Below are 71,331 nucleotides of genomic sequence, written 5' to 3' on the forward strand. Positions count from 1 at the left end.
AATTCTTAATTATCAATTATTAAGGTTCTTAATTAAATCCATGTTTAATGAGTTAAACATGACTTTAAACTCATATTTAAACTCATGTTTAATTAATTATATTCATGTATTCAATAAATAAATTAAACTCATGTGTTTATTAATTTGCTGTGGAACCTGCCTTGTGAACTATTTTTTTGAAAAACACTATATAAATGTTCTTATTATTAATAAATAATAGTTGAGGAGGAGGAGGAGTATGTTTTGCTTATGTATACATATATATATATATGCATGTGCCGCTTAACAACTGTTCACTTAATGACAGACTGCATATATGAGGATGGTCAAAGCACAATAAAGATGCTCTTAATGCTCTTTAATTAAAATGCTCTTAATCACATCTCCCACAGTGTCTGTTTCCCAACAGAGGCTCTTGATGCAAAGAACAGGCGGTCAGTCCCCAGTGGCCTGTGCAGCCAGCCTGTGCCTGGCATGGAGTGTCTGTTTACACAACAAAGGCAACAGATTGGCCTGAATGTTCCCTTAAGGATCACATCACAATGGGGATTGGAGAAGTGTCCCTATTGTTAACTAGCAGGCATCAGTTCCCGTTTTATAGGTGCCCTGCATTGGGGGTGCAGTCACAGAGGCCTCTTTAAGGTTTGGGAACATTTGGTTTGGGGCTGCATGGTGGTTGCACCAGTGTTGCACCAGTGTTGGAAAGTTGGAGAGGATTGGGCTGTTAGGTTGCAATCCTATCCACACATACCTGGGAGTAAACCCCATTGACTATAATGGGACTTACTTCTGAGCAGACAGGCATAGGATTTGGCTGTAAGTATGCATAGGATTGCATCGTCCTTTGTATGGGGGGGACTTAAGGGGGAAATTCAGCTGGTGCTGCCACTCTCCCCCTGTTAGAGTTATGCCACAATGGGGGAAAAACTGATACAATTTCTTTCAATGTCTTTCTAAAAAGAGGGTACTAGGAGGAAAGTCAACAGATGAAGCTTTCCACTTCTTGTAAGGGTTGTCTATATGGAAGGGCCGTAAGTCAGAGGCAGAGCATCTGTCCTGCATGCAGAAGATGCACTGAAATCTTAGAGAGTGCCAACAATGTTGAGTTAAATGAACTGAGACGGGGTGCCCAACCCACAGCACATCACATGCCACTTGTTATATACAGAATCTTTAAAGTGCCACTCCAACTTATTTTAGCCCTCTCTGGACCCGCTCGGGTGGTTTCGATGGCCTGCATCATCTGCCGAACCTCTGCTTGGCTAATTTCACCCCATCCCGAGCCTTATCGCTCCCTTTCTGGTCTACGTGCTGGGATAAGTGCCATGCACTTGCAGCCATGGAGCCCCACATTGGCCTGCGCAACCATGACAGGCAACTTTGTGTGTGCCATTTAGGAAGTTTCTGTGTGCCACAGATTGGCCACCTCTGGACTGAAACCATGACTCACTATAAGGCAGCATCCATTGTCACAACGCACCCCACCAATCCTCGACAGGCTATAAGTCCCATTGAAATTAATGAGACCTGTTAGTCACAACTAACTTGTCTTATTGATGTCAATAGTGCTGAGTCACAACTAGTTTGCCCCATTGATTTCAATGATGCTTAGTCACATCTAACTTGTCCCATTGATTTCCCTGGTGCTCAGTCACAACTAATTTGCCCCATTGATTTCTAATGAAATTAACTTGTCTCATTGATTCCAGTGGTGCTTGGTCAGGATTCATTTTCTTTGGCTATAACCCAGCTGTGATTAGAATGCCTTTTATTGTGCTGATTGATTGGCTTGTTAGCCGCCTTGCGGTGACTCCAGTCAGGAAAGGCAGGATAATAAAGCTGCATCATAAATAAGTAAGGACATAAATAAAAGTATTACAAGAACACACAAGTTTTTTAAAACTATATATATTTAACTGAGTTTTGTAAACATACAAACCTCAATACATTTACAAAATCTACAGAACTCAATAAATTGGAATCACTGAGGGCCCAGTTCTATCCACCTTTCCAGCACTGGTGGAACAGCAATGCAGCCCTGAGATAAGAGAACAAGTGTTCCCATACCTTAAGGAGGCCCCTGTGACTGTAACCCACCACAGGCTGCAGTGCACGCCCCATTGGCATGGCTGTACCGCACTGGAAAATTGGAATTGGATTGGGTCCTGAGTTCAAAAAGAAGCAAAGTAAGAGAAACCTAGTATAACAGGAGATGAGACACTCTTTCTAAGGCCCCAGTCCTGTTCAACTTTCCAGAGCCGGTGCAGCTGCAATGCAGACCCGAGGCAAGGTAACAAATGTTTCCTTACCTTGTGGAGGCCTCGATAACTACTCTCCCACCACGGAAGGCCATGCACACTCCATTGGCACAGCTACATCAGGGCTGGAAAGTTGGATAGGATTTGGCTCTAAGTGCTCGCTCATTCACTTCTCTAGGACTGTCCCTGGAACTTCTCACTACCCAGGGAAATGGAACGTTTGTAATGATATGTCCTTAATGACTGTTGCAGGGATGCTGATGGGTATCATTGCTTGTCTCTTATTCTCCAGTCCTCTGACTGATGTTGTGTGGCCGTTGGGTAATGTAGCTTAGCCAACAGATTTGTTGCCTGTGTATTGCTGTGGTCTCCTAGATGTTCTTTGCCTTTTGTGGGTCATTTCCTGTATTTGGGGGGGGGGGGGGACAACCTGAAAAATATCAGTTAGGAAAATAGATTCCTCTTATTGTAGCTAATGGAGCTTTGTTGCCTGTTTTATTTCAAGAGAAAGTTGGAATCTTTATAACAGAGAAAGAAAAGGGGGGGGCAGGTAGAAATAGACCTGATGTTTCAAATGTACCCAAATAGCTAAACTGAAATGCATGTCAACATTTTTGAGCATGTCAATGAAATGTACATGGTGTGTATCAGAGACAATCTGCTTATTTTTCTTCTATTTTTAAAAAATGTTATTTATATTTCAAATTTTTCTTTGAATTTTATTTTCAAACATACCGAGGCTTTTGTAGCTGGATGAGTTTAAAACATAATTTAACATTTTGCTCGAGTCTTTAAGCCACAGATTAAAACACATTATAGCAGCCATTTTTCAACCACTGCGCCGTGGCACACTGGTGTGCTGCGAATGGTCTGCAGGTGTGCCACGGGAGCTTGGGGGAGGGTCACTTATTAGTAGGGCCATTGGGGGATGTGAACCCCCCACCAACAGCATGGTGTGCCTTGTCAATTGTCAAAAACCCAATGGTGTGCCTTGGCAATTTTAGCACATTGTCATTGTGCCTTGAGATGAAAAAGGCTGAAAAATCACTGCATTAGAGGATCTAGTCCCAAAGTTTCACTTTCAGCTGTGGAAAGCATCTTCAGAGGTCGTAAAATTTGTATCCTCTCACCTGTTAGTTGAAAATGCAGATTTTATTTTCATTACCTATATTGTTCTATTTATGTTGTAGGGACTTCCAGCTGCCTTTTGGACTAGAAAAGCAGGATAAGAATATCTTAACATCTGTAGGACACAGCAGTCTAAAAACAGCAGGGTTTGTTTTTTTAAAACAGAAAAACTCTCAAACAGCCCAAGCCTATGCATGTCTACTCAGAATAAGTTCCATTATAGTCAACAGAGGTTACTCCCAGGTAAGTATGGATAGGATTGCAGCAGCCAAAAGTCAGGGATTTTGTTGAACACTGTGATTATAGCCGTAGCCACTAGGTAACAAAGTCACTACAATCACAAAACCAAAATGGATTTGCTTGCTGCTTTTCTTTGACCGATCCATGGTAGGCAAGCAAGCAGCAGGCTGTCCTCTCTCCTGCCCTTCCTCCTCTTCCTCTGCCACTCTCCCTGATCTTGGCCGCTGAGCAAGCATTGCAGCTCATTTCTTAATCTCTTGCCAGAGAAGACTTAAGTTCTCCGCCTGCTCTGACACAAGGTCAGATTCCAACAGTGCTCTGTGAAAGAGCCTGTTCTGTCGCGATGAGTCTTACCTTACCTACCCATGGACTATCAAGGCAGCAGGGTCGCAGCCATCAAGGTAAAGTTTGGTGCTGGGCAACCTCGACTGTGCCGGAGTGGAACGGGATATGAAAATGGCTGCAGAAGGGTTGGGAGGTCAAGGAGGGATTCAGCCATACCATCTGCTCCCTATCAGTTTGGCAGTGGGATTGCAGAGCCTAAATGTGCCAATTCTCTTGTATGATCCTGGGCAGAGGAAGTGGATTATTTCCAAGGCTAACCAAAGATCTCTTGGTGTTTAAGGTTGTAACACAAAATACAGCCTTCCCCTCCTCCCCCCTTAGCTGGCAGTGTGCCAGCTGCCACTTCTGCTTCCTGGATCTGAAAAGTAAGAGAGGAAGTGTGGAGGAGAAAAGAGTGCTGGACTAGAGTGTCAGCCAGAATGCTGAAATATTAAAATCCTATACACCAGTGGTTCCCAAACTGGTGGGTCACAACCCAGAGCATTCTTCTCTGGTCACTTAAGACCAGACCACTTCTCTGGTCTGCCCCACATTGCATATACACAAAAGGGACCAAATGTGGGCCAGATAGAAATGGGTTAAGGGGCAGGATGGAGCAATGGCAGTGACATGATCCCCAGAACTGCACCACTGCTGGGGTCAGAAGGGCTTTTTTTTTTTTTTTTTTAGCTTATGGGCTTCCGTGCTGGCCTCTGGAGGGTGCGGGAAGCACATGGATGCCTCCGCAGGGCTCCCCAAGCCTCTGATTGAATAAAAATAATGATTGAAAACCACTCCCAGTTTTTGATCATTTTTGGGTGGGTACCAGTAGGCAGACCGGTGGGCGGACTGGGCCTGGAAGGGGGTGGGACCAGTCTTAGCAACTTAGCTGGATCCTGACCCTCTTCCTGGCCAGCCTGGCATTATACCAGGCTGCTCAGATTTGCATTAGCGATTTCACTATCGCAGATCCCAGTAGCCTCATAGGGGTGGCTGGTGCATGACATGGGGTAAGGGGATATATATTCCCTTACTCCAAGTCATGCCACAGCCACTTCCTAACCTGCCCTGTATATGGTGCAGGCAGTTGCCCTGCCTGTTCCAGCATAAGTTAGGATTGGGCTGTTTGTCTCTGTGGTGAAAAAGGACCTGCAAACCAACTTCAGTATCATAACCTTCCCTAGTCCTACCAGGGATTGTATTTCAGATTTCCTACTACATGCAAAACCTCAAGTGCATAGCCCAGCCCAGGGGTGCCCAAACCCCGGCCCTGGGGTCACATGCGGCCCTCGAGGCCTCTCAATGTGGCCCTCAGGGAGCCCCCAGTCTCCAATGAGCCTCTGGCCCTCCAGAGATTTGTTGCAGCCCGCACTGGCCTGACACAACTGCTCTCAGCATGAAGGCAACTGTTTGACCTTTTTTCGTGAGCTGTGGGATGAGGGCTTCCTCCACTGCTTGCTGTTTTGTGTCTGTGATGCAGCAGTGGCAGCAAAGGAAAGGCCAGCCTTGCTTTGTGCAAGGCCTTTTATAGGCCTTGAGCTATTGCAAGACCTTCATTCATTCATATAAGTTCATCTTTAATATATTCATTTATGTAAACTTATGTAAATTTATTCAAATTTTAAATGTAAATTAATTCTTTCTTTCCCAGGCCCCTGGCGCAGTGTCAGAGAGATGATGTGGCCCTGTTGCCAAAAACTTTGGACACCCCTGGGCTAGAGAGTCAGAACCAATCATCCCTCTCCCAAGGCTTCCTCTGTCACCATCTGCCATTTTCAATCAGGGAGTGGCAGGAGCAGAGGCTGGCCTGTGACCAGCTAAGGAGGGCAGCATTTGGCTGGGCCAGGGGTGCCCAAACCCCGGCCCTGGGGCCACATGCGGCCCTCGAGGCCTCTCAATGTGGCCCTCAGGGATACCCCAGTCTCCAATGAGCCTCTGGCCCTCCGGAGATTTGTTGGAGCCCACACTGGCCCAACACAACTGCTCTCAGCGTGAGGGCGACTGTTTGACCTGTCATGTGAGCTGTGGATGAGGGCTTCCTCCACTGCTTGCTGTTTCACATCTGTGATGCAGTAGCAGCAGCAAAGGAAAGACCAGCCTTGCTTTGTACAAGGCCTTTTATAGGCCTTGAGCTATTGCAAGACCTTCATTCATTCATATAAGTTCATCTTTAATATATTCATTTGTGTAAACTTATGTAAATTTATTCAAATTTTAAATGTGAATTAATTCTTTTTTTCCCCGGCCCCCGACACAGTGTCAGAGAGATGATGTGGCCCTCCTGCCAAAAACTTTGGACACCCCTGAACTAGAGGGAGAGGGGGCTGGAGACAGGGCCGGCCCATCCATGAGGTTGACTGAGGCGGTCACCTCAGGGTGCCCATGTCTGTATGCCCACCAGCCGCCACTGCTCCATCCCCACTCCTCGTCCCTGAGGGGGACAGAAGTGAAGAGGAAGAATGGAGAGGAGGAGAGAGGTGGGGTAAAGCAGGGGTGGGTAAACCCTGGCCCATGGGTCATTTGCAGTCCTTTGGAACCCCCAATTCAGCCTGCAGGGAGCCCCCAGTCTCCAATGAGCCTCTGGCCCCTTGGAAACTGTTGGAGCCCACGGTGGTTCGCGATTACTGGTCACAACCGCCAGACGTGAGCTGCGGGCCAAGTTAGAGCAAGGTGTTTTATAGTCTCCATTCATTTTCTGCTTTTCCCTGGGCATTATTTTAAACCCCCCCCCATTGCCTCAAATAACTTATGTCAGCGGTTTTCAAATTCTCAGGGAGAGTTTGAACCACAGTAAGTCTTGGTGGCGGTCGGGGGGGGAGGGCTGCAGGGACTGGGATGCATTCACCAGTCCCTGCAGCAGACGTCCTGGGGCATGGGGAGCCCTGTGTGAGCATCTGCAAGGCTCCCCAGCTCATTAAAAGTGAAAGTGGAGCGACCCACTTATGTACATTTATTCAAATTTGAAATGTAAATTAATTCTTCCCCCCCCCCCGCCCCTGCCCCAACACAGTGTCAGAGAGAGATGTGGTCCTCCTGCCACAATGTTTGTCCACCCTTGGGCTAGTTTGACTGCCGCTAAATCTAATTTTCCAGCAGTAGCTCTCCTCTGCCATAGACACTGAACTTTCCTCAGCAGAATGTAAGGATAAAAATGCAACAGAGGCCACCTTTGGGCTGATCCTTTGTGGCTTTTTCTTTCTCCTGCTTTGATTTCCAGGCTATCATTCTTCAGATAGGGCTGTGCCTACTGATTTTCTACACTGTGTATTACGTGATCGGGAGCATTTGCTACGGAGCATTCAGGTGAGGCTGCTCATCTTGAACCACAGATGTCACCCTCAACCTTCTCAGTTAGTACCTTATGCAACCATTTAGTACTCTCTACAGTTGTGCCCAGGAGTGTTGTCCACCCTGGTTCTAGCACAATGGCTAATTACAGAGCCGACTATTTATTTTAATTTAGTTTCAACTTTGTGCTGTTAACGTACATGCCTCACAGCATGTTCCTGGAATATTGAGGGTTCTCCAGCTCAAGAATGTTGATTCATGACTCTAGAACAGTCCTGATTCCACCACATGTCAGATCTCTGGGCACATCTCCCAGCAGCTTCATATACACGTTGAAAAGCATGGGGAACAAGATGCAACCCTGCAGATCCTCGTAGGCAAGGGGCGAAGGGCCCTATCCTGTCCACCTTTCCAGCAGCAGTATAGCCGCAATGCAGCCTTGAGGTACGGGAACAAATGTTCCCATACCTTGAGGAGGCCCCTGTCACTGCCTCCCCACCACAGGATGCAATAAATGCTCTATTGGCATGGCTGCACCAGCACAAGAAAATTGGATAGGATTGGACCCTGAGATTGTGCCTTAGGGCACAGTCCTAACCAGGTCTACTCAGAAGTAAGCCCTATTTTGTTCAATGGGGCTTACTCTCTGGAAAGTGTGGTTAGGATTGCAGCCTCTGTCTCCCAACAATACCTTCTACGACTTGCTTGACAAGTAGGAGCAGACCCATCACAGTCCTCCCACCCCCAAGAAACAGTCTAGTTTACCCTTATTCACTACACCTGGAAATTTAACATTGGACTGGACTGATCCAAACCAGCAAGAAGGTTCTTTTCAGAAGTTGAAAGTGGCTTTGTAAACAGAATCCTAACTTTCTAGAGGGGTGTTGGCATTTTGTGTGGCAACTTGTACTGTTTCATTGTGTTTTGTTTTTTCAAACAGAGTTATAAGCACAGATTCAACCAGGCCCTAGCATCAAGTCTTCTCTGTTAGCATCAAGTCTTCTCTCCTCTTTTCCAGGCTTCATCCCTTTGACGTGCTTCTCCCTTTTGAATTTAAAACTGAACCAGCGTATTCAAACCCCAACTATCTGGGTGAGGTGACATTTTGGGAGAAACCTTCTCACAGATTTTTTACCCAGCATGTGATTAATCGGTGGAACTCCTTGCCACAGGAGGTGGTGATGGCATCTTGCCTAGATGCTTTCAAGAGGGGATTGGACACATTTCCAGAGGAAAAGTCCATCATGGTCACCAAAAGTCATGATACCCCAAAAATGATACTGTCCAGCTGGGAAAGGTGCCGAAGAGGGCCACGAAAATGATGAGAGGATGGACAAGGATGGCCCATCCATGAGGCCAACTGAAGTAGTTTCCTCAGGCAGTTTGGTGGAGGGCACCCAACTCTGCCTGTCTTCTTGCCTTCATTGCTTCTGCTTCCTTAGATTAGAAAAGTAGGATGGAGACAGAGAGGAAGGGGTAATGTGGAGAGGAGGAGAGTGCTTTAGAACATTAGAGAATGGGAGGAGCACAGGCTGGCACATCATCAGGTAAAGGAGACAGAATGTGGCATGCTGCCTCAGGTGTTCAGAAGTCATAGGCTGTCCCTGGGGCTGGAGTACTTTCCTTACGGGCTACAACGTTTGAGTCTTTTTTGCTTGGAAACCAGGGGAGGCAAGTAGGTGGACAGAGATGGGAGCCCCCCCCCCCACAATCTGCTAGCTGTGACCATTTCAGTTGGCCTCATGCATGAGCCGACCCTTGCACAAGACGCAGCAGGTTGACAACCTTCAGTCTCAGAAGACTATGGTGTCACGCTCTGAATGGTGGTTCTGGAACAGAGTGTCCTCTCCAGTGCGCAAAGCCTGGGTAAGGTAGATATGAAGGATAGACTGTTACCCATGCAGCAAATCCCCCCTCTCCATGTTGCTGAAATGGTCCAATGGAAAGGCAGAAGCCAATTCGGTTGGTTCCAGCGGCGTTGCAGGAGTTGCCAGAACGTGACTGTGTTCAGCCATGAACTGCCTCAGGGACTCCGGCTCCGGATTTTGCCTCGAGGTTGACTCCTGAAGCCTTTTCCATAACTGGATGTAGCCACAAGGCAGTGGAGGTTTGGGATCAGAGTTTTCCTTCTCTCAGATGAGCTACCTTCCCAGGCTGACGAGTGGCTGCATCAGCTATGTATGATCACATTGATGCATGTTTTAGGATAGCTGGCTGCTCGCTGCAAGATGCAGTGGCTTATATAATTCAAATCCTTATTCAGGTACTAAACAAAAGGAACTAGGAACGAGGAACCTACTTTGAGCCCTGTAAATTCATTCAGTTGTCTAAGAAGTGACCCACACAGTGCTGTTGCTACTACACATTACAGCCAGGAGAGGCACCAGGGAAAAGTCATAGCTCAGTGGTAGCATCAAGTGCTTTGCATGCAGAAGGTCCCAGGTTCAATCCCTAGATCACCAGGTAGGGCTGGATAAATCCCCTCTATGCAGACGCTACTGAGCGAGATAGATCAGTATTCTGATGTGGGATAAGGCAGCTTCATATGTTGTGTTTTTCCTTCCTTTTCCTGCTTCCCTAGCAAATGTACTCTCCACAGAGATCACCTTTTTCATCAGTGGCCCCCTCTTCGGTGTGCTACTGAGACGATGGGTCTGGGATTACGCCATCACTGTCACGTTGGGCCATGTGCTGATTACCTTTGCTGGTGAGTTCAAGCGAGCTGAGCATCAAGCATGAGGGACATGATAAAGGTGGAAAACTAGTTATTGGCTTATTGGTAACCCAGCTGCCATTGTCTGTATGGCCTCCCATCAGGGTTGGCCCAAGACCTACTGATGCCAGAGGTTGAGGGCGCAATCCTAACCCCTTATGTCAGTGCTTTCCAGTATTGGCATAAGGGCAATGCAGCTCTGAGATAAGGGAGCAAACATTCCCTTACTTTGAGGAGGCCTCTGTGAGTGACACCCAACTGCAGGATGCAGCACATGACCCATTGGCACCTCTATGCCAGTGCTGGAAAGCACTGACAGAAGGGGTTAGGATTGTGCCCTGTGTCATTTAACTTGAGGTGGCAGGCCAATGCTGCCTCTACCCAATGATGTGCCAGCCTCTGCTCTTCCCATTTTCCAATGCTCTAGCTCAGCACCCTCTTCCCCTCCACATCTTCTCTCCCTCTCTGTCCCTTTCTTCTTTTGCTAGTCCATAGTGCAGAAGGAGAAGGAGTGGAGGCAACTAGACAGGAAGAGATGGTTCCTCCATCCAATTGCTACCTGAGGCAACCACTTTCAGTTGGCCTCATGGATGGGCCAGCCGAAGCAGGGGCCTAGAAAGTGCATTTATAACACTGGTGAGATTCCAGTTGAGTTCCAAGGTTGAGTAAATAAGGCCCAAATCCTAACAAACTTTCCAGCACTGGCCCCATTCCACCAATGGGGCATGTGCTGCATCCTGCAGTTAGGGGGCACTCACGGAGGCCTCCTCAAAGTAGGGGAAAGTTTATTCCCTTACCTCGGAGCCACATTGCCCTTATACTGGTGCTGGAAAGTGGTTTGGGATTGCGCCCTAAGCCATGTAGAGGGAAAGGAGGAGAGATTTTCGTCACAAAAGCAGCAGAGAAGCTCCACACAGGCTGCATCCCCACACCGGATCCGAGATTGTTGCCACTGATTGGGGCCTTCAACCACTTCTGGCTCATTTCCTGCTTTAAGCATGTCCGTTAGTGTGTTCAGAGTGCGATACCATAGTCTTTCGAGACTGAAGGTTGCCAATATAGTTAGTGTGTTGGGAGCAGGTTGAAGGCTGGCCCATCTACTGTCTCTTTGTGATGGATTTTAATCTGAAGCCACTTTGGGAGCCCACCAAAAGAGAGAGAGAGAGAGAGAGAGAGTAAAATAAATAAGTACACACTCTTGAATAACCCCTCGAGAAGCACTTGGGGCTGTTTTCCCTGTGGTTTGTTCGTTCATACAACTGCGCAAGCCAGCTGGGGAATTGTTTTTTGAGAGCTGGAGAATTCCACCCAGGAGATGCAGCCAACCCTTCGCCTTCCTTCCCCACCACAGCTGCCTCTCCCCCAAACCTAATGATCCAAGCAGATCAAATCTGAAACAGCTTTAAAGCAAATATGAACATTATCAAGGGAGAGGGAAAGTTATTTTTAAATGGCTTTTTGCAAGGGGGCTTTGTGCCTGCTTCCTCTTCCCCTCCCCCGCCTCCACCTCTGCTATTGTTCTGACCCATTAATTCCTGTGCCACGTGGAACCACTTTTCGTTCTCTCTTATCATGGCTGCAATGATAACAAGGCAGAGGCACTCATTTCTCTTGCCGTGCAACTTCCACAAGACAGGCATTGCCATCTGCAGCTTGCTGGTGCTAATGGCGTGGAAAGAGGCTCATCACTTCCCTGCCACCCCGAGAGCGGCAGTGCCCCTCCTGTTGGGTCGCTGGGGTGCGGGGGGGGGGTGTTGTTTATTGAAAGACTAATTGCGTGCTCATAAACAAAGCCATTTTGCTAAACAGGGAAGACAGACGTGCTTTCGTGCTTTCGTGGCAAGGCCGGGGCTGTTTCTGAGCCACGGTTGCGCACGCTTCTCTGTTAGGGTCACTGTTATCAGCCTCCCTGCACACTCGTGTGTGATTTATGGGGGTTGACTTTTGCATGATAAACAGCAGCTGCTCCTGTTGCAGATGCAACGCACCCTCATTCCTTTCTCCGAGCCTCCATTTTAAAAGAGAGAGACAAACTTCTGCATGGCGCGATTGAGATGGATGGGCCAAAAAATGGAGAGAGGCAAATTTATCGAGGATTGATGAGAAACAATGCATGTGGCAAGGGATGAGGAATGGCAGGAAGAAGAGATAGATGGACCCGCAGACAGACAAATGAGCCAGAGTTATTGGCTTTGCCATACCAGAACAGAGCCGGAGCCCAAGACTGTAGTGTCCCTGTAAACTAGTGATTTTCAATCTTTTTCATCTCATGGCACGCTGACCAGATGCTAAGTTATTCAAGGCACATGATCCATTTTTTGACAATTGAAAAGGCAAACCATGCTGCTGGTGGGGGGCTCATATTCCCCAATAGCCCCACTAATGAATACCCCTGCCCCACACCTGCAGCACACCAGTTGAAAATCGTTGCGGTAAACCTAGGAACGAAGCCCAACCCTCTTATTTAAGAACTTTAAACTGGAAGAGAGGAGGACAATGGGCCCAATCACTTAGGGCACAATCCTAACCCCAGCTCTTTCCAGCACTGACTTCAGGGCAATGCAGCTCTGAGGTAAGGGAACAAACATTCCCTTACTTTTGAGGAGGCCTCCGTGAGTGACACCCAACTGTAGGATGCAGCACATGTCCCATTGGCACTGCTATGCCAGTGCTGGAAAGCACTGACATAAGGGGTTAGGATTATGCCCTTAGAGGAGTGGTTTCCAAATTGTGAGCCATGGTTCCCTGGGGAGCCACAAAATACCTGCCACCATATACAATGTATAGGATTGTAGTTGTAATGAGGAGCCGTGGCCAATGGTCCAGTATGTCAAGGGAACCACCTGTCAGTTTGGGAACCACTGACTTAGAGGTTGAAGACGTTCTTATCATAGCTGTAGGGGCAGGGTTCATTGTAGAACCAAAGAGCCCCTTACCAGAAAGCCCATCATTAATGCTTAAAGCAGGAACTGGCCCCAATGCAGGGCTGCCCCAATAACTCCAATACAGGACAGTTGTGTTCCTGGGGCTTGTGCCGTTCCTCCTGACTCAGAAGTAATTGTGGTAGTGTGATGATGTCATCACAATTACTTCCTGCATGCTCTGAGTGGCTGCACATCAATGATCCTTTGCAAGAGTTAGATCGGAACACAATTGCAATGTCCTAGCTCATTTTTATGATCTTTCTTTATACAGTGATGAAAGAATGGCCCCTGGTTTGGCACTGGTGGCTGGCGCTTGGTAAGTTTTTTTTTTTTTTAATTCAGAAAATTCAGAATGCTCAGCCAGAGCTCCATTAGAAGGCATGGACACAATGGCTGTAGTACTGCGAGTCCATCTGATCGGAATCACTTTCAGAGCAATCCTACCTATCTACTCAAATGCCCCCATGAAATTCAGTGACCTACTCCCAGATAAGTGCATATGGCATTGCAGCTTTGGCTTGGCAGTGAATAGGATCACCCACAGGTGAGCAATACAGTAATAATTAGTAGAATCAAAGTGGCCTCCCAACTTTGCTAATATGCTTGCCCTTTGCAAACAGTCCTCCCCTCCTTTGGCAACTTGTTTTTAGGGAAGAGGGTCTTGCCAATTGCTTCCTGCCTCTCGCTCCAATTTGGCTTCATTATTATTAACAGTATTTGGTCCTGACAACATCATGTAGCCAATCGGATTTGGCTCGGTGATGATAGCCGAAGTTAAATCAGAGCAAACACAAGGCTTCCTGGCCTTACCCCGGGAGCTGGGAGTAAAGATAAATGCTGTACAAGACAGTGCAGTTTCTAGGACTACAAACAGGTGACCAGAAAGGGGCAGAAATAGTGGATTTCACATACTCCAAGCCTTCCTTTCAAGCCGAAAAAGTTTGATCAAGAACTTTCAGCTCACACTTAGCAATAATAATAATAATAATAATAATAATAATAATAATAATAATAATAATACTACAGGTATTTATATACCACCTTTCTTGGTCTTTATTCAAGACTTTATTCAAGGTGGTTTACATAGGCAGGCTATTTAAATCCCTGTAGGGATTTTTACAATTGAAAGAAGGTTCTATCTTTCAAGAACCACAACATTCAGGTGTTTCTTTCTGATCTGGTTTCACATTCTGGCCTCCATCCTCCCATGCTCAGAGCAGATGGAATAACTCAGCTCAGCTTGTCAGCTGCTTCAAGGTCACACGGTGCCCGTGGCCTCGAACTGGTGACCTTCGGATGTTATCTTCAGGCAAATGGAGGCTCAACCCTCTAGACCAGACCTCCTGCCCTCTACTGCCCTAAACAATTAGCAGTAATCATATTTAAAATTGTAGGTTAAGGACCCAATCCTAGCCAATTTTCCAGTGCTGGTGCAGTTGTGCCAGTGGGGTGTACGCTGCATCTTGTGGTGGAGGGGCAGTCACTGGGGCCTCCTCAAAGTTTGGGAACATGTGTTCCCTTACCATGGGACTGCATTGTGGCTACACCGGAGCTGGAAAGTTGGATAGGATTGGGCTCTAAATTGATTAGGTCAGACAATTTATTTCACGTTGATTTTTTTTTCCTCTTCTCCTTCAGCCAGTGGCCTCTTCCTCATGATTTGCAGTGGAGAACTTCTGATCTATTTTGCCTTCACTGACAATTCTAACAGGGGAAACATTTTCTAAGCCCATGTTGAAACCTGGGTCAGCTGATGGCCAAGTACTTCATCTCATCTGCACTGCAGCTGAATTTGCAGGAGGCTGTTTCACCAACGACTTCCAGAAAAGACAAAACACTTTCAAAACTTTCAGAAGAAATGGCCATAGGACAAGAGATGTGGACTAGAGGTTGAGCTGCTGCCTTGCTTTGTGCAAGCTAAGCAGGATCAGCTGCCTTGGATGGAAGACCAAAGTCACTGGCAGATCTCTGGGGAGGAGGGTGAAGGAATGTGGAGGAGTTGGCTGGCAAGAAACGGATTAATATTTTGAGAACCAATCTGAGGTTTGATTTGCAGTGGCCTGCAAAAGCTTGGAAGCACAAGAACTGGCGAGCCAGGATGCATGATTGCACATGGAGTTAAACATCTGGAGAAATGGAAGGTTCTATGAGACATTTTATTTAACACCACTTGTAAAAACCCCATGGGAAAACGGGGCTTCCAGTCAGCCTGTCTATGTAAACCATTTTGAATCTATGAGAAAGGCAGTATACAAATACAGATGGAGCCTGTTTATCTGCAATTTTACATCCGTGGATCTGGTTCAACGCAGGCCCCCTGGATCTGCATTGGGCCAGACTTGGCTGCACCTGAACCCTCCAAAAGCTATGCTCCAGTCGCCTCTGCAGGGCTTTCTGAAGCCTGCAGAGGCTGTCCATATCCACCCATGGCCTCTGTGGGCTTCATAGTATCTCACAGAGGCAAAAAACGTGACTTCTGGTTTTCCTCCGGAAACTAGAAATGACATTTTTTGGCATCCATAGTTTTTGGTATCCACAGGGCTCTGAGAACTGATCCCTCACAGTTACCGAGGCCCCACCTGTACTGCAGTTAAATAAATATGAAAATGGAAATGCTTATCCTCTAACAGCTCAGGGCCATCTATTTGCATTTCCATTGCTGTGTGATGCATGATTAGCAGTTAAAAAGCACTCTCATTTGGAGAATGCTGAGGTCAAGAATGCACAGTGGCCTGAAATCTTTCATCTATTAAAACACATTTTGATTGTATAAGAGGTACCCCTGATCAGGCAGATAAATTCTTACAAAAAACTGCAGATCGTGAATGCTGTCTTCGAAAAGGCCTTCCCTCCTGCCAGACTGAGGATGAGATGCAAAGAGGCTTCTGCTGCTCACTGTGGTGTGAAACCAGGCCACAGGCCATGCAACACTAGGGCCTTATGTGAACCATCAAAGCCTTGCCCTTGCTTTCCCCCTTCCTGTGTATAACTTACCTGGCTGGTTGATTGCCAGCTAGGCAGATATTAGGGCACATAGATATGGGGCTTATTCAGAGACTCTCTCCATCCAGAGCAATGGTCTACAAACTGGAGACCGCTGTGCACATGGAAAGACTTCACCATCGTGAACGGAGCATTCCATTCCACCAGGGCGCCTGCCTACCTTGCTGCTGGCCTTTCCCAAACTGCACTGCAGCCAGCTGCATTTGCCCAGAAATCCAGGTGCACAGCCTGCTGGGGCGACAGAACCCAGAAGTGGCTGGCTGAAGCACAGTTTGAGGGAGATCAGCAGCACAGAAAAAGGCTCCCCTGTGGAACAGTAATCTTCGTTTATGCAGGGGATGGATTAGGCAGGGTGCCAGATCTGACCCACAGGCTAGAGAGCCAGAGGATCACTGGGAGCAACCTCACGGGATAGGGGATGGAGGAGAATCCTACTCAAGTCTTCTGCTGATCCTTTGTTTCCCCACCCTTGGCCAATCAGGCTCTGAAGGCAGCAACAAGAGTGACAGATTCAGTAGAGTGCATCAAGCTGCCGTTCTCCACTTTAAAGGTAGGGGGGTTGAGATTGACCAGGCGAGCCCTCAGGAACATACGGTCCTTTGGCCAGTGCCCAACCTGGCCAATCTCTGAATCTGGCCTTGCCTACTGCAAATTTGTGCAGACTTAATTGACTAGTTCCATTTACACCCCGCTTTTCTTCCAAAGAGCTCAGGGTGGCATACGTGGTTCTTTTCCCCCTATCCTTATAACAGCCTTGGGGAGAAAGGCCGAGAGATGGTGACTGGACTGAAGTTTCACAGTGAGCTTTGGTCTGAATGTGGATCTGAACTTGGGAGGCTGGCACTAGCCCCTAAAACCACAATGGCTCTCACTAATATGAGTGAAATTTTTTTAGCCAATTCAGCCAGTAAAAGCTCTAGGAAAATATTCATGGTTGACATCTTTGCTGTTTCCAGGACTGCATACCATCTAATTTGTTCATGCAGGAATTTCATCAGTGAGTGACACGGTCATTTGCATTTCATTCATGCACACTAAAACTCTCATCGTGCCCAAGATCAGTATCCAAAAGCATTCTATAAACTATTATAAAGAAAATAAGGAAAAACACTAGAGGCGGATACGGACACAGTGTGCGACTGGGCAGCTTCAAAGGTGCCATATTCCACAAGCCGAGCAAAAATCCCCATCACCAATCATCGGAGCTAGATTTTATTGGAAACCAAAATCACTGGCATTTCAATGGCCATTATGCGGTTCTGCAACAATGGGTTAGCAATCAGATACAATTTGCCTTCATTTCCTTTACAACTATCATGAGATAAATACCTGAATCAAAGCCCTTCTTCCCTTTGCATTATAGAACGGATCAGGAAGCAAAGACTGAAGGGCTGCAGGCAGTGTCTGGCCCATTAGCCCTCTTCCAGACAGTACAGCTTCCAACAGAGCAGGTCTATAGAAAAACCTCACCTGTAAGCTGACTGCTCTGGGGGGCGGGGGGGGGGGAAGCCAGGGTGGGCTGGACTGAGCACTTGGATCTTTGGTTGTCTCTCTCTGATTCTGACCAGTACTGTGCATGAGAAGCAGCCAGTAAGAGAGCCAGCAAGTGAATCTCTGCCGAACTGTTTCCCATACAACATGTCAGTGGCACTCCTGTATCTAAACACATCAACAAATGGTGGTGTGCATCATGCTGCTGATTCTTAGACAGACTCATGAATGCTGTGGACATGGGAGTGACTTAGTGCCCAATCCTAACCAACTTTCCAGCACTGAGATAGCTGTGCCAATGTCTTGTGCGCTGCATCTTGCAGTGAGGAGGCAGTCAAGGGGGCCTCCTCAAGGTAAGGGCATGTTTGTTACCTTACCTAGGGGCAGCATTGCGCTAGGCCAGTGCAGGAAAGTTGGTTAAGACTGCGCCCTTAGAAGCAGCAAGACTTGCATAAAGCTGCAGACCTGCCAGCATTGGGTGCCCTACTGTTTAAAACAAATATGTAACTTGGTCACCACCTATTGCAGGAGATGTAGACTTGTACCTGTCATTCCACATTTTTGTTTTTATGCCTGATTGTTAAGGAATACTGGAGAGAAATATTGGGGAGCGGGGGAAACAAGCTGAATGTGAGGTTCCCTTTACTTTTAAAGCAGTATACTCTTCTGGGACATCTGAAAGGGGTGGTGATCAAAGAGAACTCAAACTAAGTGATGTCTCTGTTAATCTCAGCCAGGAAGTGAACTGAGGAAGTCTCGTGGGTGCCAATCTTACTAGAGCACCACATGGACAAATGATCTGCTAATCAATGTACCATTATAGAAGAGGTCAAGATGAAGCACTGGAGCATAAATTCATATTTGTCCCAAAAGTGCTCATTTCAATGGTTCGCTGTTTAGCCTTTTATTCTCATGATTTCAAAATAGGGAATTTGCATTTTCGCACCACACGCGTAACACTTTAGAGGAAGAAAATCTATTTTGGAACATGGCACAGGAATGACTTGTCAGAGCTCTCTTGTATTCTGGGAAGCAGCCTTCAAGTTGAACAAGCAAAGAAAGATTGGTTAGGTTCTCTCGTAGATTCAACTATCAATAAATCAAAAAGCAGTTCTCTAGCAAGAGGAGGGAGAATATTCGCAGCCTGATCCAACACAATCTGTGTGCAGAAACAGGTTTTGACAGCAGGGCTAATCTGTATGTGCGTGTGTGTGTATTGCACAAAAGTTAGTAAGGAAGTTTGTTATGGGGGGGAAGGGAAGTCTGGTGCAATGTGTGAGACAGCCCTGTGTGCAAAGTTGGACACAAATGCTGATACTAGGCACTCTGAATGTTTGTGCATGGCAGGGCTAATGTGGCTTTTGCTACCACAGCCTCTGCATTAAGGTACAGGATTCCTGGGCAGCCTCCCAGCCTCCCACCCTGTTCCCGCTTTTCACCAAGAAACTTAAGTCACTTGTGCAGCTTTCATTTCCCAGAACATCATTGTTACTGGGCCTTGGTCTCTTTCATGGTCTACACAGGGTAATCTGTTCAGTTCCCCAACCCAATCATCTTTCTCTGCTATGTGCAGGAGGCAGAAATTCAATCCTCTAGTCCAGGAAGCCCTGACGAGCCAGCTGAGTCCAAACTCCACCTGAACCCATTTGCATGTGGCTTCCCCATCAGAGCAGCTTCACATGAGGAGGATCTGCTTAGCAGATATATACGGTTTCATGGAGGCCGTCAAAGCTTCTTGGTAATTTGCCAGTGGGACCTCTCGGCAGGCTGGAGCGGTAAGTTGCCCCTGGCGGATGAGACTGCACAGATCTTCAATCATTTTTCTAAGTTCCTCCTTGTCTGTGGAAAGCAAAGAACAGGATGCGGTAAAACCTGTTCCCCTTTTCAGGTACTGTCAAACTTGGATTAAACCAGCCCTGGCAGGGGAATTGAGGAAAAAAAAATGCAAATACTGAGTCTGGGGACTGCAGCTCAGAGGCAGGGCACAGGCTTGGCATGCCAAAGGTCCAAGGTTCAATCTCTGGTATCCACCTGCGTGGGCTTTACAGTAGAGAAGGCAGGTCTCTGCCCTGAGAGGCTCACACAAAAAGTTTTAGGAAGGGACTTGGGGACATCCAGCAGCTCATGCCAGACAGAGGTTGTGTGCATTCAGGCACAAGATCAGTGGATGAATTCACAGCAGACCCCCCCACCCCAGCTTCTTGAACAAAATTCATAATTCTCAGAACAATTTTGTGAAGACCCATGCATACGTATAACCGCCCTTAAAGGTATCTCAATATAGAATATAGCAACTTGAAACGCATCAGGATTTTATCATTTTGTTTAAACTGTTTTTTTTAAAGCAACTTAGAAGCAGTACAAGAGCTGTGAACAGGCGGCCATAAGCACAATCTCAGTCCCTCAATGGTCAAAGAAGATTGCAAAATATAGAACTTCTTGAAAGGTCTCCATAGAGATGCTACTATGTATCAACAATTGTTCCCATTTTACAGATGGAGGACTGGAATGTCAGGCAAAACAATCTTCCAGCCCAAGCCTGCTGATCCAAATGTCCAGAGGAAGTCAAACTCCTTTGGGGCAGGCAGTCCCTAGTCCACCTGAGATCAAGTGGCCTTCAATCATTGTCTTACTCAGAGTAAGCTCATACACGTAGTATTCCTGGCAACAGACAGACACTTCACAAGCATCAAAGGTTGATCTGGGATCATCAGCTCTCTTACTCCACTGCACGCACTATCACTTACTCTGAGCATGGTCTCTTTTCCACTGGGTCATCCAAAAGCCACGAAGCTTCACATCCTTAAAGATGAGGGCGCTCTGCAGAAGTAGAGAAGTTCATCACAGTTCATGGGAAGTCTTGCACTACAATGAGTTGTACCCAGGAAGTCTAATTTAGGCCCAAATCCTAACCAACTTTCCAGTGCTGGCACAGCTGTGCCAATGGGACGTGTGTTGCATCTTGCAGTCGGATAGCACTCACAGAAGCCTCCTCAAAGTAAGGGAATGTTTGTTCCCTGACCTCGGAGCTGCATTGCCCTTATGTCAGTGCTGGAAAGTGGGATCGCACCCTTAATCATTGAAATTAATGGGACTATGTAAGTTAGTCATGACTTTCCATGCAATTATGTTATATAATATGTAACATATACCAGCAGCAAGTTATATTGGTCATGACTTATGTAGTCTCATTGATTTTAGTGGTGCTTAAGTCATAGCTTTTACTGGACGCAATGGAAACTGGTGTTCAAATGGTTCTTTTCTGCCGATTTAAGAACGGTGTACTTTGCTGGGGAGAAAATAACTAATCCCAAGGACTGAAGACAAAATGTTGCAGAAAGAAGCTACTGCACCAGCGGATTGCAACCTGATTTTTGGAGGGTTGCAGGCCTGGTGCTACTGGAAGCTGCTTCCGGGTTGTGCTGTCCCACAACCTGCACTGGCTGTGTCATACTGTGTGCACTTCAGAATGTGTGGCAGAAGCTGCCTGGAATTCTGGGGTGTGATATAGCAAATGACACTGGTCGCAGGTTGAAGCAACCCAGAAGTGGTTTCCAGTTTGTGCCCCATATTGTCCTGCAGCCACCTGGTCATGGCGGGCCATGGACAATAAATTGGGTCGCAATGGTAAGTAGTTTGAGAACCACGGAGCTGAAAATCCACAACAAATTTATTATTAAGATCTGAAATGTCATTGCTACTCACCACAGGGACTGTCACAGGTTGCTTTGACATCCCTCCATAGGTTACCATGGTTCCTTTATGCCTACAGAAGGACTCAAGTGTGAGATTAGGAGGCCAAGCAGTTGATAGTTCTAGTTTTCTAGAACAAAAGTTTTGTAGAATTTTCTAGTTCCAAATGGAAACCACAACTCCTTGCCCCTGCAGTGACTGACACGAACACACAAATATTCACTTTCTCTCACACACAGGATTCATGAATCTTCTATATCATGTCTAGTCTGACCCTAAATTTGCCAGGAGCTAGAACCTTCTGTCTCTGGGAAGAAATCTGACATTTGCGGTAGGATTTTTCATCAGCCTTGTTTCTTCCCCAGAAGGAGTGCCCCTGCATAAAAGGATTTTGCAAACCTGCACCTCTAAACAGAAATGTCAGCAAGCAAGCCATGCTCAGTTCACATTAGAGAAACAGACAAAGAGTGTAACTTACTGCAGATGACGCAACAACTCAGTCGCACTTTTCCCTCCCACGCCGTTCAGGGCTAACATGGGCTTAGGAACGTTCTGGAGAAGGAGTGTTAGAGAGAAGTTACTTCTTGTGTTCCCTTCTGCAAGCTGCTGCTCAAGAGGAAAAGCTCTGCAATGTTCTGCTTGAGTTCTAAGGTTGCTAAGGACATAATCATGTCATTGCCAAACTTCCAAGTTGCTGAGCTTGGCTAGAAGGTGCATGGCTATGCTGCTGTACACCTTAGAGGGAACACTGCCTCTTAGCACAGAGATCATAGCAGAGGACCTATCTTGTGTTCTCTGTTAAAAAGATCTCAGAGTCATGAATCAGATTAAATCAAGGAGCTGGCTGTCAGTCTAGGTTTCTGCACTGACTCCAGCAGCTGCCAAGGACATTTCTCATTACCTGTTCCATCTTTCTACAAGGAGCTGTAAACTTAAGACCAGCGACTTGACCAGATAATCTGATTGACAAAGGCAACCCAGTTTCCCCTTGCTGTTACTGGTTCCCAGAAATGTGATTCTCACCTATACCTTGAGCAAGTCTTTCACGTCTGGTTTTCTGAGCATCTCCTCAGTGACGACGTGGTCTGCTCCAAGGGACTTTAATCGGTCTACAAGCTCCTGGAGATCAGGTCTGGACAGGGGGGAGAAATCAAGCAATTAGGTAGGGAAAGTGTGTTCTGACAAGCCTACAGACTCGTGTCTCTGCCCGATTCAATTATAGAAAAAATCCTCTTCTGCCAGCTGCTATTCAACCACTGAAGCAGCTTCCTCAGAATAAATTGCTGAGGAAACCATGGGTCAGTTATGTAGATATCTCAAAAATGACCTATTGGAGTTTGCTTTGGAAGCAGGATTCTAACCACATCCATGCTGCTTTTCCCCAGATAAATACCATTCAATCAGGTACTTCCACATCTACCCTTGGCTGATGTGATCCAAGAATAAGATGCTGGGATGTAAAACAGATATTAAAATTTCAAAAAAATAAAATAAAATTGAAGCCACAGGGGATAAGGAGAGATCTAGATGTTTTGGGAACTGTTTGGTAATACTCCACTAGGGTGCCAATTTACTTTTAATCAAACTGATTAATTTAAAAAAACACCTTGTGAGTGACTAAAAAGGTGCCCTGAATCAGACAGCTGCTTGCAATTTGTATTAAAAATATACAGAAAAACTGCAGGAGGCAAACAAGAGAGGCATCCCCCACTTTCTCTCTCATAGAAGCAAAGCCTCTTCCGCGATTATACCTGCTATGATGCAGGTGAGCATTATTCAAGAACAAAGGGAGTGTGCCTTTTGCTTTAGAGCTATTGCTTCCACTCATACGCTTACAGTGTAAAGTTGATACAATGCATGCAGCAAGCAAGGGGGATGGAGTGCCAGCAATTTAAAGTGGGAGAGAAGATGCTGAGCCAAAAAGTGCATACAAGAGGGAAAAGGTTAGGCTGTAAAATACATTTTTTAAAAAGGTGGTTATAAAATAGTGCTGGCATCTAAAAAAACAAAAAAACCAGCACTGGAGACTGGTTAAGAGCAAAGGGAGCTGGCTGGGATAGGGAACAGCATTTGAATTCTCTTGATGATGATCCAGCCAGGAACAGAGTAATTTCATGTGAACTCACCGATCTCTGACTACGTTTATTGTTTTGATCCCCTTTGCTGCTGCAATCTGGATGACAGCCTGCCCGACTCCACTGTTGGCTGAGTTTTGGATGAGAGAATCTCCTGCAAACAGAAAGGTGCAGCCCTGGTTCTCAAACAGTCCATGCTTTCCTCCGCTGGTGGAAGATACTTGCTGAGCTCAGGAGACCCAGCTAATTGTGGCTGGTTCAGTGGTGTCATTAGAAAAAGTTGTGAAAATCTTGGTATTTTTGAATACCATCATGTTATCTATCATACAATATGGAATTTCATGCCGAATGCAATAAAACAAACCACATTGAAATATCTGTATTCAATCAAAAGGTATAGCCAAATAACCAGAAACCTTTTGCCTCTGTTCTGACTTGGGAACCAACTGTGACTACTTGCGCATTCTCAGTCTTGTGGTGTCATTAGTGAGTCTACACATTTTAATTAAGAGCTGAGAATAAAATCCAACCCTTGATTCTGGTTGGCAACCTTCAGTCTCGAAAGACTATGGTATAAGCCTACGGTACCAGGTATTCCCAGATGGTCTCCCATCCAAGTACTAACCAGGCCTGACCCTACTTAGCTTCCGAGATCAGACTAGATCAGGCATGTACAGGGTAACAGTTGCTTGATTCTGTTTATCATCAATTCTGAAGGCTATACTGTACTATACTATATATGTACTATAGGAATTTCAAGCTAGTCAACCTGGCTTCAACTTTGCCAAGGATGCACTGCTGATAGGGCCAGCCATTGTTTATGGACAAAGGAGAGCACATCTGTGCTACGTACCTGGCTTCAAGGTCTCAAAGTCAGACAACATCCGATAAGCTGTGCAAGGGTTGACTCCCAAAGTGGCAGCACAAGTCACTGGGATGTCAGATGGCATCTTTAGCAGAGACTCTTCACTGAACACTGCCTCCGTTCGCCACGTTCCTGGTTTGAGTGAGAAAAGTCCAATTCAGGCACCCAGAAGGAGGCAACTTAAGTTACAAGTTTCCAGCTTAAATAAAAAGTACTTAAAGAAGTACATTGAAGTGCCCAAGGTAGTAAGATTCCTCAATGCTTAGAGGTGGCATCCATAGAAGTATTTTCTTCCCTGCCTTTTGGCAATGCATTATGTCTGTATGTCATGTACTAAATAATGCACTTTAAAGAACATCAGCAGTTGGTTTCTTAGGAGAGGAAAGGAGGGAAGACTCCTTATGGTGTAGAGTAAGGGCTTCTAAACCAAGGCCTGTGGGCCGAATCTGATGTGCAGGAAAAGCCATCTGGGCACAGTGCTTTCTGTTCTGTGCCACAGCTGCCTTCCTTCTCACCTGACAGTCAGACAGCCTTGTGCTGGCCAGTCACTGCCCCTGGGACATCAGGGCACAGAGACACCTGGGGCAACAGGCATTGGAAATGGCTGGCCAACGTGAGGCTCTGCAACAATCAGGTGAGAAGAAAGGCGGCTATGGCGCAGAATGGAAAGTGCCACAACTGTACAGCTTTTCCTGCACACAGCAGGCCGCCGTTTGAAGACTGCTGGTGTAGAGGAAGTGAACAGAGATAACTTTTTCCTTCTTAGTTCATTATAGCAGAACCAGGGTTCATCCAATAAAACCGATTCGCAAGAGACACATTATGGACAACAGGAAGTACTTCTTCCCTCAGTGCATGGAACTAATTGCCACAAGAGGTGGTGATGGGCCATTAGCTTAGATGGTTTTAAAAGAGGACTAGACAAATTCATGGAGGACGAATCTATGGTCCTGATGGCTGTATGCCACTTCAGAGACCGGAGACTGCATCTTTCTGAATACCAGTTGCTCAGAAACAAGAGCAAAAGGGGGCTGGTGTCATCATGCCCCACTTCTGGGCTTCCCAGGGGCATCTGACTGGCCACTCTGGAAAGTGGGATGCTGCATGATATGGACCTTTGACTTGATCCAGCAGGGTCCTTATTACGTTCATGCTAAATGTAGGAACAAAAGGTGCACAGAAGCCAATTTCTTGCAGAAGATGTTTTGAGCACATTAAAATGTTTCCTTGGGGAAGACTCCAATTCAATTCATTTGGCCCCTTAGGGCCAAACAAGACCAGATGACCGGAGATCTGTGAGTGATCCCCTCCTCTTTTTCTAATAGCTAAAAGCAGTGGCAGCACCTGATCCTCCAAACTGGGGGCACAGTGCCTGGGGAGGGAGTTTTAAAATCCATTTTCCCCCCCAATATAAATTGTCTTCTCCCTAGTTGATATTTGCCCCATAGGCAAAAAGGCAAAAATATTTGCCCCATGACACTTGCTGGAAGGTCAGAGGGTGGCTAAGCTGCTCTCAATTTCAAGACGCAATGACCCACTTAACACCACTCATTCTTCCCTCCTGGGCCCCAATCCTTAGCTTAAGGATGAAAACAGGAGGTTGTTGCTGAATCTTTGTTAGAGATTTTCAGACAGAAGCTTTTGTGACTGGGTTGCTAGACTCAGTAGCATAGCTACAGGGGGAGGGCGGCAGGGTAAGTAAGTATTGCAGACACCACAAGGCGCAGTGTAAGCAGCCCCTTCCGCACGCTGTCGCTTCCCAGAATGGCTCCAACAGCAACACCAGAATGGCTCCGATGGCAAGTAGAAGGGGCCGCTTACACAGTGTGTTGCAGTGCCTGCAATACTTATCACGACCGCCCCCCCAATAGCTATGCTACGGACTAGACTACAGGCACCAGGCAAGTTTCCAAGTCAGGGAGTGATACTATCAGATGAGTTTTGGCCCTTGAGAGGGGGCGCTTTCTTTCCCAGTCCCCCTTATCTTGTTGCGTAGCCTAGTTCCTTTTCTTTATCAAAATGCTAAATTTTTTCTCTAAAAAAAAAGAAGTCAAACTCCAACTCACCAAGTCCTGCATCTGCTGGGATCACCAAGTCACCTGGCTTCAGAGAGGTCACGCGGCTCCCAACTTCCATGACCTGACCGACTCCTTCATTCCCACCCACAGCAGGCAAGTCAGCAAGAATGGCATAGGTGCCTGCCAAAGGACCAGAGCTCAGTCATAAGTGTCTGAGCAATTCTGGAGCTGAAGCCAATACTTAGATTTGCTGCAGATATTTTTTTTCCATTCAGAAGAAGATTCCTGTTACTTTTTATAAGCTGCCCTTTTGTCATCATGGGAATTAATCACACAAAAATTAAAAGAATTCACATTTTAAAAAAATTTATATATGGGGCCCTCTATATTCATGGGTTCAGAACCTATGGATTTGACTCGACATGGGTTCCAAACCCATACTGGAGGGCCTCACCTGATCTCCAGAATGTGACCGGGAACGCCTTGCAATCCCACAAATACCAACTGTTTACTTAGGGTGGCTCCCAAAAATGTGCACAACTTTTAATGAACTCTATTCATTGTCAAAAACCTGCAACACTCAAACATCAAAGAGAAACATGGAAGAGATGGGTGGAACCATCCCAGCAAAACATGTTGGTGGATGCCCAAAGATCCCGGGCAGCCCAATCCTGAGCTGCCTGGAGTGCAGGGCTGCTGCAATGCAAAAATGGCTACTGCGGCATCCAACGCACAACCGGGCAGCTTGTAGAGGCTCCTCGAGAGAAGGGGACTGTTGTCCCCTTCTCCAGAGTAAGGAAAGTAGCTCTGCAATGGGACTACTTGATTCTGCGGTGGCTCTTGAGCTGGCTGGTCCCGCCCCCCCCACCATGCCTCCCCTCTCCCACCCCAGAACACCTCCTCCCCACCTTCCCCCACACTCTCACTCACCTGATGGTCTGGGTGACTGTCAGGTGGTGTAATGTGGGCCCAGTGCCAGAGCTGGCCCAGTGCAGGCCTGTGCTCACCTAGCTCAGGCCCAGGGTAAAGGCTCGCAAACGTGCCTTATGGCATGTTTGCGACAGTGTGCGCCAGCAGTAAGCTGGTGTGCACTGTTCAGGATTGGGCCCTTAGTCAACATTAGCAGTATATAGATTGCCAAAGGGGAACATTTCAAGCCCTTGGTCTAATAATTCATTAAACTAGCTAATTAACTGCGTGGAGCAACTGCTTCTGGGTTCATCCCATACATTATGTATGTGAATTTTGGTGTTATAGTATGTGCATGAATTGAAGAATAATAGTTTGACATTATAAAGCAGCATTTCCCAAACTGTGCATCGTGACCCAATTTTTGGTGGGCAGAGACCCACCATGACCAAGAACCTGTGAGGCAATATGGGATGCGATGTGGAAGCCGCTTCCAAGTCACACCGGCTTGCCACCTACGTCATTGGCCACATCGCGTCCCATATATTGCCTTGTAACTTCCAGGTTGCAGCAGACCCCATGACCCACTGCAGAAGATGAAGTGGGTCATAGGGGTTAGAAGTTTGGGAACTGTTTCTATAAAATGTGTGGACATTTTCTTGAGATGCCCTGTGTGCATGTGTGTGTGCACGTGTAAAAAAAAATTATAAAGCAGAGACTCAGTGGTATGCAACATGTTACACTTACTCTGAACGTAGCATTCAGTGTTCAGTCTGGCTTATTCCAAAGCAAGTGTGCATCGCCTACAGCCTCAGTCTCCTGCGGTCACAATAATCCCCAAGGATGCTTCTCGTGTGAAACAGCACAAATGAATACACTTGGTACACATTGCTTAGGCATATTTGGCAGACCAAAAGATTTAATGTATTAATACCTGAACTTTTTAGCACTCTCAGGTGATGATGTTTTTCACACAGAGACAGCTGTGTCACAGAGAGAGCGACAGTTTCCAAACACAAGCAGCAGCTTTTGGTGGGATCCTTAGAAAGCGGCATTCCCAGAGTACAACTCAAGAGGTGTGAGAGGGAAAAGGCAGCTCTATAAGCCCTGTGTGTGTGTATGTGATCTCACTGAGTCTATCATTACGCTTGGACAATCTATTTGCCTAATTGTTCATTTGACAGCGGGGGCAGGAATGAAGGAACACTGCAGGGAACCAGGAAGAAAGAGCTGGCACGCAAACCAAGGTTACCTTGAATCATATTGATGTCTGATGGATTGATGGGGGCAGCAATCATTTTCACACGGACCCCAGAATCCCACAGCTCTGCCAGATCGATGTCCTTTAGCCTGGGGAGGGAGTAGGTGGAAAAAAGCAGAGAAAATGTAGTATTGACCTTAATATTCTTCCCCATGTCTGAATCTCCCTCCTCCTCAATGGTTCTCAAGTCTTTCACTGGAGTGGAGTTTACTTAAGGATTCATCCATCACCTCCAACTTCTCATGTAAGGACACACCCCTTGTCTTTATTTAGGTATCATTCTGGATCAGGCAGTTATCCCTTTCCTTCATGACATTTTCCCAGTGAAATGCTGTTCTTTACCCTCTTAACAAAAATTGTTGGGCATCTCTACTTTTTCTAGGCGCGAACTGCAATGCTGGACAGGATATTAAATGGGCAAACTGCTCTGGGGGGGGGGACCTTTCTACTCCAGTGTCATGATTCTAACCCAGATTGCCACCCCACCTCCAGATACTATTTATAAGGAGAGATGGGCGCTGCAATTGCAGATTTCCCAGGCTCATCATCTGATTTCTCAGCAATTCTGCTACCACCCCACAGAGGTGAGCAGAAAAGTTAGTTCTTTCCAGAGCTAATGCTGACAAGAGAGACTGAAGCGTGCCGATAATTACAGGTTACGCAATCATCAAAATTAGTTAGAGCCAATAAAGGACTTCCCCAAAGACTTATTGCAAAAATCTGCTACCAAACAATTTGCTTACGTTTGGATTCTTTCATCTTTTTCTTTTTTTACACCCCAATTCTCAGCCCTAGGGCTCTCAAAGGAGCTTACAGAATAAGACAACAGAAATGCAAGACGAAAGCATAAAAGCCATTAAAAACACACACACCGCTCCCAAAAGCCTTGATCATCATTATACAGTTTAAAAACTCATACAATTAAAAGGCAGCAATGGCACGCTAAGATCATCTGGCTCCACAGCTATAGGAGTCATAGCAGGGGGAAAAACACCCTTAACTGCTTGAAAATGGTAATTGAGCAGACTGGTAGGATCTCATTGGGTAGACGATTCCTGACCCTGAAAGGGATTGATTCCAAGTGAGTGGCAGCCCAGCCCTGGAGATCGTATTTAATGCATTGCTTATCCTACCTTACCTCCAAAGAGCAGGATCGTAACTCCTGGAGGGGTGGGGAGGGGGGCAGGGGAGAGACAGAGAGAGACTTCCACCTTGCTAGAGCAAGTGGAGAGTAGTGGAGACACAATGCGGGACAGTGCAATGGGCAGAGTGATAGCTCGGGAAACTCAGGTTCAATCCCGACCCTGTTATGAATCACTGAGTCACTGCAGGCAAGTCACTCTCTCTCAAACTAACCTATCTCACAGGGTTGTTGTGAAGCCGAAAGTGCTGCTCAGAACTGTTAGGAGAAGGAACAGATATCAATGCAAATAAGAACAAGCCAGAGCAGTGCAGAGCATGGTTAGAATATCAGACTAAGGCCCCAGTCCTATCCAACTTTCTAGCATTGATGCAGCCGCACCAATGGGGCAGGTGCTGCATCCTGCTGTGGGGAGGCAGTCACAGAGGCTTCCTCAAGGTAAGGGAATGTTTGCTCCGTTACCTTGGGGCTGCATTGTGGCTGCACCGGTACTGGAAAATTGGGTAGGATTGGGCCCTAATTCAGGGGTTCTGAAACATACCATGGTCACAGTGCCTGTCTTCGCAGCACCCTCTCAAGGCAGCACCAGGCCCAGCACTCTGAGATCTCATGAGAATCATACAAGATCTTGTGAAAACAGTGTGATCTCAGCCTGACCAAGATGGCGGAGCCCAGAGAGCAGGGAAGAAAAGACAGCTGGGAACATTCTACCGCACTCCTGCGAGTTTAGTTTCATGAAAGGAAATGAGTCTTTAAAAGTCACCTGACCTTGTTGTGTACACATCCAGATACCAAACAAGCTATTTGATTTGCAGAATTTAAGAAGTCACTCACTGTCAGGATGACTAGAATCCAACCACAAAAGAGTTTTCAGTAACAAGGGTGATTCCAAGTTAAGACTTTATAAAGCAGACTTCAGAATGACTGCTGGTTTAAAACACAGCTGAATCTCAATCACTAATTGAACATCCATGTCCTGTTCAGTGCAGGTGAACAGGTAAAATGAATTCAGTGCTTCTTCCAGATTAGCTGGCCTGCATGACCACCACAGTCCATAAGAAATAATAATAATAAATAATAATACAGGTATTTCTATACTGCCTTTCTTGGTCCTCAGATTTCTCCTTAGACTTTATTCAAGGCGGTTTACATAGGCAGGCAATTTAAATCCCCGTAGGGATTTTTACAATTTGAAAGGTTCTATCTTTCAAGAAACCACAACATTCAGATGTTCCTTTCTTGATCTGGCTGCACATTCTGGCCTCCATCCTCCCACACTCAGAGCAGATGGAATAACTCGGCTCAGCTTGTCAGCTGCTTCAAAGTCGCACGGTGCCAGTGACCTCAAACTGGTGACCTTCGGATGCTATCTTCAGGCAAATGGAGGCTCAACCCTCTAGACCAGACCTCCTGCCCCCCAAAAAGAACATAACAACAGCCTCACTGGATCAGGCCATAGGCCCATCTAGTCCAGCTTCCTGTATCTCACAGCGGGCCAGCAAAGTCCCTTTGCTTCTCTGCTTTGATCTGCCAATTGTACCATCACCTTTGAACCGAACAGTGGAGGATGCCAAGTCTTCTGCATTTGGACGCCACCATCCTTTTGATCATGCCGTTGAAGAGGCACTGAGCATTTAAGCAGAGCGAGAAGAAAACGCAGCCCATGTCCACTCACATCCAAGTCCTTTGCCCGCCCTCCTTCCTCAGTTCTGGTTGAGCAGGTGGCTGGCACTAGATACAACTTTCCAAATGCTGATTAAGGAAAACTTCTTGTTGAGGGCCAAAATACATGTACATGTTTGCCTGACGTTTTCCCTTAATTTTTAAAATAAAAATGGCGCATGGTGGGGTGGGGGCTGTGAACCACAATAAAACCACACATGGGGAATTAATGCTTTGCTCTGCAGTTTCAGTCTGGACCGTGCTCCTTGACATACTCCCTCCAGAGGAAAAAAAGCTTCTGTTGAAAGCCTATTGAAGCTTTTTTTTGATACTGTAACTTGCACATGGGGATGACGGCACACAATTGGTATTGAAGGGGAGTAGTGCAAAGTGTTAAGCCTTCTATTCTCCCCCCCCTTCCCCCAATTTGTCACAGGACTTACATGCTCTACTGAGCGCTATTTATAAATAAGCAAAGGGAAAAACACTGGGCCCATATATTCATTAAAAACACCATATGTTCTGGTCCTGACACAGAGCCAGGGTGGTGTAGTGGTTCAGGAGTTGGACTTGGGTCCAAATCCCCACTCAGCCATGAAGCTTTCTGGATAACCTTGACCGCATGTGGTTTTTGTAAGGACCAAAGGAGGAGAGGACAACACCCTGAGTTCTCTGGAGGAAGGGCAGTATAAAATGTGAAAAATAAATAAAACGCTTCAACATAATTCAATAGCATGTACTTCCCTTATATTTTAAAAAGAACGAAACTGAAGACAGTCATGTTGGCAACCTTCAGTCTCGAAAGACTATGGTATCGCGCTCTGAAAGGTGGTTCTGGCACAGCGTCTAGTGTGGCTGAAAAGGCCAATCCGGGAGTGACAATCCCTTTCACTACGGGAGCAAGTGCAGTCTGTCCCTGGTCTGTCTCCCTGGCTGTGGGCCTTCCTTCTTTGCCTCTTTGCCTCAGACTGTTGGCCAAGTGTCTCTTCAAACTGGGAAAGGCCATGCTGCACAGCCTGCCTCCAAGCGGGCTGCTCAGAGGCCAGGGTTTCCCACTTGTTGAGGTCCACTCCTAAGGCCTTCAGATCCCTCTTGCAGATGTCCTTGTATCACAGCTGTGGTCTACCTGTAGGGCGCTTTCCTTGCACGAGTTCTCCATAGAGGAGATCCTTTGGGATCCGGCCATCATCCATTCTCACGACATGACCGAGCCAACGCAGGGAACACTAATAACATAATTTTAGCACATCCAGGGAGGCATAAGAGAGATCTAAAAAGATAACTTTCTAGATATCTAGAAACAGAGCATAAGCCCTTTCTCATGTTCCACCCATGTGAGCAATAAATACAAAGAGGGGGAGGAGCGTCATGCCTGCTGGTTCTGCCCCCTCCATGACATTGGCAGAAGATAAAAATGGGCTGAATGTCCTTCAAGCCAATTCTCAGTCTGGCGCACATGCAGAGATTTCTCCACATCACTTCTATATGCCTTAAACCCAGACACAAACATCTGCACAAACCTTATCGCCAAAGCAACTTTAGCAATGATAAAATATGGTTTAATTTCTTCATCAAGCGGAAATAAGAAAACAACACACAGCTGGAGGAATTAAAATAGGCTCTGCTGCTGGCAGGGAATTGTCCCGGCCCTCATCTCCTCTGAAAGCTTGATAAGGGCTCCTTTCAGAAGCCTTTCGGAGCCTGGTGGCTTAACTGGCTGATCACAAAACACAATTGCTCATTTGCAGTCATTAATGTCACTGCTGCACTGAAATTAGTGCACAGACTCTTAAATACAAACACCGAAGCCTCCCAGGCAGCATCTGTGCTACAGTTAGTCAGTCTTTATAGTTTAGCTCAGCTTGGAATTATTGCTCATCTGTATGGACTTAATTGGGATGGAGTCAACTATCACACCTGTGGCTGAAGAGGTGGGACTCCATTCTGATCAACAGCCTTGCACATCACGTATTTTACCTGCACAGTGTCTGATCCCTTCCTGTTTCGTTTTGCTTTTCATTACAACAACATATACGTGACATCCCTCTTGATGACAATCCCCCCAAAACTGATTTTGATTTTTATCCTTCAGGAAGCTCAGGGCAGCATATATGAAGACAGGTGGTCACAGGTTAAATGTTTCTTCCAGTGTCAGAATAAATAATTGCATGTAAAGGTAAATGCAATATTTTAAAAGTGGCCTTGGTGATCATAATATACTAGTTTTTGTTTGCTTCCAGATGGGCTCTGCCTATGCTTTCACGATCCACAATAAACACATTCCTTTCACGTTCGCCTGATTATAAATGCACTGGCTATATGACAGGCAACTGCCAGAGATCAGCTGCTGTGAGACCTGCACAGCAGAAACAGATCACAGTTGCAACAGCAGCTGCTCACTGTCTTGAGCTTTCCTTCTTCTAGGAGGAACCCCTAGTCTTAAGGCTGGAAAGAGAATTACCCACACTGACTGTATAGCAGAACATTAATCAGAACCATATTACAAAAACTGCAGGCAACAGCCATAGCACCGTCTTGTCTTTTGACAAGAGAGCGCTATGACAACTCTTTTCTAACCTTAAAGAGGTTCTTGCTAGAAAAGAGAACGATAACTGGGAGCTGTCATAGCACAGTTGTGCATAAGCACAAGACAGCACTATTATGGCTACACACAAGTCTCTTTCACCATCACCGCTGCCCATGGCAGCAGGGCCTTGGCTGGTCACCAATTTTTCTCACTAGAGGTAAAAGACTAACTGTGAATCTCTCTATGAAATGCTGGGTGTGCGGCTAGCCTGGTTGTTAATGAAGAACCAGGCATGCTAAGGCTCAAGCACAGAAGAAAAATTCAACCCCAGCCCTCAATCTCAGCATTTCTGCATGGGCTAGATTTTTTATAGTTAATTTATAGCTCCCTTGAAAAATTGATGTTATAATGGAAATGCTGACAAGACCATTAATTACTGGGCTGCCAGCAAAGTATGGCGGGAACCTAATCACCCAAATTTGCTCAAATTTATTATGCCATTCAGCTGAATAATGGCCACTCGCCTCAACTGATCAAGTAAATTGTGTAAGAAATCCATTGCTTAATCTACAAGATGCGAGGCCTGGAATTTTATGGCCAGAGTCATCTCTGATTGGGTTGCAGGACAGAAATTAAACATCATAGTGGCACTTTCAGGAAGGAATGCAGGAGTTAGAGATGAGAGCCCAAGATCATCAATAAGGGCAGTTTACTTTAAAGCAGCACTTTTCAAAATCTTGGTGCCAACAGCGCAAGGCAGACCAACAGCTGCTCCCACAATTATTTCCGCTCTCCCCATAACTTCTTCTGCCATTTCTCTTCACCAATGGCTCCTGATCTTGCCCTGCCACACCATTACTCATTCCTTTCTGCAGTTTGCACAAGGATCATAACCCAAGTTGCCACAGACACCTTCAGACCCTCAAAATTCATCCTGCTGCTATTTATGTTTCGAACATATTTTATTTATGTAAGAGATTTATACCCTGCCTTTCAACCTCACTTAAGGGCCCTCAATGCAGCTTACAACAATATTTCAATATGATAAAAACCGTGCTAAAAGCATTAAAACCACATATACCCTATAGCTGCCTTGGGCATCTGCTCCAGCACAGGAAAAGCAGGGTAAAAATCTTTTAAATAAAATAAACACCCTATCACAGCTGCAACCTTATACACACTTTCCTAGGGTTAAGTTCCACTGAACACGATGGGACTTACTCCTGAGTAGCCATGCCTCAGCTTGTACTATGAGAAAAAGGCATTGTAGCATATTGCTTAGAGCAGCCATTTTCAACTGATGTGCCATGAATGGTCTGCAGGTGTGGTGGAGGGTCATTTATTAGTAGGGCCATGGGAAGATGTAAGCCTCAACAACGTGGTGTGCCTTGTCAATTGTCCAAAAAAAGGATGGTGTGCCTTGACAATTTTAGTACCTCGTCAGTGTGCCATGAGATGAAAAAGGTTGAAAATCACTGGCTTAGAGCAGGGGTGTCCAAAGTTTTTGGTAGGAGGGCCACATCGTCTCTCTGACACTGAGTCGGGGGCCGGGGGAAAAGAATTAATTTACATTGAAAATTTGAATACATTTATATAAGTTTACATAAATGACTATATTAAAGATGAACTTGAATGAATGAATAAGGTCTTGCAATAACTCATGGTCTATAAAAGGCCTTGCACAAAGCAAGGCTGGTCTTTCCTTTGCTGCTGCTACTGCATCACAGACCTGAAACAACAAGCAGTGCAGGGAGCCTTCATTCCACAGCTCACATGAGAGGTCAAACAGTCGCCTTCACGCTGAGAGCAGGTGTGTTGAGCCAGTGTGGGCTCCAACAAACCTCCGAAGGGCCAAAGGCTCACTGGAGACTGGGGGTTCCCTGGGGGCCGCATTGAGAGTCCTCGAGGGCCACAAGTGGCCCCAGGGCCGGGGTTTGGGCACCCCTGGCTTAGAGCATCAGACTAGGACTGGAAAACCCAAGCTTCAATTCCCAGTCAGCTATGAAGCCCACTTTTGAAGATACACTTTGCCAACAGTCTGAGGCTAAGAGGCAAAGAAGGAAGGCCCATAGCCAGGGAGACAGACCAGGGACAGACTGCACTTGCTCCCGGTGTGGAAGGGATTGTCACTCCCGGATTGGCCTTTTCAGCCACACTAGACGCTGTGCCAGAACCACCTTTCAGAGCGCGATACCATAGTCTTTCGAGACTGAAGGTTGCCAATACAATGAAGCCCACTGGGTAATCTTGGGTTGCTTCTCTTTCTACCTAACCTACATCACAATATTGTTGTAAGCATAAAATAGGGGAGGGAAGACTGCACTGAACTCCTTCAAGGAACAGCAGGGGAAAACTCAACATAATAAACAGCGGGTGATGCCTGCATACATTTCAAGAGGTATTAGGAAAGTAATGGTAAAATTTCATACAGAAAGTAAGTTTCAACCAGCCAGTTTGGGACACAATTGTAACCAACACAAAGGGGAAAAAACGCAATTGTATTAGCTCAGGCTCACAGATGCTCTGACATCATTTGGAAGATATTCAGCAGGCTTATCTGGTGCAGCAAGAGGCCCCAAGATGTTTCAGTGGACCCAGCCAGCTTGGAGAGAAGTCAACACACCAGAAAAGGTATAAAGTTAGCATGTTATGGGGTTAGTCATCTCAGAATCTCAGCATGAACACAATCATGACAGTGTGATCAGTCGCTCTCTTCAAGGCTGCAGAAATTGTGACAATCAGATGGGAAGATGAAACACAAGAAGGGGCCGGAAAGACACAGCAGGGTCTGCACTTCCCCTTGCAAGTTCCACACAGGACTTAAGAGACTAGGAGCCTTGCTGTACACCAGCCCATTATACAGCACTAGAGAATGACCTGTTCCCTTTTGCATCCAACATAACGTAGTCCTATCAGCAAATCATTAAAGCCTCTCAGCTTGTTCTGACTGCAGGAGAACCAGGTGGTAGTGTTCTATTTCCTACTTCCAGCTCCATACCCCTTTATTAGCCTGATCATTAAATTTTAAAAAGTAGTTTAAGGACACTGCTTTGGAACTAAACCCTTAGAGGAAGGAGGAAAAATGTGCAGTATTGGGACAGTTTTTAGAGCAAACTATAAATTAATTTTAAACAAGGGAAAGTAAGAGCTATCATTTCAAACGTATATTTTGGGCCTGCCGATTGGAAGCTATAGTATGAAACTTAGGGTTTATTCCAAAGATATTCATGGATGGTGCGCTTGCCACATGAACAGCCTGAGGCAGCCAGAGATTCCCCATAGCAAATGCGTTGGATCCAAAGGTGCTCTCTGAGTGCAAAAGGCGCCTTCCATTCACAGAAGGGCTGCTTTACACCTTGCACAAGAATGGTGCACAAGAAAAGTGACACCAAATCCAAAATTGTTGTTTCAATTGTGCAAGAACCTATGGGCCCTCTTGTGTAAGCAGAATTGTGAAAACTGCCACCAAATGACACAATAAACCACCTCATGAGCTCTTGTATAAGAATTTGCAGAAGAACACACAAGCGACTATCTTTGGATCCAAAGCAATTAACAGAAAATTCTAAGTCCATTTAAAGCAGCATTTCCTAACTGGGGGGGAGGGGTCACGACTCCCCAAGGCAGCAGGAAACAGCATTTTCCCCCTTAAGGGGAGTGGCGACTCCATGGTTTGCACTACTGCTGACTAAGTTAAAAAAAAGGGTTTCAGAACTTGCTCGTCTGCGGCAGTGACTGGAGATATTGCAAACCCAGGTACACTGCATACGAGTAAGTCCCGAAACCCTCTTTTTTTTCCTTAAGTGGGGGCAGCAGCAAGAACCTGGAAGAGCCGTCACTGTCACCAACATCAAATCACCACCCTCTGTAACGGCCCCGCAACAACTCAGTGATTTCTTTATCTTTGGGCAAAGCCTGGGAACCACTGATTTCAAGAAAAAGAGATCAGCAGCATCCTGTGAATGCAATTTCTGACTGGCGAGGGTAGACCGGGATGTCAAACGTAAGGCCCACAGGCCGAATGTAGCCCCTGGAAGCAATTTATTTCCCCTCCATTATACTTGGGCTCTCCCAGAGTGATAATTGGGCTCTCTCATATCCTGAACTCATGAGCAAGTTTTGCACAAGTTCTCTTCTGTCATTTTCGGATAATGAGTTTCTATGCGAAAATGAAGAGCATCATCTGCTTCATGATGTCACTTCTGATCCTCAGCAGGCACCAGGAATACCATTCAGCCCTCTGTATGAAATGAGTTTGACACCTCTAGGCTAGACAGTCCAGAATAGGACCTGAGCTTTTCTCCGTCCACCATCGTCCCAGCTGAATGACTGCCTGCACCTAAAATCACTTGTCAGGCTACATAGCATTCGTGGAGCTGCTGAAACCCTTGGTGAGCAGAGCAGAGCAGGATAAGGCATATAAAATCACATTCCACAGTTCCCAGAGAAAAACTTCACTTTCACAAAGGAAAGTCACTTTGCACATGCTTTGGAGCCTTTGGCATTAGCCTTTTTATCCTGAAAGACTTCAGAACTCTGTGCATACTCAGAGGCATCAGGTATCAGGATATGTGGAGTCAAAAGAAAGCACCCAGTGCCAGTCACAAATGCATAAATGCACAAATGCATAACTGTGTTGGATTTCCTGTGGGAAACAGAGGGTCTCCAAGCAGCCTAGCATGGCATTCAGTAAAACAACTGGGAGGTATAGTACTGAATTCTGAGTACCACTAGAAAACAGTAGATTTTTAACTCAGTGCAATTCTTGGTTGTTCTAATTTTCATGCTTTAAAACCTTGGCCAGTCAATTCACCAAAGAATACTTTTCCCCTTAAGTTGACCGAATGCCTGAAGGTTGCCTAGCCACAAATCCTGCAGTGGCAAAATATGCCACAACAGGGGAGAACAAAGTGCAAGTGAGAGCAAAGTGCAAGTCACACCATTTAAACTGCTCAGCAGGCAGGCAACTATACTATATCTGCATCGCGCGCACGCGCACGCACACACACACTGCATACACACCCACTCAGTGCCTTCCACCATTTCTTTTTCACATCTGATACACTGTGCGTTTTACAATACACTTGGATTTTTAGTGGAGGGGCATTCAAAGCAAGTTTGATTGACACTATTTCTGAAGAAGATACTTTGTGCATTATTAAACCATCAAAATTTGAACGCCAGAGATCACAGAATCATAGAGTTGGAAGGGGCCTATAGGTCATCTAGTCCAATCCCCTGCCAGGCAGGAAATCCTCTTAGAGCATCTCCAACAGGTGTTTGTCGAGCCTCTGCCTGAATGTCTCCAGTGAGGAAGAGTCCACCAACTTTCTGAATCTGCTGAATCGAACTGACTGTCAGGAATTTTTCCCTGAGACCGTAGAAATTTCCTCTCTTGCAGTTTGTACCCACTGGTTCTACTTTCAGAGACAGCTGAGAATAAATTATTCCCTTCTTCCATAGGACAGCCCTTTAGGTATTTGAAGGCAGCTATCATATCCCCTCTCAGCCTTCACTTCTCCAGGCTGAACATGCCCAGTTCCCTCAACCTTTCCTCGCAGGGCTTGTCCTCCAGCCTCCTGATCACCCTCGCCGCTCTCCTCTGAAACTGCTCCAGTTTGGCTGCATCTTTCTTAAAATGAGGTGCCCAGAATTGTACACAATATTCCAGGTGAGGTCTAACCAGTGCAGAGTAAAGCGGAACCACAACTTCTTGTGACTTGGAAGCTACGGTTCCCTGTTCCCTGTTGGACTTCCTCTTATTCATTTCAGCCCAGTATTCCATTTTGTCTAGCTCTTCCTGAAGGCTTCTACTGTCTTCTATTGTGTTTACTACTACTCCCAGTTTGGTGACATCCACAAATTTGATGAGGCTCCCTTGATAAAAATTCCTAATTAACACCGATTTAGTTCTTTTTCAGCACACAAAGTGCTTCAAGCGAGGACTGCAAAAGGTCAAGAAGGTAACTTTCTAAAAGGAAGTAATGCTATTATCCCCATATTGCAGGTAGAAAAGTCTGAGGCTGAAAGAGTGACTTGCCTAAAGCTACCTTGGTGCATTCATGGCAGAGGGCAGATTCTAACCAAGAAATGCCCAACATGCAGTTTGGTCTTTTCCCCACAACAAGCAGCTCCCTAATTCTAGAGAACTCCGGCAATCAGGCTCCTGAACATCTAGAACAGGATGCAGAATTTCAACATCAGAGCATGCTATACCAAAATCTGAGGGGAGAAACCTGTTTTGAATTAGAGGTTCTGCATTTGAGCTCAATCAGAAGTTGGCACTCAGAATTACAAGTGTGAGTACTCATGCATAAGTGTGCAATTTCAGATGCCGAGCGTACATTTTCAATAAGAGAGCCCTCACTCAGAGTCACATTATCACACTAGGACAGAGGTTTTCAGACTGGGGCATCACGATGCCCTAGCTTGTGGGCCCTGGCCTCTTTGCCCTTAAGGGGTGGGGCAGCCAGGAGCCAAGATCACTGCTCAAGGGGCTGCAGGGGCTTGGCTGCACTCAGCACAGCCTCCTGCAGCCTCCTGGGGGTGCAGGGAGCTTTGTGCGGCTGTCTGCAGGGCTCTCTGAGGCTTCCTAAGTGAAAGTGGGGTGATCACACCCCGCATCAGCTAAACCCAAAGCACAGCGTGATCACTCCACTTTCACTTCTGTTGGGCTGCAGGAACTGGGGTGCACCCACCAGTCTCCGCAGCAGCCGTCCCTGGGTGTAGGGAGCCCTGCGCGAGCCTCTGCAGGGCTATCCATGTCAGCAGCAGTGAAAGTGAGCAATTGCACTCCACTTCCAGTTTTGCAGAGGCAGAGCGCAATCGCTCACTTTCACTGCTGCTGACCTGCACCCCAGTCCCTGCAGATCCCTGAATGGCGTGATCCTGGGGATCATGTCGCTGCCTTTGACCCGCCACCGCTGCCTTCCCCCCCACTCTCGCAAAGACTTACTGCAGGTTTCAAACTCTGGGAAAGTTTGAAAACTGCAGCACTAGGAGGATACTGAAAGGATTTAAAATCTAATTGTGAGTTGGACACTAGCTTTTTAATCCAAGTTAAAAAGAGAGACAGTGCTATTCTTGTAGGCTTGCTTATCCCTACCAGCTTTCAGAGTGCTCAGAGGAGGAAAAAAGAATCACCATCCCTACTGGGTATTGTATCGGACAAAAGCAGCTTAATGTCAGGCCATTTAATACAGACATTACCAATCCAGGAACTTAGAAGAAATAAGCCATTAGCCAGCAGTCTTGATAGAGCCAAGAGACAAAGTATAGCCTGAACTTTAAACAACAGGCAGCCCGATCCTGACTTACATTTGGGCTGGCGCAGGCCCCCTTGCGCCAGCTCTTGAGTGTCATAAAAGTGCCATAAGGCACATTAGAGCCAACTTAAGAGCCAGCCATGCTGGCACAAAGATGTGTGCTGGCCTACAGGCACCAGATCCTATCTGTGTGCTGGCCGGGGCAGGTAGATTTCCACCTGGCAGTGGGGGGGGGGGGGAGAAGGGTGGATTGGGGGGAAGGATTGGGCCTGGGAAGGAGGGGTGGGATTGGTGATGGCAATGCACACCATATCCTAACCCCCACTCCTGGGCCTTGGAGCCCTACATGGGTTGCTCAGATTTGAGCCATATAAATAGCCCCATAGCCCCAGCCCCACGGCTGGGCTGTTACATGGGGTAAGGGGAAAACATCCTCTCAACAAAACTTGAAGAGGTCTTCATGTGATCAACAACTTCCCCTTTAAGAATCAAGTTCTAAGAACAAATGCAAAATCACAGAGACTCAAGAAAACTGTTCCATTTCTTTCCCTGCAGTGATACATTCCGCAAAGATTATCATGACAATTGATGGCTGGTGGCTGAGAACTACCCTGTAATTTTGCTCTGCTGACTGGAATTTGGACGGTTTTGCATACCTGTTAAAGAAGGAGGACTGGAAGATGGGAAAAAACTGCAACAGAAAGGCCTAGAAAGATGAATTTTCAAATATACTGTACATCCTCACCATGAGATTGAGAATTTTTTCTTTGCTTGCCTTCTGAGCCACACAGAGGAATCCACCGCTAAACAAAAGGTACTATAACAGGATACTGATAAAGATCTACCACCATAATTCTGTATCAGCCTACCTACCTAAGATCAGACACAGAGGTTCTGCTCTCTGTCCAATCATCATTAGAGATCTGATTGGCAGGCACAAGAGACAGGGTCTTTTTGGTGATGATCAACATGGAATTCCTTTCTCAGAGAAACCTGTACAGCTCCAGCATTTGCATTTCTTCTGAAGAAGCTAGAATGCACATATTTGGCAAGGCCCTCCCAAATCTGAATCCAGTTACCATGGCACTGCAATCTGAACGCATATAGATATTGTTGTGGTAAGGTGTACTGATAATCACTATCTTTGTCAATTTGTTTTGCAAACTGCTTTGATATCTTGGACAAGCCATCTGAAAAATGAGCAAAGGAAAATAAATTGTGTGAACTTTATTTGTTGTTTTGAATAGCCTTGCCGAAAAACAGGATAAACATGAATTAAGTAAATACCATATTGCAATGGTATTGGTAACCAAGAGAGGGAGAGCTTATACCTACTGTGCACCTCATAAATTCACCTCTATCCTTTGCTCATCTAGCTTCTAGCCTATTTCACATTACTTGTCTGGCTCCAAGGATTGAGTGGAACCAAAAAAGATGGAAGATGGAAAGCCAAAAAAAGATTGGAGATGGAAAGATGTATTGCAATGTAATTTCTTCATTTTCTGGCTGAATTTTCCTCATAGATCTTCAAGGTTTTTTGCTGCCTTGGCTGGGGTGGAGAGGAAGATGAACAAGTGGGGAAAATGGAGATGCACACAGTAATCTGACCCCCCCCCCCCAGCAAGGCACAGCAATTTATAATTCAATTAATGTCATTCCTCTCTATTTTAGATGTGCTACCAGGTCAATCTTCATTGTTAAACACCTATCAGTGAAGAAGGGCTATATATAACTCAAAATCTCATCTCTACTACTCTAAATGCTAGTGGAGGCAGTCTAGGACTCACTGTGTCCTTTTCCATGGGACCAACTATTTGTAGTTAAAAATGCTTCATGAGAATGCAAGATGAAGGTTTAGGTTATCCTGGAAGGTCTTTAAGATCTCAGTCAATCAATTTAGGTTAAACAGTGTCACGCTGAAGAACAGAGTACTGCCACAGGATCAAGGTCAAGTCATCAACGGGGCCTTGTCCTTTTTTCCCCACAGTTCCACCTACGAGATGCTGCGCTTGCTTAGACCACTAGATTGGTGCAAATGGCAACTAAAGGGAAAAATAAAAAAAAATCAAAAGTCACCAGATGTTCACAGGCATTGCCCAATTTACCCACACAAACCGGAATGATAGTTCATGTCTTCAAATTGCATTTCAGTTGCTCATCTTTAGCACTTTGATGAAGGTAAAACCTCAGGAAGAGTTGATTGATCTGTTATAAATGCTTTTTGTATTAAAAACTCTAGTTTTGGGGATAGCAGCTAAGCCCTATAACTGTATTTTATACCAGAACCACCCTGCTGGACCGGATTGAAGGTCTATCAAGTCCTGTGTCCCAATCCTCATGTGGGAACCAAATGATTCCAGCAGTCCACAAAGCAGAGTATGCCAGTAACAGCCTCCCTCCACTATTCCCTTGGCAGGCAACTGGCATTCATTCAGTAGTAATGAGGATGGGAAGTGAATGCCCAAATTATGCTGCTTCTCCTATGTGCAAAAAACAAACACAAAAAAGCGCCTGTTGCAAAAATATTTATTACTATTAAAAAAGATTTCTGGGCTGCCAATTGGTTCCACTCAAAGAACCATCAAGGCTTCTCACAGATTAAAATTCACAATAAAACAATCCAATACAATTTCAACAATATAAACATAATCAATACAATCACAAGGCAGAAAACCATCAGCAAACAAGTAAATGACCAGCAACAAAACTCAGGGGGGGGGGGAGCAAAACTAAATGGCAATGTTTTAATTGCCCGCTTGATAGAAAATAGCATTGAGGTTGACTGGACCTCATGGGAGAAGGAATTCCAAAACCAGGGGGGTGGTTGCCACTGAAAAAGTCCTGTCCCATATCCCTACCAACCAAACCTCTGAAAGCAATGGGATGGAACAGAGCCACTGATATGCAGCTTCATGCAGGGGAGCATCCAAGTACCCTAAACTTAAGCCATATTGGATTTGATAGGTAATAACCAACACCTTTAATTTGGATATCCTGGAACCAGTGCATATCATGAAGCACAGGTATATTATGTTACCACCACTGTGCCCATAAACACCTGCTTGCCACATCCTGAATTAGTTAAAGCTTCCAGATTACCTCCAAGGGTAGCCCCAACCAGACTGCATTGTAATAATTTACGAGTAGCCAGGGGCCACTAAGGCATGGTTTCATGCAGACAGATCTGCTTCGCATAGGAAGGACTGAAGCCAGCATACCAACCAAAGTTATGCAAAAACGTGCTTCTGGCCGCAGCTGCCACCTGACCCTCCAAGCGCATAGTCAGGCCCAGCAGCACTCTTAGACTGAACCTGCCCATGCAAGAGCAATGCTACCCCATCCAGAATCAGCTTTCCTACTCACTCATAGTCTTGTTTTCTGCCTTGTTTGGATTAGATCTCCATTTACCAACCCACAGCCATTAGCTTCACAGCTAATCAGTCCAGAACATCCATAGCCTCCAGGGTCCTAGATGGAAATGAGAGGTAGAGCTGGCTGAAATCTGACACTGATGGTAAACCACTCCAAACCCTGGACAATCCAATGGCTTTATTATGGATGGTAAAGAGCAAATAAAAATGTACTACCACAAGAACTCAGTAGTGCTTTGGAGCATCATGCTCCCCATCTCATGCTGCTTCCTCCTTTGTCATGCTCTAGCAGCCTGACCTCCAACCCCCAACCCTCTTTTCTGAATTCCACAGTAGATTTTTGCACTTGCTTATTTCCTTTTTCCATCGCATACAGCAAGTTCCATGGCTGCACAAGAATTTCAACACTGGTCTTCCCAATACATAAGAACATAAGAACATAAGAACAGCCCCACTGGATCAGGCCATAGGCCCATCTAGTCCAGCTTCCTGTATCTCACAGCGGCCCACCAAATGCCCCAGGGCGCACAACAGATAACAAGATACCTCATCCTGGTGCTCTCCCCTACATCTGGCATTCTGACTTAACCCATTTCTAAAATCAGGAGGTTGCGCATACACATCATGGCTTGTACCCCATAATGGATTTTTCCTCCAGAAACTCGTCCAATCCCCTTTTAAAGGCGTCTAGGCTAGACGCCAGCACCACATCCTGTGGCAAGGAGTTCCACAGACCGACCACGCGCTGAGTAAAGAAATATTTTCTTTTGTCTGTCCTAACCCGCCCAACACTCAATTTTAGTGGATGTCCCCTGGTTCTGGTATTATGTGAGAGTGTAAAGAGCATCTCCCTATCCACTCTGTCCATCCCCTGCATAAATACAAATCCAACCAGTCTTTCCACTATACCAGCGTTCTTCAACCTTGGGGTCCGGACCCCAATGGGGTCACAAAATCTCAGTTGTGGGGTCCTGACAACTTACAGGAATGAAAAAGGGTGAAGCCCACTGGACTAGAGCACCACCAGGTAAAGGGTGTGCCCCCTCTTGTACCAGGAGACTGTGTCCTAGTCCTACTCAGCTTCTTAGCAATTGTGCTAAAACAGTTTTCACTAGTGCAGGTCTTTATGCTGACTTTTCCCATTCTCTCTAATAAGAGTATTTGGTTACAGTGAACAGTGCTGGAAGGACAGAATGGGCGATAACAGAGATGGGGTGGGCGGATAGGGTCCTGGGAGAGGGGATGAATTGACAGTGGGGTCCCCAGTCTCCTATTTTATTTATATGTTGGGATCATGGCACAAAAAGGATTGAAGACCACTGCACTACATGACCACTGCACTACACCACCCAACCTCAGCATTAGAGAATCTTTCTTTTCAGATGCTCCCTTCCCAAAATGAGAGAAGGAGAGTGATAACACACCGACCCCAGGACTCCAACTACAGGAAGACAAAACTCACAAAGGGAGATGGGAAAAATTCAGATCCTTGAAAAGGGAAGCACACAATTCTCCAAACCAAAATCAGTACAGACTAACCACTTCCAAGCAACACAAACACAAACTGAATAGAAAGCCACATTCTCCCACTAGAACATTACGCCATTCGTCTTTAAGGAGCTGAGTAAAATAAAAGGGTTAGCCATGGTAGCCTCTCTCAGCCAACACCAGTCATGTAGCAGTTTAAAAATACAACACTTATTACAGCATGAGCGTCTGTGGGCTAGAGCAAGGATGCCAAACTCACTAGGTTTGGTGCAACGGAAAAACGGTCCCCATTTGGACCACTTTCCATTCCACCTCAGCACTATGCAAAGTCCCCTTCATTAGGGGGATAGGGAAACTCTGGGCCAGGGGTGTCCAAAGTTTTTGGCAGGAGGGCCACATCATCTCTCTGACACTGTGTTGGGGGCCAGGGGAAAAAAAGAATTTACATTTAAAATTTGAATAAATTTACATAAGTTTACATCAATGAATATATTAAAGATGAATTTATATGAATGAATGAAGGTCTTGCAATAGCTCAAGGCCTATAAAAGGCCTTGTACAAAGCAAGGCTGGTCTTTCCTTTGCTGCTGCTACTGCATCACAGATGTGAAACAGCAAGCAGCAAGACTGGCCTTTCCTTTGCTGCCTCTGCTGCATCACAGATGTGAAACTGAAAGCAGTGGCAGGAGCCCTCATCCCACAGCTCCGGCAATAGGTCAAACAGTTGCCTTCATGCTAAGAGCAGTTGCGTCGGGCCTGTGTGGGCTCCAGCAAATCTCCAGAGGGCCAGAGGCTCACTGGAGACTGGGGGCTCCCTGAGGGCTGCATTGAGAGTCCTTGAGGGCCGCAAGTGGCCCCAGGGCCGGGGTTTGGGCATCCCTGCTCTAGGCAGTTGCGTCATCTGCTCCGCATCTCAGAAGGCCGCACGACAGAATGTTTTGGCAGATGCGACTGTCCAGAGCATCCCTGTCCCCTGAACAATGAAACTTTGCACGGTGCCAAGGTGGAACAGAAAGGTCAGCTCACTGTGCAGGAGGATTCCATTGAATCCTGGATCTGGTCCCCAGGACAGGGTTCGACCAGGTGTGGGGTAAAGCTTTATTCGTGTTTAAGATGTGAAGACACTTCTGTGTCCGATGCATTGAAAACGCACTTTTAGCAATCTCTGGGACAGAGAAGGAAGTAAGATTTGAGAGAAACCTTTTTGCGTTCTGGTTTTGGACACACTTCCATGAGGAATGGGGGCAGCAGTGAGTGCAGCCCTGCAGTTTCTCTAAAAGCACCTTCATTGCAGAGTGATGAATCTCTGCTTGGGCCTGGAGTCTCCAGGAATCAGCATCAAACTCAGAGAAAATACTGACAGCAATGCTGGAGATCTTAACAGAGCCTCCCGGCTAAGTGACATTACAGCAAGTCCCCAACATATGTTTCGGTTCCATTACAGAGGTCAGTCTATTAGCTGGAAGGTATGGATCTCAAAACAGCTAGCTTTTGCTGGCCCGGGGCTATTGTGCCTGCATGAAAGCACCACTAGGACATATTGCACCTGTGCAAAAGTGCTAACACAGCCATCCATAAGTTGGACACCCAGAAGTCAGAGCGCCAGCGTTGATCATGCTGAGGGAGGAGGGAGTCTCCAGGAACAGCTCCAGTTCTACTGGCAAAGCCTCTGAATGGGGGGAAGTTGTCTCTGTTGAATGTCTGCCTGCCGGCCTCCAGAAGAGGGCAGCAGCTGGTGGGGTGGGCTTCCTTTAGCTTGCCCTAGACAGCACTTTTCTATGCCCAGAAGTTCAACAGGTGCAGCTCCCCTGTGCCTGTGGGTGGATGCAGAGAATTGGGGGGGAGGTGCCCTGTGGCATGGCTGCGTGCCAGTCTCCAGTTCAACAGCAGCAGCTGGTGGGAGGCAGGCAGGGTGCTGGACGAGGGAGGGCTTCCTCTGGCCTGCTCTGGGCAGCACTTCCTCATGCCCAGACGTCTAACAGGTACAGTTTCCCTGTGCCAGTGGGTGCATGAAGTGAAGCGGGGGGGGGGAAGCTGCCCCGTAGAATGTCTGCCTGCCAGCCTCCAGGAGACAGCAGCAGCTCATGGGGGACAGAGTGCTGGACTGGGGTGGGCTTCCTCTGGCCTGCTCTTCCTCATGCCCAGATGTTCAACAGGTGCAGCAGCAGGTGGGAGGCAGGCAGGATGCTGGACAGCGGTGGGCTTCCTCATGCCCAACAGGGGCAGCTTCCCTGTGCCTGTGGGTGGAGGCAGGGAACGGGGAGGGAGAAGCTGCCCCTGTGGAATGCCTGCCTGTCGACCTCCAGGAGGCAGCAGCAGCTGGTGGGGGGCAGGCAGGGTGCTGGACTGGGGGGGCTTCCTCATGCCCAGGAGTCCAACGGGGCAGCTCCTCCTCCCCGTTCCCTGCTTCCAGCCACAGGCACAGGGAAGCTGCCCTGTTGAACGCCTGCCTGCTTTGCGGGGGGGGGGAGGCGAGCCCTCGCGCAGCCCAGCCCCGCTCTTACTGTAGGACCTGAGCCGGCTCCCCGTGCTGCTCGTACACCAGCCCTCGAGGACGCGCCCGGCTGGTCACGGACAACCCCCTGAGACCGGGCCCCGCCGTCGCCAAGGCCCGGAGCCTCCGCACCGCCGCCATAGCAACCATCGCGACGCGCACGGTGATGACGTCGCCCCCAGCGAGAGATCTCCGCGAAGCTACGCCCCCTTCTCTCTGTGGCCCCGCCTCTCCTTGGAAGAGCAGCCACGTGGGTGGGAGAACCACGAAGGCCACGCCCCGTCCCTGTGGCCCCGTCTCTCCCTGGAAGAGCCACGGAGCCCCGCCCTTCCCTGTGGCCACCCCGCTCTCTGGAACAGGCTCCACCTGGGTGGGAGAGGCCAGTGGCTCTGGAGGGGGAGGGGCTCGGTGGATCTCAGTAATTAAACTTAAATAGAATATTAAATATTTATTGATTCCAGAAATGTATCCTCTCTCTCTCTCTCTCCACACACACACACACACACACACACGTACATATATACATATAATATATATACACAAACTCTCACGCACACAGGATACATTTCTCAAATCAATGAATATTTAATAATTTATATATACACATGATACATTTATACATATATAAATGTATCATATAAAAATACTAAATTTTTATACATTTATATATATATAAATAAATGCATCATGTATATATATATATGAATATATTTGTAGATAGATAAACATATATATATAGAGAGAAAATGTTTATCTATATCTATATCTAGATATCTTATCTATATCTAGAACCACCATTCAGAGCACAACACCACAGTCTTTAGACTGAGGGCCCAATCCAATTTTTCAGTGCCGGTGCAGCTGTGCTACTGGGGCATGCACTGCATCTTGAGGTGGGGCAGCAGTCATAGAGGCCTCTTTAAGGTATGGGAGCATTTGTCCTCTTATCTTGGGGCTGCATTGCATCTGCACCAGTGCTGGAAAATTGGATAGGATTGGGCCCTGAAGTTTGCCAACAACATATGATATATATGATAAATTTCTCAAATCAATAAATATTTAATATTTTATTTAATTTTAATTATTAAAATCCAATTATTAAAGTCTGTTTATTGCAATATTTACTGTTCAAATATTAAATAATTTAAAAATTAATATATTAATAATAATATAATATGAATTATATCATATATAATATGATATAATAATATATACATGTGTGTGTATATAATTTTATTTTATATTTTATATAAAATATTATGTATTTTATATATATCTTTTTCTCTCCTACATACATGTTGGAAAATGGGGTTCAGGGTTTCTAGCAAACTAGCCAGTTCACTGTCATCAATAAGCACACAGGGCCAGAGGCCATTCAGGCTCCAAAAAGAAAGACAGTCAGTTCCCTTTATATGGAATTCACTGATCTGTGAGGGGTGGATTTGCCACCTGTCTCTTGTTAACTAATACTGTGCTGGTGCTGCATCAAACAGGCTTTGGTGTTGGCCCGTGGACACATTTATGTCCTTCCAGACTTCCACCTCCAGACTTGGCCACTGTCTCAGGAACTCCAGCTGAGCCTCCGCAACCCTTTTGATGATCAGAAGCTGATGATGAGAGCTCTCTGGAAGGCTGAGGACTGCTCTGGTACTGGGGCAAGCCCAGGGAAGGAGCCAAGAGACTTGTGGAGGAGGAGGACAGGTGAAACAACCCCCTCCCCACTGCTGATCTCTGAGGCTTCATTGTTGGGGCAGCAACCTTCAATGAGCTGAGAGATAGCCAGCATGGAGAAATTGCCATCACCACAACCTTCAAAGCTTTGAGGGATATAAAGTATGGAGGAGGAAGCATCAGATACTGAAGATGTAGATAAGCCCTCACTATTACCCAGCCCCAAAGACTTCAAGATTTAGATTCATGAAGTTCATGGAGTGTATGAGGAGGAGGCTGCCCTGGAACCTAACCTCATTTTCCCATAGGCTCAATTATTCAGGATCCACTAATTTGGTATCCACAAGGTTTTCCCAGGAATGTAATCCTAGTGGATAACAAGAACTGACTGTATATATTCCTCTCTCTCATATATCTATAGCTGTGTGTGCATAGCAAGAGAGAGAGAGAGAGAGTGCAAGTATATATAACAAAAATAAAATATTAAGCAAATATTAAATGAAATATTAAATTAAATCCAATAAATAAAGTTTTAAGAAATAAGATGATACATAAGCAACTATAACTACTTGATAATAATTTGTAAATTCAAAAATTTACAAAAAATTTGTAAAAAAAAGAAAAGAACTAAAAACAATTAGTTCATTTATCATTTAATTATTTCTTGTTGGTAAACAACAACAATGCAGGCCTAGGTGTGTCTACTCAAAAGTAAGTCCCACTAAGTCCCATGGGGCTTACTTCCAGGTACAGCCTAAAAACCGAAAGCCTAAGCATGTCTACTCCATAGTCAAGTCCCATTAAGGTCAATTGGGCTTACTCCCAACTAAGTGTGTATAGCACTGCAGCCCTAAGCTACCGTCCTGTGCAAGTTTACTTAATAGTATACCCCATTGAACACTGTGGGACTTATTTCTGAATAGGCATGCCTAGGATTTCATTGTAAGTCTGTGACAGTCCCACAGAAGAACCATACTGTTAAAGGACATGAACACATTTCTGAAATGTTTTTGTTATGGCTACAAGTGTTTGCATAGGAGTAAGTCCCATTGAACTGAACCAGACTCACTTCTCTTAAATTAAGTGCATAGGATTGAATTGCAAATATACTGCCGCTTTTCACTGTTCTTGTTAAATCTAATTTCATTGTTCCTCCCAGCCCAGCTCTCTGGTTTGTTCTGATTGTATTGAATCTCTAGACTAAAGCATTTGCAGCCTCTCCCCTCATCTGTACAGTCCTCTGAAATGTGGTAACATGGTTATTTATTGTCCCGCATTAATGAAGAAGATGAATAACAATGGGAGAACTACAGCTGTCAAATCCTGCTTCCTGCTTCTTTCCAGTTTAATCTTGATCCATTATTACATTCTGGTTTTCAGTCAATTGTCTACCCATTTTATAGTTTTCCTCAAGGCGGGTACAAATTCCTTTTATGGCTTGCTCTCCAGATCTTAAAGAACATGGTAACACCTGTGATTCTCTTCTTTATCTCTCCACCCCACCCAGATTTTAAAAACACCCCACCAGCTGTGACTCTTCTTTGTCCCCCCCTTTCACTTCCATTTTTGTCTTGCAAGCCAACATTGTACTAAAAGGCAACTATATTTCAAGGCCCCAATCCTATTTCCACGTCCTTGAGCCTGGTTCTGTGTTCTTTTGCATGAATAATTGCTGCTGGATGAGCCCCAGAAGATTCTGATTCAAGATTCTGAGTTACTGCGCTGGGGAAAATCTTTTACTTAGTAATTTTCTGACATATTTGGAAGAGAAAAAAAAAAGTTAAGAAATTCATGCCCTCTTTTGCTGTAATATAAGCTCATAAACATGTCGTTTTCATAATGGTCCTAAATCTGCTTCATGGAAATGCACTGCTTTCTTTGGGCCAAATGAGATCCATTAGCTCACACTGCAGAATACCGAGTGCCTTGCTGTAGAAGTGCTGAGTACACTTCTGTACTGCAGCGAGTCATGGACTCCTCGCTCACAACAGGAGAGGAAACTGAACGCTTTCCACATGCGCTGCCTCCGACGCATCCTCGGCATCACCTGGCAGGACAGAGTTCCAAACAACACAGTCCTGGAACGAGGTGGAATCCCTAGCATGTATGCACTGCTGAAACAGAGACGCCTGCGTTGGCTCGGTCACGTCGTGAGAATGGATGATGGCTAGATCCCAAAGGATCTCCTCTATGGAGAACTCGTGCATGGAAAGCGCCCTACAGGTAGACCACAGCTGTGATACAAGGACATCTGCAAGAGGGATCTGAAGGCCTTAGGAGTGGACCTCAACAGGTGGGAAACCCTGGCCTCTGAGCGGCCCGCTTGGAGGCAGGCTGTGCTGCATGGCCTTTCCCAGTTTGAAGAGACACTTGGCCAACAGTCTGAGGCAAAGAGGCAAAGAAGGAAGGCCCACAGCCAGGAAGACAGACTGCACTTGCTCCCGGTGTGGAAGGGATTGTCACTCCTGGATTGGCCTTTTCAGCCACACTAGACGTTGTGCCAGAACCACCATTCAGAGCGTGATACCATAGTCTTTCGAGACTGAAGGTTGCCAACAACTCTGCTGTAGAAGTAGGAGTGGTGGTGTTTCAGGTCTGACAGATGGAAAAGAATGCTGCATTTATTTGTCAGGGACACCTGACCACAATCTTAAAGGAAAAGACAAATGAGAATCCATTTCAGAGTTCAGATCCATTCCCAATTCCCAACAGAAACTATTCCTAGAAATTTTTCTCCCCATTGTGATACAGTGTCATTTAACCAAGGAGGCCCTGTTAAAATCTCCAGGATTGCCTTTCATAGTCTTCTGGAGAATTCTGGGAGTCTCCAGGTCAGTGTCCTGGAGGGTTGGCAGCCCTGTTTCAGGGCACAGTACAGAGCAGTGGTTTTTAACCTTTTTTTTTTGGATGGTGGACCCTTTGAGAATCTGATGGAAGCTACGGATTCCCCTCCCCAGACAATTGCCCATAAATGCAGACATACAGAATGTTTTTTGCACCCGGTTCATGAATCCCCAAGGGCTCCTAGAGCAAGTGGTGAGTATGTAGCCCAGGTTCCACAGTGGACACCCCTTACATAGCAGTAAGGCAACAACCACCTCTGTTTATCACCCCATTCCTGGAATTCTCCAGGATTCTCCTTGGAATTTCTGATGCTCTTTTCCTCCTCTCCACATCTCCTCATCCCAGGATCAGGCCATCCATGGGACCAACTGAAGACGTTCCCCCAGGCAGCAGATTGGCAGCGGGTGCTCATCTCCATTCGCTCCCCCCCTCTGATCCTCCTCATCCAGCTTCCTGGGTTGGAAAATGGAAGAGGAGGACAGAGCAGATGTGTGGAAGAGAGAAGGCCAGTGGGTTAGAGCAGGGGTGCCCAAACCCCGGCCCTGGGGCCACTTGCGGCCCCCGAGACCTCTCAATGTGGCCCTCAGGGAGCCCCCAGTCTCCAATGAGCCTCTGGCCCTCTGGAGATTTGTTGGAGCCCACACTGCTCCGACGCTACTGCTCTCAGCATGAGGGAGACTGTTTGACCTCTCGCATGAGCTGTGGGATGAGGGCTCCCTCAACTGCTTGTTGTTTCACGTCTGTGATGCAGTAGCGGCAGCAAAAGAAAGGCCAGCCTTGCTTTGTGCAAGGTCTTTTATAGGCCTTGAGCTATTGCAAGACCTTCATTCATTCATATAAGTTCATCTTTAATATGGTCATGTATGTAAACTTATGTAAATTTATTCAAATTTTAAATGTAAATTAATTCTTTTTCTCCCCAGCCCCTGACACAGTGTCAGAGAGACTATGTGGCCCTCCTGCCAAAAACTTTGGACACCCCTGGGTTAGAGCAGCGGTTCTCAAACTTTTCTTTTTCCAGAGTCCTTTACACTTAAAAGAATCTCAGGATAACCCTGCTGGCGCATGTGTAGTGTCCCAGGGAGCCCTGGAACGCTAGTGTATGCATGGAGTGGCACAGCACTGAGCCCATTGTCAAACACCAGCAAAGAAACAGAATAGCAAGGAAGGAGAGCCATAAGCAGGTGAGGTGGGATAGATGGATGAGCAAGTCCGGCAGGGAGCAGATGGTGGCCACTTATGGTGAGCTCATGGAGCCCTTGAAGGGGTCTCAGGGAACATCAGGTCTCCAAGGAGCACACTTTGAGAAACGCTGGGCTAGAATGTCAGAGGAGCAGAAGCTGACACATCACCAGGTAAGGGGGGCAGCATTTGGTATGTCGCTTCAGATGCCAGGAGGTCTTGGGCTGATCTTGCCTCCTCCACTCTATTCCCCTCCTCTTTTTTGAATCTAGGAAGCAAGAGGAGAATGAGCCGTGGAGGCAATCACTAACGACTGACTGCATCACCTGAGGCAACTGTCTCAGTTGGCCTCATCGACGGTCCGGTCCAGACTACCCTGAAGCATATGCAGCCTCCAAAGTCCTCACCAAGCCAGCAATCTGTTGTTTTTCTCTCTGCAAGTGCTGAATCGCATTGAGAGCCATGTAAATCCGGGAACAGGTCAGAAAAACAACCTGTTTGGTATGTTAAAGATATCCAAGTAAATATGTATTTTGAGAGCGCTATATTAGCTTCCCAAAGGTTAATTAACAATTTGAATTGTAAATCCAAATCCCGCCGGCTCTGTTCGGCATTCAGCAGGAACACAATTCCTTTCAATAGCCTGAGCAGCGGATGGTTCAGCCAGTTTGTTTTGCTACCAAACAACTGCTGCCTCCGCCAAGTATGGCTCGGGGATCTAACGCTTGCCTCCTTCTGCTCACTGGAGATAAGTTCCCTGCCGGCCCAGTTCTACACATTTCTCCTGACCTCGCCTGAGGAGGGTTTTGTGCTGCTTGGAAACTATACAAAGAGAGGACTCTTTGCTGCTTTTTCATGTTTGTGTGTGTGAAGTTTAAAACGTAGTGCTGTTTGGAGCGGAACATAGGGGCAGTGGTGCCCTAGGGGGGTGCAGGCCCCACCGGGTGACACACAGAGAGAGTGCGTGACACCATTACCGGCCAAAATTTTTAAACAATACCATCATGTTATAAATCAGGGGTGTCCAAAGTTTTTGGCAGGAGGGCCACATCAGCTCTCTGACACTGTGTCAGGGGCTGGGGAAAAAAGAATTAATTTACATTTCAAATTTGAATAAATTTACATAAGTTTACATAAATGAATATATGAAAGACGTACTTATATGAATGAATGAAGGTCTTGCAATAGCTCAAGGCCGATAAAAGGCCTTGCACAAAGCAAGGCTGGCCTTTCCTTTGCTGCTGCTACTGCATCACAGACGTGAAACAGCAAGAAGTGGAGGGAGCCCTCATCCCACAGCTCATGTGAGAGGTCAAACAGTCGCCCTCACGCTGAGAGAAGTTGCGTTGGGTCAGTGCGGGCTCCAACAAATCTCTGAAGGGCCAGAGGCTCACTGGAGACTGGAGGCTCCCTGAGGGCTGCATTGAGAGTCCTCAGGGCTGCATGTGGCCCCAGGGCCAGGGTTTAGGCACCCCTGTTATAAATAATTCACTGTGTAATTTATGCAGAATGCAACGAAACAAACCATGTTTAAATACCTCTCTTTTGTCAAAATTTATAGCAAAAAAAACCATCGGGGGCAGGGCAAATGTGCATCAACATGCCCCCCGCCAGGGGCATTGCCATGCCCACTGAGGTCCATCATGGGGTGACGCGCTGGCTTTCTGCATTGGACGATGCAAACCCTACTGCCGCCACTGGGGACAACACTGCACTTCATGACGTGCAGGATTGGAACGCAGATCCAAGACAAAAATCTCACAGTCGGTCCTAGCTGTGTCTAAAGGGCCATCTAATTCAGTTTTCCCCTGCCAACTGAGCAAAGAGGCAGCTTTTAGAACAGCAGCTTTTATATATTATCTGTGGGAAAGGAATTGTCCCTATTCCAAGGTAGCAATAGCGGTTTGCAGATGTCTTCTTTCTTTAGATTGTGAGTCCCTTTGAGACGGCAAAGCATCTTCGTGGCTGTGTGACCCACTTTGTGAAGTGTTTCAAATTGAAAAGCACTATATAAATATTCTTAATAATACCAACCCCCTGGTGAAAGCGTGAAGCAGCTGTAATTTTGAGTCGATGCTTTCCAGATACAGGGCTCTTTCCATGCCCTACCTGGAGATGCCAGGATTAAACTGGGGGATCTTCTACATACAAAGTAAATGGAACACTACCAGTGATCAACTGCTCCTTTCCCTTCTTTTTTGTTCTTTGCGGTCTCAGCGAAGGTCTTTCCTGGATCTACAGGTGGCTGCCCAACAGAGCCATCTTGGCCATGAAGTGACCTGAAATGGTTGTGTGGAGCGGTTGGAGGGGTGGCAAACATACCAGTCCTCCAGCCCATCTGCCGTCGCTCTCTCCAACCTGCTGCTGAAATCCTCTTCCAGCTTGCTGACAGCAAGTCAGAAGAGGGCTGCAACAGTGGCAGCCCCCTTCTCTCCCCCCCCCCCCCGTGTTGCTGGAGGAGGGATGGAGAAGAAAAGCTGTCTGATCTCGGAAGCTAAGCAGGGTCAGGCCTGGTTAGTACTTGGATGGGAGACCGCTTGGGAATACCGGGTGCTGTAGGCTTATACTATAGTCTTTCGAGACTGAAGGTTGCCAACCACATGGCTCCAAATACTTCTTGCCCACTTGATGCTACAAGGTACCAAGTCGGCAGGGAGCTGAGCTGGCATAATTTGTTCAAGGCCAAGAATGTTCCTTGGCACTGCTCCCAGGGTTCCAATGACAACAGGCACAATGTTGACCTCAGAGACATCCAAGTTCTACTCACAGGTCTTGATATCTTGTGATCATCTCATGTTCTTTATCTTCAATTCTGTTGTCACCCAGGAATGCAACATTCATGATCCAAACTTGATTTTTCTTTTTGTCGGCTACTGTTGTATCTGATGTATTGTGTTCTAGATGTCTGCCTGTCTGTCTGTCACTGTTATAGCCAAGACGGTGTAGCAATTCAGGAGTTGCTTAGGGTGGGTCACCTTTGGGCCGGCACAAGTCCCTTGCACCTCCTATAATTGGGGAGCCCAGTGCAAGGATATGTACAAGCCTCCCTGTGCCCCTTCCAGGACTTTGGCTGGTAAGCTGCGCTGGCTGAGGGTGGCTGGAGTGGACGGTTGGGGAAGGCCGGGAAGGGTGGAACGAAGGTGTTCCAAGGCAGAGAGAGTGGGCGGTGGGTGGAAGACCAGGCCCAGGAGAGGATGGAACCAGGATCCAGCACTTTGGCCGTATCCTAAACCCCCTCCCAAGTGGCCCAGCCTTACAGTGGGCCTCTCGAATCTGCATCACCTCTTTAGGTAGCCCCATGGGGTAGCTGCTGTGCAACACAGAGCAAGGGGAATGAATTCCCCTTATTCTGAATTGCACTGCAATCTGCCCAGCCCTGCTCTGGATGCAGTGCAGTTAGGGTTGGGCTGATAGGCATGGAAGAGCCAGGTACAAATCCTGGCTCAGCCATGAAGCATTCTGGGTAACCTTGGGCCAGTCACTATCTCTCAGCCTAACCTCGCAGGGTTGTTGTGAGGATGAGAAATGGGAAAGAACTATGTGCACCTCCCTGAGCTCCTTGGAGGAAGAACAGTATAAAAATGTGAAAAATAATGGGCAGTGCAGTCCTAACGTGCACTGGAACAGGGAGGCCAGCAGGCCTGCTCTGTATCCAGTGCGTGGTTGAGGTTGAAAGCAGCTCAGCCTGGGGCAAGGGAAATTGCTTACCCCTGGGAGAGCCGCTGCAGCCTCACTGATCTATGTGGATCTGACCTACCTAAAGAGGTGAGCAACACAGAGCTGCTCCGGGCTGCCCAGGAACGGGGTCAGGATTTGGCATAACTGCTGGGTCCTGGCCCCACCCCCCACCAATGGGCCCGTCCACCACCCAGCCTCCCCCCGCCCTGGAACACCTCCTTCCCACGCCCCCCAGACCATAGCTCCGGCCGAGCTCAGATGATAGGTAGCTTCATCTGTTGGCACGAAGGATGAATGCAGCCACCGCGGGCCAGTGCATGTCCTTGCACTGTCCCGGCTGCCACTCAAGGAGGTGCAAACATTTACGGCACGTTTGTGACCCTCCTGGGCTGGCGCAAGGGACTTGCGCTGGCCTAGTGCAATGTTAGGATTGCACCCTAAATAAAATAAACAGTATTATATAAGGAGAAGAAATGGGTTTGTTAACACTGAAAGTTGGTGTCACTTTCATTTATAGAGAACCGCTGAGGCTTAGATATAGTTAAAAATATGTTACCCACACTTCTTAAAACAAAGGCAAGGTGGTGTGAAAACGTGTACTAGTATCGCAACGGCTTGCTGTTTCTCGTTTTCTGCTCGTGCCTCTGTTGCTGACTCGAGCTTTGCCAGCTGCTAAAAAGACCAGCATTTGCAATTCCTTTGCATCCACAAGCGAGAAACTGTATCTCCTAAAGAGTTCTACATCCATTTCGGCACCTGGAAGCAAAGAATGGCTTTTCGCAAAGAGCAGCTGGCAGCTCCCGTGGTGACATTTATGGCCAAATTGCCTTGTTGAGCACCTCTCAAAATGCAGCCACGACGCTTTGGTTCCTAAATTACAGTGGTGCGCTGACAAAAAAGAAAAAGAAAACGGGAACAATTCCGTGCCTCTGTGGACAATAGGCTGCTTTGAGAGGTGGGGATAACCCTCATCCGTTTCTAAGAGGCTTTCTGCTCCTTTGCCCGCCAAGGGGTGCTCTGGGGCTGAATGGCTTGGTAAAGTGGCTTAGAATCTGAGAATGAGTGGGGCACACGTATGCAAAGACCAGGAGCAATTTCCAAGCCCACCTTTGCAGGAATCTGGCCACATGCCCTGCAAAAAAGCCGACAATCCAGAGAAAGAAATAATGACGCCCTTTAGTAAAAAGTACATTGCTGTGCATTTCGTACCCCTACACGCTGTGGCGACATGCACATTTTTGGTTTCTGGAGTGTTTATTCTCTCGCTCGGACAAAAGCTCTTTTCTTTTTTTAACACACTCGCAATTGGCATGTGATGCCATCCTCATTTAGTTTCTCCAAGATATATTTTTTTTCCTGTTTAAAGCTACCATACTGCCAGAAACTACTGCTTTAGGCTGAAGGTTACTCACAGCCCAGTCCTTTCCATTCTTCCCCCACCGATGCAGCTGCATCAGAATGGCAACAGCTGCATCCTATGGTGGGAAAGTTTCAGAGGTCAGCACTGAGAATAGTTAGGACTGGGCCCTCAACTGATCTGGCAGGCAGTGGGAGACATGATGGAGCAGGTGTGAAGGTGCAGGCCTGTCTGTCGGTGCTTCCAGCAAAGGGCTAAATAGTGCACTGTTGGAGCACCTTTTATGACTGGTGCCAACTGCTTTATGGCATTCAGTGCCATTGGAGGACAATGCACGAGTTGGAAGGCCCTCAACCTCTTAGGAGAATGGTAACATCCTCCAGCTGCATTACTGAGTCAATCCATTGGTCTGTCTAGTTCAGTGCTGTTGACTCTGACTGGCAGAGTAAAGTTTGCAAAATGTATTCCTCCAAGTCAAGTGTGAACGCATACAGCTCACCAGGCAACAAGATAATTGACCTACATGGGAATGCATATTTCCATTGTAACAAAAGATTAATCTGGTCAGTTCAGTGGGGCCCAGAGGAGCACCCCCATGCAGGTCTCTAGCAGTGCCACACTAAGCTGCCTTTGTGCAAGGCTCTGGGGTGGGTGGGGAGGAGGTGGGAGGCAGGTGTTCCCGAGGATGGGTGGGCGGGAGGCAGGGCTGGAACCTGGCTCTTATGCCAGATCCTAGCCCCTATTCCCGAGCAGCGTAGAGTAGCTTCAAGTCACTCCGTTCTCCTTGGACTTATGCCACCTCTGGAGACCCATTGGGGCTGCAGTGGCATATCAGGGAGTAAGGGAAAGAGTTTTCTCTTGCCTCCAACTGAGATGATTCTGGCCCCTATCTCCTGGCTTGCCTATCTTCTGGCCCCTATCTCCAGTGCAAGATAGGATTGCGCTGCATGCTGCATATTGTACTTCTGATCAGTTGTCCTTGTCTAGCGTGCCTCCATTAAGTGGTGATAGTAAGTAAAATATCCCCCAAACAAGGCATTGAGTGATGCAACTGAATTCCTTCAGGTATGCTTTGATCTGTCTTTCAATCTGCCCATTTATTGATGGACTCATAGTGTAAGGCATGGAGGGGGCACAATAATAAATATTGAGGGGAGTAAATCTACATTCAGATCATGTGGTATAGAGTGCTTTAAAAAAAATGAATGGCTCTGCATTGCTGCATGCCAGTACTGATTAATTTTCCATCCTTGGTTTTGTCCATATTATAATATTCCTGCCACAGGGGACCCAGCTTATGGTAAAGTGTAAGGTGACAAAGGGCCCAATCCTAGCCAACTTTCCAGGGCTGATGCAGCTGCAGTGCAGACCCAGAGTAAGGGAACAAACATTTCCTTGCCCCTCCCACCGCCTCAGGATACAGCGTGTACCCAATTGGCACAACTGCATTAGCACTGGATAGAATCGGGCCTAACGAAGGGTTAAGAGGCATCAGAATCTACTGGTAGATCTTGGCTTGACTGGCAATAGATCATCAAGAATTTCTAACTCAATTGTGTAATATTAGAAAGTAAAATTGCAAAAAAAAAAAAAAAATGCCAACTTTTGTGTTAACAACAACAGCAACATTATTTACACAACTGTTTTCAACCCCAAAAAAGTTCACCAAGTGATCTACCTAGCAAAACTAGTCAATAGTTTTCAACTATTTTCAACTATACATCAATAGTTCCCTGCCCCCCCAAAGGGTTTGCAATCTAAAAATAAGATGCAGAAGAAGCGCCGACATACAACCACTAAAAAATAATGCGGTGTTAGGGTGAGAAGGGACAGTTGCTTTCCCTCTTCTGAATATTTGAGGAGTTCCGTTTTAGAAAGGGCCTCTAATTGCTTCTCTTCCTGTCTTAGTGTTTCTCACCTACAAAATATGTCAGAATTGGTTACCAACAGAGCTCTCAGCCTTGCAGCCTGCTGCTATCGATACCAGCTGGTCACTGGTTCTGACTGAACCCTTTAAGCTGGGGTCTGCCTTAATGGGTATGAGCGACCCCAGCTCCCTTTCCAGTCCAGAACGCGCCTCCCTAGTTTCCCTGTTGACCCAGCAACCAGGAAGCCTTCCTTGGGAGAGGCTAAAGGAGTCACAGGACCTGCTGGGGGTCCACCTACTGGCTGCAGTGCTGGTTGGAGGGGGGGGTAGTAATTGGTTTGGTAGCAGTGTGCTATTTGATGCTCTAGGTCAGTGTTTCTCAAACTGTGGGTCGTGAGCCAATTTCAGGTGGGTCCCCATTCATTTTAATGTTTTTTTTAATACATTGAACTTGATGCTACCATGGTGTGTGACTGCATTTGGGGAAATGTTGCAGACCTGCACTTTTAACAAGCTACTATGTATATTCTTTTAACAATAATAGTAAATGGGACTTACTCCCGGGTAAGTGTGGGTAGGATAGTTAAAAAAAAAAAAAATTCTGCTTGATGATGTCATTTCCGGTCATGACATCACTTCTGATGGGTCCTGACAGATTCTCATTCTAAAAAGTGGGTCCCGGTGCTAAATGTGTGAGAACCACTGCTCTAGGTCAGTGATTTTCAGCATTTTTCTTTTCATGGCTCTATGGTCATCTCTATGCACAACTCTATGGTCTATGAACTCTATGGTCTTCTCTATGGTCTTCGCCTCTTATGATGTCATTTGCGGATTCAGGGAGACTCTTCCAGATTCTGCAGCTCTGTTTCTAGGTCAGCTGCCTGGAGAGCCACCAGAGGAAAAGGGACACACAATTTGTTACTACAGACAGTTGCCCTAAAAACAGAGTCGGAGAACCCAGAAGAGTTTTTCAGTAATTTTAAACCGCTGTGCTCCAAACTCCCATGGTACACTTGTGAACCTTTAGTGGCACACTGGATTAAAATCACTGCTCTAGAGGAGTGGTTCCCAACCTTTAGGACCACTAAGGCAAAATTTTGAGACGGTGGGGACCACTTGCAACCCCCCACCCTCGCACACAAAAAATACAATTAAATTTGTAATACATAAGAAGATTAATTAATAATTAATGTGATGGTTGTGCTTGCATTTGCTTCACTAGCTGTGAAAGTCTTGGGTTTACATGGAATACATGGAACACATAATTCCTCCCCCCAACTCAGAGGTTTTCACACCCACCCAATTCAATCCAGTCTCGTTTCCCCCACACCAGACCACATTACGCACAGCCCTTGCCTCTTTTAAGTGTGGAAAAACACCTCAGAAAGGGAGAGGGTAAGCACAAGGGGATTATAGACAAGTCATGCAAATGAGCCAACAAAAAGCACACAAATCCCTCCACAGTTCCTTTTGTTACACAGCCCTGGCCCTGCTCCCCTCCCACATGTGAGTCCAGAGTCCTTAGGAAAATGTTCAACACAATTTAGGCAGGTGGGTCCAGAAGGAGAAGAGACATCTGAAGGAAGCACCAGCTCAGAGAGACATCTCAGAATGGCTGCTGCATGTCTCAGGAAGAAAAGTCCTTTTGGTGTGCACTGCAAGGTCTTTGGGGGGGGGGAAGCCTCTCTTCACTTCCTGTTGGAATTGCTGTCATGCTCTAGCTGTGGACTACTTTGGTTGGAGCTAAGAGAGTGTGAACAAGCCTATAGGTAGGCTGCAGCCACAAAACAACAGCTGCCTACTCTGCCATTAGTCTGTGGAACTCCTTGCCCCAGGATGTGATGATGGTGTCTAGACTAGATGTCTTTAAAAGGGGATTGGAGAAATTTCTGGAGAAGTTCATCACAGCCACAGTGTGACTAACAGCCCCATTCTAGGCATGTCTACTCAGAAGTAAGTCCCATTATAGTCAATGGGGCTTATTCCAAGGTAAGCATGCATAGGATTGCAATATGAGGAGATAGGGAACTGGCCAAGTGTGGGGTGGGGGAGGGCTCCCCATGGACAAAGCTGCTGCTGCTCTCTGAGGAGGAAGAGTCAGGGGTTTCACCTGCTGAACTTGGCTACGGTGGTGCCTGTTCTGCAACTTCTGGGATTGCTTCTCCCCAGGTGGGCAGCTTGCAGTGCGACAGCAGAGGTGCTGCCTGTTTCCCTCTCCAAAAGGGATGCAAAAACCTGGTTGCCTGGATCCCTTGCTCCACCCCTGGGTGTTAGAAGAGCACATCCAGGGGGCCCAATCCTGCCAACTGGGGAGGGGGTACCAGGGCTGGGGGTTGAGCACACTGTTTTTCCCTTCTCCTGCTGCCACACTGCCTCCAACTCCCTTCCTCTGTGTTCCCTGGCCAGATGGAGTCCGGACTCCCAGGGAAATCACATCCAGAGAAACCCACTCCCAGGGAAACCCCTTCAGCCAGCCAGTGATGCCTTTGGGAGCCTGTTCCTTCTCCTCCTCATTACTCCCATTCCTCCCCTCCTCAGGCCCCCCCACCTCCTCCTCCGGCGGCACTCCCCCCCCCGCCCGCCCAAGAGACTTCCCAGGCTGGCTGCAGTCCTGATTTGACTCCTGAAAAACCAGGCTGCGAGGGCTCACCTCAAGGCACAGGGTCAAGGAATGGAGGCAGCAGGCTGGAGGCAGCGGCGGCAGGGCACCTCTCCTCTGCATGCAGCTGAGCCAGGAGGCTGCACAAACGCGTGCACCTTACAAGGGGCCTGCGCTTCACTTTTTCGCTGGTCTGGGCACTCACAGACAAGGAGGGAAGGGAGGTGGAGGGGGAGGCAGGAGACGGAGAAAGGCTGTGCTCTGATTGGCTCTGAGCTGCTCTGATTGGCTGCTGGAGCTGCAGAGGCTTTTTTTCTTCCTGGAAGGGCTTTTTCTTTTCTTTTTTCACCAAAGAGGCTGCGGACCACCTGGGAGGGCGCTGTGGACCATGGGTTGGGAACCCTAGCTCTAGAGCAGGGGTGTAAAACATAAGACCCGGGGGCCAGGTGTGGCAGTCCACATGAAAATTGGGCCCTCCCATATCTTGAAATATGATCAAGATTTGTGTATTTTCTTGCCTGTCATTTGCAGCTAATGAGTTCCTAAGAAACTGAGTTCCTAAGTTCTCATTAGTGAGAAAAAGTGCTTTTTTTGTTATGACCTGTTTAATGACATCACTTCCTGCCTAATGACGTCACTTTTGGCCCTCAGCAGGCATCATGAGTGCTGTTCGGCCCTTGGTATGAAACGTGTGTGACACTGCTCTAGAGCAGGGGTGCCCAAACCCCAGCCCTAGGGCCACTTGCGGCCCTTGAGGCCTCTTAATGTGGCCCACAGGGAGCCCCCAGTCTCCCATGAGCCTCTGGCCCTCTGGTGATTTGTTGGAGCCCACACTGGCCCGATGCAACTGCTCTCAGCATGAGGGCAACTGTTTGATCTCTCGCGTGAGCTGTGGGATGGGGGCTCCCTCCACTGCTTGCTGTTTCACATCTGTGATGCAATAGCAGCAAAGGAAAGGCCAGCCCTGGCATTGAGCTATTGCAAGACCTTCATTCATTCATATAAGTTCATCTTTAATATATTCATTTATGTAAATTTATTCAAATTTGAAATGTAAATTAATTCTTTTTTTCCCCGGCCCCCGACACAGTGTCAGAGAGATGATGTGGCCCTCCTGCTAAAAACTTTGAACACCCCTGCTCTAGAGGATCACAGCGCAGGGCTCAATGGGGCTAGGTGGGCACAAGGATAGCGATGCTTCTAGACATAAATGGTCACACAGCCGAGTTAATGTGCCTGAGCAGTGTGGGTGGCTGAGAGGAATAGAAAGAGCAGTATTTTGTCATTGACAAATGGTAGTGTTTGGACCGCAATTTTCTTGTATTGGAAGTTCTTCCATTATGGAAAGGTGATTGGCTTTTCCTCCGCAATGGAGCAACCACTCCAAATTTAACACACAGATAGGTTGAATCAGAACTTACTCAGCATACTGGTTACCCTTGGTGAATTTTATTTTATTTTTTGGTTGTTGGAAAGCAACATATAAATATTCTTTATAATCAGAAGAATATTATCATTATTAACCCGACACCTGGCGCTGAGCTCAATGGCGTTATTAACAACATGAGCGGCTTGCTGTTAAACCATTGATTTTTTAATTGGTGTTTGAATCAGTGTTTGAATCTAATCGCGGTCATAAAACAATAGCATTTTAATGGTGTTTAAAAGCTGGGATTCCAAATGATGCCAAGCGTCCTTTATTTTATTTTTACTGTAGGTCAGTGCTTCAATGCAGATGGCTAGAAAAGCAACTCATGCTGTATTACACACGGACAGGTGTGGAGATGCAAACTGATCTTGTTCTGGGTGCGCAGACAAATCTGGCTCCAACTGAGTCAGGTCCTTAGCCCATCTCGGTCAGTATTGCTCGGTCAGTATTGTCAGAGGCTCTTCAAGTTTTCAAACAAGGATCTTTCCCTACTTGAGTGAGAGACGCCAGGGTTGGTTGGTTGGTTGGCAACCTTCAGTCTCGAAAGACTATGGTATAAGCCTACAGCACCCGGTATTCCCAGGCGGTCTCCCATCCAAGTACTAACCAGGCCTGACCCTGCTTAGCTTCCAAAATCAGACAAGATTGGACATCTGCAGGGTAACAGTTGCTGAAACCTGGAACCTTTAGCATGCGAAACATGCCTTAGCTCTTAAGGATGGCCCCTTCTTTCATTTTGGCCAAGTCCTGCCTTGCCTGTTGCTAGTGGGCAGACACTGCAGAGTGCAAGGATCTTGGCATGGGTGAACCTGGGTCTTCAGGAGGTTCAGGGGGTGATGGCGTTGAGCAGGGGTGTCCAAAGTTTTTGACAGGAGGGCCACATCATCTCTCTGACACTGTGTCGGGGGCTGGGGGAAAAAAGAATTAATTTACATTTCAAATTTGAATAAATTTACATAAGTTTACCTAAATGAATACATTAAAGATGAACTTATATGAATGAATGAAGGTCTTGCAAAAGCTCAAGGCCTATAAAAGGCCTTGCACAAAGCAAGGCTGGCCTTTCCTTTGCTGCTGCTACTGCATCACAGACGTGAAACAACAAGGAATGGAGGGAGCCCTCATCGCACAGCTCATGCAAGAGGTCAAACTGTCTCCCTCAAGCTGAGAGCAGTTGCGTCGGGCCAGTGTGGGCTCCAACAAATCTCTGGAGGGCCAGAGGCTCATTGGAGACTGGGGGCTCCCTGAGGGCCTCATTGAGAGGCCTTGAAGGCTGCAAGTGGCCCAGGGCCGGGGTTTGGGCACCCCTGGCTTTGAGGATGATCTCTCTGAAGGCTCTGGTTCTGTGATGCTACAGGAACGGATTTGTGTCCGGGCCTGAGATCAGGTTCAGTGCTGGTCCTGCCTCTTCAGGTTTGGTCTCAGAATGTATTGGCAAGGAATGTCCTGGAACAATTGGTCAATCCAGGCATGTGGCCAGTATGTCAGTGGCATAGCTAGGGCTTCTGGCACCCAAGGCCATGACATTGGATATCACCTCTGGAAGTGCCTGACCCAGAATTGCAGTGACATGATAATGTCACTGGGCGCAATCCAAACCTTGACTTCGGCCGGACCAAGTCACCTGGGCCATCCTGGGAGGGTCGCAAACATGCCGTAAAGCATGTTTGTGCCTCCGTGAGAGGAAGCCAGGCTGGTGCTCTCAGAAGCGGCGGTCTGCGGAGGCCAATGGAGGCCCCCATGCTGGCTTCCACCCGGCTCCTTGTGTTGGCTTGGATGAGCTGACGCAAGGGTGACAGGTAGGTGTGGGGGAGGTGGAGGGAGGGAGGTGTTCCTGGGCAGGGGGAGAGATGGGCAGCCCCGGGGATGGGTGCGCGGGGAGGCAGGGCTGGGATTTGGCTGTTATGCCGGATTCCAAACCCAGTCCCTGGGGAGAATGGAGCGGCTTGAAGCCACTTCGCTCTCCTTGGACTTGTGCCATCTCAGGAGATGGCGCAAGTCCGAGGAGACCCATTGGAACCAGCAGCCCTTACCTGGGGGTAAGGGGAAAATTTTCCCCTTGCCTCTGGCTAAACTGCTTCTGGCCACAATCCTGCGCTGGAAACAGCGCAAGCCTCCTGGCTTGCCTGTTCCAGCGCAAGAGGATTGTGCCCACTGCCAATTACTTTAGTATTTATGGCACACTTGCAGCAGTTTGAGCCACTCTGAGTGGCCAGAGGCTTTTTCACTTTTTTTTCCATCAGAAAAAAGCATAAAAAGCCATCGGACACTCTGAGCAGTTTGCAACAGCTCCAAGCACCAGCAGTACCTTCTCCTGCATGCCCCTGCAACACGGGCATGGAGACATGGTGGGCTGGCTGGCTCCACCTTCAGATCAGCCATTGGGGGTTCACGTTGGCATGGTACCCAGGTCAATATACCCCCTGCCCCCCTTAGCCACTGCAATATGCTGGGTTATGACTGCTTGCCCTAAAATATTTGGAAAACCCAAGAAGATACTCTTATGAAACTGACTGCCCACACTCACTCCCAGCTCATATTAGAAGCAAATCAATCTACCCCACATTTCCTTCCGTTCAGTTCTATGCTTGGTCAGGATTTTTAACCCGTTTGCACTTTCCTTAAACCCCTGTTGCAGTGGTGTCCTGCCATGTTTCTGCCAAGGCCAGCCCAGAAGTGGGTGAAACCTGGCATCTTTTAGGGCCAAATAGGCACCCCCAAAATAGATAGAAATGCTGGGGAAGGACTGTATTTAATGTCTGGGATCCACCTGTCTGTTCCAGCCAAAATGTCCCCTTAAAAATCCGCTTAAAAATCTGGGCATGAAGTTTATTTTTCAAGAAAATGTATTACCAAACTATCCGAGCAGACTGTGCTGCAAAACCAGGTCAAAAAAAGTGAAGATGTCAAGACAGCATTCCGAAAGGCTGATTATTATAAAAGAGGCAAAAACAGCTTAAAATAGCAAAATATGGGATTATTTATTCATTTATTCACTACTTACTTACCTACCACTCTCCTGACAAAGTAGCAGCAACTGTTACCCTGCAGATGCCTGATCTTGGAAGCTAAGCAGGGTCAGGCCTGGTTAGTACTTGGATGGGAGACTGCCTAGGAATACCGGGTGCTGCAGGCTTATACCATAGTCTTTCGAGACTGAAGGTTGCCAACCAACCTGACAAAGTATTTATGGTCGTTTGCATTGTATGACTTGCAGTCTAGGGAATGTGATACAAAAGGGGAAAAGGATGGGAAGTAGAGAATCAGCAAGTTCAGATATTGAATCTTTTGTACTGTTACATAGTGATGTCGTGATCCAGTGGAATGGCTGCTGATGGAGCCAGTTTTGGGAAGGGAGAAGCCAATGGCACTTGGTTGCAGCTGGGCCAATGGTGTGGGCCTCACTGTTGCTCCTCTCCCTCAAGATGCAGCCTAGTGGGATGGTTGCTGATGGGAGACAGTTCAGGGAGAGGAAGAACCACAAGGCTGGTGGTCACAGCCAGACGAATGGAGGCATGTCGATATTCCTTCTGAAGCAGCTGGTGGCTTCCCAAACTGCCTGGAATGAGATGGAAATACCAGGAAAGGCCTCGTTCTTAACATACAGGTTTTTGAGAGTCCCTTGTCCCACGCCGTTTTAGAATGGCATCAGCTGCTTCTGGTCCAGATGCCTTTTAAAGGGGAGTGGACAGATTTTGGGATGAAAAGTCTTCTCACCGGTTATATAATGCTGACTGTTTGCAACCTCCAGGTGTCAGTGGTAGCCTATCTCTGAATGCTAGATGCAGGGGACAGGATACAGGTGTCTTGTTGTCTTCAGTGCTCCCTGAAGCATCTGGTGGGTCACTGTGGTACACAGGAAGCTGGACTTTGATGGGCATTTGGCTTGACCCAGCGGGGCTCTTCCTATGTTTACTTCATCTGGTATTCCGATGATGTAGTCAAAAGAGGCAATGACTAGGAAACTCTAAAATCTAATCACCTCATTTCTTCAATCTCACCTTTAAAATTTTTGAATACTGGGGGATTTTGGTATACTGTGCTATAGACTGGGAATTTTTTAATGGGAAGAGAGCCAAAGAGAGGCTCCAGTAGGATGCTCAAAACTATCCTACAGCTCAATACTCATATACAATATACATATACTCATAAACACTCAATATATACTCAATATGCTCATATAGTTATATGAGTCATATATATAGTATTGAGTATATATAGTCATATAGCCATTTAGTTATTTGATTTTTCTCTGTAAACCGCTTTGTGAACTTTCAGTTGAAAAGCGGTATATAAATGCTGTTAATAATAATAATAATAATAATAATAATAATAATAATAATAATAATAATAATAATAATAATAATAGGTCTACAGAGCTTGCGTCCTGAGTACACTTCTGTACTGCAGCGAGTCATGGACTCTTCGCTCACAACAGGAGAGGAAACTGAGCGCTTTCCACATGCGCTGCCTCCGACGCATCCTCGGCATCACCTGGCAGGACAAAGTTCCAAACAACACAGTCCTGGAACGTGCTGGAATCCCTAGCATGTATTCACTGCTGAAACAGAGACGCCTGCGTTGGCTTGGTCATGTCGTGAGAATGGATGATGGCCGGATCCCAAAGGATCTCCTCTATGGAGAACTCGTGCAAGGAAAGCGCCCTACAGGTAGACCACAGCTGCGATACAAGGACATCTGCAAGAGGGATCTGAAGGCCTTAGGGATGGTCCTCAACAAGTGGGAAACCCTGGCCTCTGAGCGGCCCGCTTGGAGGCAGGCTGTGCAGCATGGCCTTTCCCAGTTTGAAGAGACACTTTGCCAACAGTTTGAGGCTAAGAGGCAAAGAAGGAAGGCCCATAGCCAGGGAGACAGACCAGGGACAGACTGCACTTGCTCCCGGTGTGGAAGGGATTGTCACTCCCGGATTGGCCTTTTCAGCCACACTAGACGCTGTGCCAGAACCACCTTTCAGAGCGCGATACCATAGTCTTTCGAGACTGAAGGTTGCCAATACAAAAAAAAATAAAAAATAATAATAATAATATACAATCGCTCAGTACAGCTCAGGGCTCAATACTGTCCAACTTTCCAGCACTGATGCAACTGCAATGCAGTTACAATGTAAGAGAACAAATATTCCCTTACCATTAGGAGACCTCTGTAACCCCCCCCCCCTCACAGCAGGATGCAGCATATGCCCCCTTGGTGCACCTGCATCAGCACTGGAAAGTTGATAGGATTGGATCCTCAGTGTTCTTTCTGAGATGCTGGCATCTGTGGCCCAAAAAAGACCGTGATTCTATCTAACTGAATCAAGATATTTGATGGACTGCCTCCTCCGTTCCTCTGTTCTCCGCTCTTCCCCATTTATTCATGGCCGTGGTACACCTCCATCAGGATCATTGCTCACAAAAAAAGCAGACCGCCCACCATAGGTCCTTCCACCCCACCATCTGCTTCTCAGTCTCTTTTCGGAACAAGGCAAATAGGGTTAAAGAGCTAATTAGGCCAGGCAAAATGAGATTCTCTTGCATATCGGCCCCAAATGTATGCATCTGAAAATCGACCCTGGCAGACAATTTATGATTATTTTGTTAATGTTTCTCTTTTTAACAAGCACAATTTCCCATGATTAAGAGCTTTTTCATCTCTTGAAGTGACGATCATTTAAAAAGGACATGCAAATCGTGTTTGTGCTCTTGGGGGAGGTTTGGTTATTTATTTTCGTAGGTCGGGAAGGGTGGAGGTAGCAAAGTCTTCCAAGTACAAACGGCTTCTCATGGCTTCATTCGTCTCACCCCCTCCTCTCCCGGCAAGCAGCCCGGCCAGGAGGATAAATGAGCCTGTTTGCTCCTTTCTGCCTTGCCTGGCTAATAACCATTATTGTTAATTATGAACCGATGATTTATCATGGCCATTGACTGTTTCAAGTAATTCCTGCTTGTTCATGTCCTGAAAGCTAAAGTGTTGCCAATAGGACACTGGATTTTATTTATTTATTTATTTATTTTGAAAAGAAAATTTCTATTAAGCGATTTTAATGCTGGTAAGTGAGGCGAGTATGACAGAGCAACACACCAGGTTCATTAATCCATGACACAAGCACCAGAGCTTGTATCATACTGGTGGGTACAGCAATGCCCCAGGATGAAGCCTATGATGAAGAGAGGAGAGCATCACTCTAGCCACAGTTCTTGCCTTCCCTCCATGGGTAGTCTCACCATGTGGAGGGGAAAGCAGGATCATGCCCACTGGCCCTGCCCTGATCACAGGGGCAACCCAGGACTTCCCAGTTCTTGAGATGTCAACCTAATGCCGCCCCCTGTGTAGTGCCTTGTTGTGTCAAATTTTGCTACCTGACCTGGCAGTGTGCCGGGTACTTCTGCTTCTCCTCCTTCTGCTCCCTGAATTTGGCAAAGGAGAATGGCATAGAAAAGGAAGTGTGGAGATGCGTAGAACAAAGATACTCTAGCCCACCACTCTCCTCTCCACTTCCTGTTCTGCTCAGTTCCTCTCTTCCTTTTCTAACCTAGAGGAGAAAGAGCAATAGAGATGGGCAGAAA

The 71,331-nt window shown here is 46.8% G+C and overlaps 2 protein-coding genes across 2 annotated transcripts; one reads left to right on the top strand and one right to left on the bottom strand.

The window, feature by feature from the left end:
* Nucleotides 1–3,991: 3,991 nt before the first annotated feature.
* On the top strand, nucleotides 3,992–17,344 carry LOC136661505 (putative transmembrane protein 244). Its single transcript, XM_066638788.1, has 6 exons — nucleotides 3,992–4,027; nucleotides 7,168–7,253; nucleotides 8,257–8,330; nucleotides 9,820–9,945; nucleotides 13,147–13,191; nucleotides 14,514–17,344. The coding sequence occupies exons 1-6, from the start codon at nucleotides 3,992–3,994 to the stop codon at nucleotides 14,600–14,602; spliced, it is 456 nt and encodes a 151-aa protein (XP_066494885.1). The 3' UTR covers nucleotides 14,603–17,344.
* Nucleotides 17,078–48,347, bottom strand: MECR (mitochondrial trans-2-enoyl-CoA reductase). The gene is made up of 10 exons (XM_066638464.1): nucleotides 48,149–48,347; nucleotides 28,182–28,279; nucleotides 26,069–26,200; nucleotides 23,991–24,134; nucleotides 23,189–23,291; nucleotides 22,092–22,194; nucleotides 21,541–21,614; nucleotides 21,075–21,135; nucleotides 20,117–20,189; nucleotides 17,078–19,208 (listed from the first exon to the last, which is right to left on the bottom strand). The coding sequence occupies exons 1-10, from the start codon at nucleotides 48,286–48,288 to the stop codon at nucleotides 19,045–19,047; spliced, it is 1,092 nt and encodes a 363-aa protein (XP_066494561.1). The 5' UTR covers nucleotides 48,289–48,347; the 3' UTR covers nucleotides 17,078–19,044.
* Between the last annotated feature and the right edge of the window lie 22,984 nt (nucleotides 48,348–71,331).

Source organism: Tiliqua scincoides, chromosome 10, assembly GCF_035046505.1.
Source record: "Tiliqua scincoides isolate rTilSci1 chromosome 10, rTilSci1.hap2, whole genome shotgun sequence".
NCBI classification, from domain to species: domain Eukaryota; kingdom Metazoa; phylum Chordata; class Lepidosauria; order Squamata; family Scincidae; genus Tiliqua; species Tiliqua scincoides.

What these genes read in the sequence shown, in the direction of transcription:
- MECR (XM_066638464.1), bottom strand. Translation starts at nt 48,288, where the DNA reads ATGGTTGCTATGGCGGCGGTGCGGAGGCTCCGGGCCTTGGCGACGGCG. An exon ending in GAGCCGGCTCAGGTCCTACA is followed by an intron (nt 28,280 to 48,148) that starts GTAAGAGCGGGG and finishes CTCCCTCCCCAG; the next exon opens with GCTAAAGGACATCGATCTGG. An exon ending in CTTTGAGACCTTGAAGCCAG is followed by an intron (nt 23,292 to 23,990) that starts GTACGTAGCACA and finishes TTCTGTTTGCAG; the next exon opens with GAGATTCTCTCATCCAAAAC.
- LOC136661505 (XM_066638788.1), top strand. Translation starts at nt 3,992, where the DNA reads ATGGACTATCAAGGCAGCAGGGTCGCAGCCATCAAG. An exon ending in ATTTGCTACGGAGCATTCAG is followed by an intron (nt 7,254 to 8,256) that starts GTGAGGCTGCTC and finishes CCTCTTTTCCAG; the next exon opens with GCTTCATCCCTTTGACGTGC. An exon ending in GCACTGGTGGCTGGCGCTTG is followed by an intron (nt 13,192 to 14,513) that starts GTAAGTTTTTTT and finishes CTTCTCCTTCAG; the next exon opens with CCAGTGGCCTCTTCCTCATG.